This window comes from Lepus europaeus, chromosome 7, assembly GCF_033115175.1.
Source record: "Lepus europaeus isolate LE1 chromosome 7, mLepTim1.pri, whole genome shotgun sequence".
NCBI lineage: Eukaryota > Metazoa > Chordata > Mammalia > Lagomorpha > Leporidae > Lepus > Lepus europaeus.
The window spans coordinates 58,506,320-58,578,408 of NC_084833.1; the positions used below are offsets into that span (position 1 = coordinate 58,506,320).

Sequence of the window (72,089 nt, forward strand, 5' to 3'; positions counted from 1 at the left end):
ATTTATAAATAGATATATATGACACCCACATATTTTTATTCTATATACATATTGATTTCTAAATATGAGAGCAAATGTAGATTTTTGTCTTTCTGTGTCTGGCGTATTTCACTCAGCATCCAGACTTCCAGTTCATTCATTTTGTTACAAATATCAGAATTTTTTATGGCTTAGTAATATTTGATCATATATTTATGCTGTATTTTCTTTTTTTAAGGTTTTTATTTAATGAACACAAATTTCATATGTACAGCTTTTAGGAATATAGTGGTTCTTCCCCCCATTCCCGCCCTCCCCCACCACTCCCATCCACCTCCTACTCCCTCTCCCATTCCATTTCTCATTAATATACATTTTTCATTGACTTTATATGTATATTGTTTTGTTTATAACATTGTTGGTTCACAGAGGGTAGAGATTACACCAAGCTTTTTTTATTCTAGAGAATACAGCACAGTTCTCACTAAATAATGAAAGATCACTAAAAGTAGAAAGTATACTTTATATAAAAAATTAAAAAGAATACATGACTCTATTACTGTAACACATTTAGATTTCTTAACCTGGTTTCTGAGTAATTGGATGTTACATTACCTTGTACATAGGAATAACTGAAAAACACCACACCATGCCAATAGATACAGGTAAACATGATCCAGGATGAAAAAGGGATTGACATAGGTGAACGAAGATGCAGCTTCCTAGGTTCCCTGGATGTACACGCAAGCCAAGGCAGTACACACCAAATTTCCCCAGAGCCAGAACAGATGGAATGTAAGTTGTTCTCATGGGAAAAGATATGAGATAAATAGAGGTACGGGCTGGATATATTACACTTTCCCTGCTCCCCTCTTCTTGCTTTAGAGTGGCAATTGCTACCAGGCACACTGAGCAAGGGCTGCACACAGTTCTCTCAAGAGTGTGAGAGTCTGAAAACCAGTTTCCTTTCCCATGATCAGTGTGAATGTCTGAAGAATTTTTTCTATTACTAGGCAAGGACAAGTGGACCATGGTGAGTGTTTAGAGATACTAAGATATGTTGGTCAATTCCTGAAGAAAGTTCCTAAGATGACAAGACAAGGAAGGCCTTGAGAAAATGTCTAGATAGATCATTTTGGACAGTAGAAGTATTTTGGGGAATAAAATCAAAAAGAAACTTGCAGTATATATTTACTCAGATTTGGGAAGTTTGGGCAGATCTGCATCTTTTGAGTGTTAGACAAAAGCACAAAGGATATGTTTTTTGTTTGTTTGTTTGTTTGTTCAAGAGATATCTAGTAGTGTTGATGTTGACTGTTCAGAGAAAGCACATTAAGCATTGGTGTTGTCCATTTATAACCAGGACATCCATACTAGAGTGAGTCCTATACACTAGGATAGCATAGACAGTCCAAAGCTCAATGTTTTTTGTTCTATAAAAAGAAAAATAGAATGTGATATATTTTTTAAATCTACATGCTTCAAATTAGAGCCTTCGGGGTGGGGTACATTTGGTGCAAAAGTAGAGGAAGTTTGAGGGAAACATGATTGTGTTTGAATAGTGAAAATAATTCATCGAAGATTTAATTAGGAAGAAGGCATGATTGATTGTAGGATTTTATAGACAATTAAATTGTTTCTCCAGGAACGTTGGATTGTTTCATTCTCTGAAGCATAACAGAAAAAATTAGTGAAAGAAAGCAAATTAATGACTTTGTATTTATGAGAATATGTGAATGAAAGCATGTGAGCACATGTAATTGAATAAGCTTCTAGGAGCCTACTGTGACATAATAACAGTTAAAGCCTGTAGGGGAAAACTACAGCTTGAGTCCTATGTTAAGCATCTTCAATATGCGATCACATTTAATTATCACAAAATAACCCAGTAAGGTAGGCATTGTTGTATTTTTTTTATCATTTTATAGGAGAAGGCATGAAAATAACATTAAATGTTAAGTGATATGGTCAATGTGACAAAGCTACTAGGTGATGCAAGAAAGAAAGAATCCTGGCTCTGACTCTTAATCCCATCTTCTTAGATTCTTCTTAAAATTTTTATTAATTTAATTAGGAAAGATTTCATGAATTTAAAATTCTATGCTGAAGAAATTTTATAGAAAATTGCATGACTGATGTTGGAATTGTGGATTGTGACACATATTTTAAGAGTAGGGGATTCTATGTTGGTACTAATTCCTGCCGGGTTAGATTGTAGGTAAAACTAGATACTCTGCTCCCACACAATTTCTTTTCCACATTTAAAATATTTGGTGAAAGACAGCGAGGAACTAAGCCAGGAATTCTTTACTAGTAAAACTTACTCAGAGATAGAAGTGTAGATGGGAAACTGAGTCAGAGTTACCCAGCAGAGTGCTGAGCTCTAGCACGCTATGCTGCTAGAGATAAAGATAGTGGTGCCTATAATATATCCTTCAGCCACTCACCCTTCAATTCCTTGCCTAAGAACTAACAAATGTCTCTGGTTCAAGGGGATATCAGAATAGACTGATCCGTCTAACACTTCCTCTATGCCAAATGCACAACGTGGTCAACAAGAGTTTGGCAGGCAGTGAACATGGTTTAAAGACAGGACCTGGTTCCAAGATTAAGTAGGACATTTAATAAAATTGATTCATATAACAGTTGTGTCAGCTCAAAAAGTATTCTGGCTTCAAGTCTTACAAGATCAACCTGCCTTTGTACCTCATTCGTGTGCCTGTCTTTGAACCAGAACCTGATACTTTTGCTGTTACTTGGAAACACTGGCCCGCCAAGTAAACTGAGACTGGGGCTCATGTCTAATGTTCCCAGACACTGTGGATATGTTTATCATGAAGGTACCCAGGTATGCAAGATATGAATATGTCGGAGATGTGCAGCCGAATAGACATATGCCTCCTTCCAACAAAGATCTAAAGATCTCTTTCTTCTTTTACTGACCTATTTCTTATAGATCTGATAGCTACAAAGGATTTATCAATTAACTTTTGTTGTGTTTGCCAACCACCATCCTAGGCATCTGTTCACAAGCATGAAGGATAAGGTCTCAAGATATGAAAGATTTCAGTGTGTGTGGGGGGTGAGGTGGGGAATCTCCATGCATGAAGTTGTCATGCACTGGGAAGTAAATGCTGAAGAGGCATTGCAGAGGTTTTGTAGATACCTCCTAAATGGTTCTTGACTCTTAAATCAATGGATTCGGGAGAGAGTATAAAAGGAAGAGGCAAGATTATGTACAAAGTCACAGGTGTGAAAGAGATTATAGTTTGCTTGTGGATCCAAAGCTAGTTGTGTATATCTAGAGCCTGGAATACTGTTTAGAGGGTTATAAAAGATGAGGATGGAATATTAGTCGAGATGAAAATGTGAAATGCTTTCTGTGTGTGAAAATTATAAAGTTGCATTTTAATGTGAAGTGAATGCAGAAGTTGTGAGGAAATTTTCTAATAATTATTACCATACAAAAATTTCTGAAGACTCTAATTTGAAGAAAATATGTTGGATCAAAGGACTCGAGCAGAGGACTACCCACATATTAAACTTTTGGAAATTTGCTAACTGATGTTATCATCTATATTTCCATTAAGGAAGTCCAGTGACTTCTTCAGTTATCAAAGAACTGGAGAAAAATGGAAGAGAAACATGGCTCACTTTGCTGTAGCAAAAGAACCAAGAATTACCTGATTGTTGACATTAAAATCACAATCATCAGGTGAATAATATTTGGGGTGGAAATGCATTTTAATTCTAGGAGACTTTCACTTAAAAAAAAGAAGGAAACTTTCATAGAAATGTGTGTTTTACATTAGAAGAGTCCTTATTAGTATTAAAGGCAGCATTATCAGTCTCATTCACAAGGGATATTGCATTGCTGACATATTTTGGTCTCTTCTCTGATGCCACAGACATCTTCATTGCTCATGTTTTCACCGTAGAAGAGTTCAGTACATACAAGAGTTTTTAGCCATCCTGGAGATGAACATCACCCTGGTCAGTGAGTTCTTTCTGGTGGGCTTTCCTAGTGCCCAATGGCTGCAGAACCTGCTCTTCTTCCTCTTCCTAGTGGTCTATCTGTTAGTGATATTCGAGAATTTTATCATCATGCTCACTGTTTGGATCACTGGCTCCCTCCATAAGCCCATGTACTATTTCCTGAGCAGCATGTCTTTCCTGGAGGTCTGGTATGTCTCCGTTACTGTCCCAAAGATGCTGGATGGATTCCTCCTGCAGAGACGGCACATCTCCTTCACAGGCTGCATGACCCAACTCTACTTCTTCATCTCACTTGCCTGCACAGAGTGCGTGCTCTTGGCAGCCATGGCCTATGACCGCTATGTGGCCATCTGCCACCCTCTTCGATACCCAGTCATCATGACCACGGGTTACTGTGTACAGCTAGTAGCCTTCTCCTACACGACTGGCTTCATGGTCTCTGTCTTCAAGGTCTATTTCATTTCCCATGTCAGCTTCTGTGGCTCCAATGTCATGAATCACTTTTTCTGTGATATTTCACCAATCCTCAAACTGGCATGCAAAGACATGTCCACAGCTGAGCTAGTAGACTTTGCTTTGGCAATTGTCATTCTCATCTTCCCTCTCACTACCACAGTCCTCTCCTATGTCTATATTGTCTCTACTATTTTGCGTATACCCTCCACCCAGGGAAGAAAGAAGACTTTTTCCACCTGTGCATCTCATCTCACTGTAGTCATAATTTACTATACAGCCATGATTTTCATGTATGTCCGACCCAGAGCTATTGCATCCTTTAATTCCAACAAGCTAATATCAGCTGTGTATGCAGTCCTCACACCCATGCTGAACCCTTTCATCTATTGTCTAAGAAACCAGGAAGTCAAGAATGCTATCAAAAAGACCCTGGGAGGTGGCCAGTGCCTCCCACTTATCTGAGTGCTGCTGCAATGAGGGATAGACCGTGTCCCATGCAGGATGTCATTCTCATGACATTAATCATAGTCCTGTTTGTTTGTTATAAGCATGGCTCCAAACTTGGGTTTCTAAAGATATTATAGGGCCGGCGCCGTGGCTTAACAGGCTAATCCTCTGCCTTGTGGCGCCGGCACACCGGGTTCTAGTCCCAGTCGGGGCACCGATCCTGTCCCGGTTGCCCCTCTTCCAGGCCAGCTCTCTGCTGTGGCCAGGGAGTGCAGTGGAGGATGGCCCAAGTCCTTGGGCCCTGCACCCCATGGGAGACCGGGAGAAGCACCTGGCTCCTGCCTTGGGATCAGCGCGGTGCGCTGGCCGCAGCGCGCAGGCCGCGGCGGCCATTGGAGGGTGAACCAACAGCAAAAGGAAGACCTTTCTCTCTGTCTCTCTCTCTCACTATCCACTCTGCCTGTCAAAAATAAATAAATAAATAAATAAATAAATAAAAATTTAAAGATATTATAGCATGGAAAAAGTGTTAAGAAACATTAAAGAAAACTAGAACAATATTATTTCTATAACCATTAGCTATTAATAATATTTTTAAAAATTGCAAAGATATTTATCATGAATATTGATCTATGGTTTACTTTTTATTTGTTGTGTCCTTTTCTGGTTTTGGCTCAAGGTAATGCCGAACTTCCAGAATGAATATGGAAGGGTTACTTTCTTTCAATCATTTGGGTTACTTTGAGAAGAAGTGCTGTTAATCCTTTCTTAAAAGTTGGGTAGAGTTCAGCAGTCAAACCATCTGGTCCTGGGTTTTGTTTCGTTTTGCTTCATTTTTGGTGAGATCTTTCATTATTTGTTCAATTTCATTATGCATCGGCCTATTCAGGATTTTTATATCATATAGTTCAATTTTGGCAAATTACATGTAGCCAGTGATTTATCTATTATTTCCAGGGTTTCCAATCTGTTAGTCTCTAATGATAATAGTGCCTCATGATATCTTGTATTTCTGTAGTGTAGTGTGATATATTCTTTTTCAATTCTGGTTTGATTTGAGTCCTTTTTTAAACTCTAGTTAAAGTTTTATAATTTGTTGTCATTTCAAAAAACACAGTTAATTGATCTTTTGTATTTGTTCTTAACTTGTATTGCATTTAATTATGCTCTGATATTTCTTTCCTTCTATTAACTTTGTGTTTATTTTTTCTTATTTTTCTAGGTCCCTGGGATGTATTATTATGTTGTTTATTTGAAATATATGGCTTTTAAATGTTGGCACTTATTGTTATAAACTTCCTTCTTAGGAAGTTTGCTTTATCTTACAGGTTTTGATATTTTGTTTTTCCATTTTCATTAGATTCAAGGGATTTTTAAATTTCCTTTTTGATTTCCTAATTGACTCTAATTCAAAATCATATTGTTCAGTCACCATGTATTTGTATAATTTCTAGTGCTTCTTTTGTCAATGATTTCTACAATTTTGGTCAGAAGACATACACAATATGATGTTTAGTTTTCAATTTGTTAAGATTTTTTATGTCTTATTATATAGCTCATCCCAGAGAATGTCCCACTTGCCAATGAAAAGAATGTGCAGTCTGCAACTATTGGATATAATACTTCAGAAAAGTCTGATAAGTTCACTTGGTTTATGGCGTAGTTTACCTCTGATGTTTCTTTGATAATTTTTTTGGTTAGTGTGAAAGTAGAGTAATGAAGACCCCCTCAATTACTGTTTTGTAGTTGGTATCTCTGTTTAAATCTTATTTTTGTTTTATAAAATTGGATGTTTCAACCCTAGATACACTTGTATGTGCAATTGTTATAACTTTTTGTTGAAGTAATCCCTTGATCATTATATGTGACTGTCTCTTTATAGCTTTTCATTTAAAATGTATTAAGTCTGAGTGGGAGAGGGGAGGGTTGCGGGTGGGAGGGAAGTTATGGGAGGGGGAAGCCATTGTAATCCATAAGCTGTACACTGGAAATTTATATTCATTAAATAAAAGTTAAAAAAAAGATAATTGAAAATGAAAAAAAAGTATTAAGTCTGATACAAACACAGCTATTTCTGATTACTTTTGGTTTCCATTTGCATGGAATATCTTTTTCCATTATTTCTTATTGCAGATACTTATAATTATCTTGAACTAATTTAATAGCAAAACTTTTTGTTCTAACATTTTATTAATTAATGATCAGTTACCTGATGGAAGCACAGAGAGTTACACACCAAGGGTGAGTGTTTGACAAAGAAATTGAGATGCCACTTGGTACACCCACAGCCCACATCTGAGTAGCTGGGTTTGAGTTTCTAACTCCTCTCCTCCTTATAGCTTCATGCTGATAGTATGCACCCTGGGAGGCAACAGCTGATGGCTCAAGAAGAAATTGGGTTCTTGCCTTCCTTTTGAGGCAGCTGTGTTTAGTTCTTGGCTCTTGGCTTCAGCCTGGCATAGCTCTGGCTGATGTTTGGAGAGTAAACCAATGAATAAGAGGTTTCTAGCCTTTATCTCTTTTTCAAATCAGTGAAAGTTTTAATAAACAGAAATTATACAAGATTTCAAAGATTATGCACCCAGTTAATGTCAAAGTCATATTAAAGGCCAAGGAGTATGGCTGTGGAGTTTACTGTATTAGATTTTCCAAATATCTAAATTCTGTGGTAGTAGCTCTATAGTCAAATAAAGTAATAAATATTGATATATGGATGGATAGGTGTGGCAATCCAGTGATGTGTGTGTGTGCCTGCGTGTGTTGATACCTGATAGTGGTCTCTTATGGGTGGTGGTGATTCCACTGAGTTACTAGTGATTGTCATTTATATTAATAATAATATTGATCATTTTACAATCACCTACCAGATTTAGTCTCGTGTAATAGCTCATTTCTCATGACACATTTGAAATAAGTAGTTTCATGAGATATGACAGAATTGATACTCCTGCAACTTTTGCAGTTGATATGTGTCTCTTGAACTCTTTCCTTGGAGCTCCTTAATCCTTATGGGCTCCTATAACCATCATCAGCAAACTTATGTAATATCATTCAATTGATATATATCTAAGCTAGAAGCCTCAACACACCATTATAGTACATCTGGTGTACAAACTAGGTGAAAAACAAATACACAATTTTCTAAGGCAAATGGGAATGCTAGATATTGAGGCATCTCTGACTAAATAAATAAATAGTATATGTGAGAAAGTTATACAAAGTTTCAAAGATTAAATATATGAGAAACGACCAGAGAAAGCTACTCTTACCATCCATATCCTGAACATTTTAAGTAGAATTCCAAAGTTGGTGTCCTATTTTTTAATTTAATTTTTTTTTTCATTTTCAATTCTCTTTATATACAGAAGATCAATTTAGTATAAAGATTTCAACAGTTTGCACCCACATAGAAACACAAAGTGAAACATACTGTTTGAGTACTAGTTATAGCATTAAATCAAAATGTACAGCACATTAAGGACAGAGATCCCACATGAGGAGCAAGTGCACAGTGGCTCCTGTTGTTGACCCAACAAATTGACACTCTAGTTTATGGTGCCAGTAACCACCCTAGGCTGTTGTCATGAGTTGCCAAGGCTATGGAAGCCTTCCAAGTTTACCGACTCTGATCATATTTAGACAAGGTCATAAAAGACAGAGTGAGGATAGTAACCAATGATCCTAAGAGTGGCATTTACCAGGTTTGAACAATTATACAGCATTAAGTGGGGAAGAGGACCATCAGTACACACAGGTTGGGAGTAGAGCCATAGGTGGTAGAGTAGAGGTTATGATTACAAAGGAATGAGGCCCAAGTACGCTAGACAGGGTCTAGAACAAAGGACAGAGTCATTATTAGAGGAGCTAAGAAAGGTGCTGTCTAAGCTACAATTAAGTTTTCTGATTGAGAGGCAAATAGAACCTGACAGAAGGGGCTTGATAATAATCTGGTGGGCTTTAGGCCTTGTAAGTTAAGAGGCCCAGACCTACCTATCTCTTCACATGGGGTAACATGTACCCCAGGTGTCCTATTTTGATCCCTCAAAGTTACTCAACACAAGGGGACTAATCATCTTTTATATGGCTCTTATGATTATTAGTTCTTAAGAATTCTCTGGGTCTGGCGTCGCGCCTCACTTGGCTAATCCTCCACCTGCGGCACTGGCACCCCAGGTTCTAGCCCGGTTGGGGCTCCGGATTCTGTCCCGGTTGCTCCTCTTCCAGTCCAGCTCTCTGCTGTGGCCTGGGAGTGTGGTCAGGTCCTTGTGCCCTGCACCAGCATGGGAGACCAGGAGGAAGTGCCTGGATCCTGGCTTCAGATCGGCGCAGTGCGCCAGCCATAGCGGCCATTTGGGGGGGTGAACCAACGGAAAAGGAAGACCTTTCTCTCTGTCTCTCTCTCTCACTGTCTAACTCTGCCTGTCAAAAAAAAAAAATTATCAGGGTGGGTGTTTGTTTCAACAGTTGGGATGCTGCTTGGGACACTACATTTTATGTTGGAGTGTCTGGCTTCAAATCCCAGCTCTACTTTTGATTACAGTTTCCTGCAAATGCACACCAGGGGATGCAGCAAGTGATGCCTCAAGAATTTGTACCTCTGCCATCCATGTGGGAGACCTGGACTGAGTTTCTGGCTTCAGCCTAGTCCAGCCCCAGGTGATGCAGACATTTGAAGAGTGAAACAGAGGAGGGAGGAACTTCCCCTTTGTCTCTCTGCCTTTTAAATAAATTGAATCATAAATAATAGATAAAATTTCAAAAGAATTATCAACTTAAATTTATAGGATCTACCCATTCTATTTGTTATGATGATGATATATTATTCTAATAATCATGACCTTCAATACTATCTTATCCCTACCCCATCAGCAACAACTTACCCTTGTGTTTTGCTTATCTTCAATATAGAATACACATTCTAATGGTATTTGTCACCTAATGTTCTCAATAATTACAGAAAAATAATTGTTGTCATGCTTAACTTGTCACTGACTCATTATTTCTTGAACTCCTATTTGTCAATGTCAAAGTGAATGAGTATATAATGATGAATAAAATAGAACAAAAACACATTGTTTTTGAATACTTTAGATTTGCAGGGAAGATAAGGGCACAATGATATTACATTTTATAAATGTGATGATACAAGTACATGGTACTATGAAAGCAAATGGTCAATATATGGTTGGATGCTCAAAGAAAATGTTCTGGCAGCAGCAGTGTTTAGGATAGCATTGAAGTGATCAGATGGACAGTTTTGAGTAGTAGCAGGGGTCAGGGGCTGTGGGAAGACAGCTAATGGCCAAGAGAGATAGCAATACACTCAAAGAAGTGAAAGACAATTAGTATATCTAGAGCATAAAATGATTTTAGCAAGTAGCCATGTAGTGACGATGTAGATTCATCTTTATCATTCAAGATATTGTAATTTGTAAATATTCTCTTACTATAAAATGTATGGATATGCAATGATATATGATTTCAGCAACTATTAGTTCATCAGTTTATAGTGCTTCTACCAGGTGAGTGGTAGTCACTGACTGAATGAAGCAGCAACAATGGAAGTTGAATTTTCAGCCTCTGCTGTAGTACCTTCCCTCCCTCCTTCCCTCCCTCTTTCCCTCCCTCACTTCTCCCTCCCTCCCTCCCTCTCTTCCTCCCTCCTTCCCTCACTCCCTCCTTACTTCCTGCCTGCCTGCCTGCATTCATTTTATTTGTAAGATGGTGAGATGGGAGAGAGAGAGAGAGACTGACCAATGGAGATTTTCCATAGGGGGTTTACTACTCAAATACTTGTAAACAGCTGGAGCTAGGCCAGGCTAAAGCCAGGAGCCAGGAACTCAGTCCAGGTCTCCCATGTGAGTGGGAGAGGGCCATCATCAGTGCCTTCCAAGATATGCATTAGCAGGAACCTTGAATCAAAAGCATAGCTGGGAACTGAACCCAGGCACTGAGATATGGGATGTGGGCTTCCCAACCAGCATTTTAACATTTATGTCAAATGTCTTGCAGCACCGTTTTCATGTTCAATGACATCTATCAGTTTTTGTGTTTGACTTCTCTGTTATATTAAGTTCCTCTAGAGTAGGAGTTAACTCGACTCATTTTCATTATTAAAGATTTATTATTTATTTGAAAGGCAGAGTAAAATAGAGGGACATACAGAGAGAAAGGAAATCTCCATATTTTGGTTCACTCCCCAAATGGCTGCAACCACAGGGACTGAGGCAGACCAAAGTCAGGAACCAGGAACTCCATCAATGTCTTTTACATGATTGGCAGAGGCCCACGTACTTGAGCCGTGATCTGCTCCTTTCCAGGTGCATTGTCAGGGAACTGGATTGGAAGCAGAGCAGCCAGATCTAGAACCAGCACTCTGATATGTGACTCTGGCATCCTATACAACACTGCCACAATGCTGACCCCCACTGTTAATCGTTGTGTTTACAATAACTGCCTCAGTGCTTGATGTCATATGCACTTGGCTGGCTGTTCTCTACACCCAGTTTTCTATTCTCTGCATCCCTTTATTCCTTTACAAGATGAATTGATTCAGTGGACTGTATCACCCATCCGCTGTTGACCTGCGGTTTCCAATTTGATTATGCCAAGGGGAAGTAGCAGCATGAAGGATGTAAAGAGAGGACAAAGGATTACTTTGCTGACTGTGTGTGACTCTGGGATCCTGGCTGATACAGCATTTGATAAATATTAGGGAAATTAAGTAGATAGCAATGGGGATGTCTGGAATAAATCACTTTATTTTTTTAAGATTTGTTTACTTATTTGAAAGTCAAAATTACGCAGAGAGAGGGAGAGAGAAGTCTTCCATCCGCTGGTTCACTGCCCAAATGTCCGCAATGGGTGGAGCTGCGCCGATCCGAAGCCAGGAGCTAGAAGCTTCTTCCAGGTCTCCCACGTGGGTGCAGGGGCCCAAGGACTTGGGCCATCTTCTACTGCTATCCCAGGCCATAGCAGAGAGCTGGATTGGAAGTAGAGCAGTTGGGACTTGAACAGGCGCTCATATGGGATGTCGGCACTGCAGGTGGTGGCTTCACCCACTAAGTCACAGCTCCTTCCTCTGGAATAAATCACTTTAAAAACTCACATGTGTTGGGGCCAGCATTGTGGCATAGTAGGTTAAGCTGCTTCTTGGCATCCCACATCAGAGTGCTGGTTTGAGACTTAGCTACTCTGCTTCTGATCCAGCTCCCTGCCAATGTGTTTGGAAGAGCAAAAGAAGATGACGCAAGTACTTGGGCCCCTGTCACCCAGTGGGAGGTGAGGGTGGAGCTCATGGCTTCTGGCTTTGGCCCGGACTAGTCCAGGCCATGGTGGCCAAGTGGGGAAAGAACAACCGGATAGATTTAGATTCTCTCTCTCTTTCTCTCTCTCTGCCTTCTAGATAAGTAAAACAAATTTTTACAAAAATTCACGTGTTTAGATGTTAAAATCAATAGCACAATATAAGCAAATTTCTTTTTCTGTTTAAGCATATGACAGAACTAACATAAATCACAAAAAACTCTTTCCACATTTAATTTTTCAAGTTTTCCCCATAAATGATTTCTACGTTCCTTCCATTCAATTGACACCACCACCAGATGGAAGTGTTTCTCAGTAATCTGAACTAACACAAGGAGGAAATTTAAATGTGGGTGTTAAATATATGAGTACTGGGCAAAGCTTTTCTGCTACTTATTGTAAGACTCCTATTGCCATCAGGGAACTATTTAGTTCCTATAGAACTAGTTGAGTAAGTCTACTGCACAGAGAATAAAGCTCTGCTTTTCCCCTTTAAGATTGCTCTTTCTTCTTCTTCTTCTTCTTCTTCTTCTTCTTCTTCTTCTTCTTCTTCTTCTTCTTTTTTTTTTTTATTTTTGACAGGCAGAGTGGGCAGTGAGAGAGAGAGACAGAGAGAAAGGTCTTCTTTTACCGTTGGTTCACCCCCCCAATGGCCACTGCAGACGGCGCACCGAGCTGATCCGAAGCCAGGAGCCAGGTGCTTCTCCTGGTCTCCCAGGTGGGTGCAGGGCCCAAGGACTTGGGCCATCCTGCACTGCACTCCCGGGCCAGAGCAAAGAGCTGGACTGGAAGAGGGGCAACTGGGACAGAATCCAGCGCCTCAACCAGGACTAGAACCCGGTGTGCCGGCGCCGCAAGGCGGAGGAGGATTAGCCTATTGAGCCGAGGTGCCAGCACTCTTTCTTCTTACCAGAGTCAATCCAATGATTCAGTTGAACACTGTTGGTCAGATGTATTCAGTTGAAGAATTTTTGCCTGATTTATGTCATAAATGAATACATATTAGCTAATGACATTTTAATATTTGGGTAAGAACTACCCCCAATATATTTTCTTTTTTTAAAGATTTTATTTATTTATTTATTTGAGAGGTAGAGTTACAGACAGTGAGAGGGAGAGACAGAGAAAAAAGTCTCCCATCTACTGGTTCACTCCCTAAATGCCCACAATGGGTGGAGCTGCACTGTTCTGAAGCCAGGAGCAAGGAGCTTCTTCCGAGTCTCCCATGAGGGTGCAGGGACCCAAGCACTTGGGCCATCCTCCACTGCCCTCCCGGGCCACAGCAGAGAGCTGGATCGGAATAGGAGAAACCGGGACTAGAACCAGTGCCCATATGGGATACAGGCACCACAGGGGGAGGATTAACCTAGTGTGCCACTGTGCTGACCCACTGTTCTTAAGGACATTTACATAATCCTATTGTGCTAGCTCTGAGTAGAAAGGAAAAGTAAAGCTTCTATTTGGAAATAAGGTTGAATCCTGCCTCTGTCCCATTCTGTCTATTTGTCTTTAGCAAATCACCCATCCTTTATTGCCCTTCTATTAACTCATTTGTTGGTTTAGGTAGTTGCAACAGTGCAGGATTGTATTGACCTTTAAAGTAAATAACATATATATAAAACTTCTACTGTTTAGCAAAATATGAGGAAGATTAATAAAAAAGTGACTAACATTATATTAGTTTCATGGGGTATAAAATACTTCCAAATAATCCCTTTGACTTTTTTTTTATTTCGTAGATGTGAATTTACAAAGTGCAACTTTTGTATTGTTGTGGCTTCCCCCACAACCTCCCTCCCTCCCGTGGCGCTCCCCTCTCCCTCTCCTATATCTCCTCCCTCTTTTATTCCCACTTCTATGTTTAACATAGATCACTTTTCTGTTAATTTTAAACGCCTAAGAATGATTGTGCATTGATTACAGAGTTCAACCAGTGGTCTTATGTAGAACAAACAGAGCAACAACAACAACAACCACAGCAACAAAAATACTAAAAGGCCCTTTGACTTTTAATCCTATCTATAATTGGATTAATAAAGTAACAAAAGTACTCATTTTTCCATGATGTAAAAAACATTTTCTGCTCTCACTGAAGTATTCTTATATATAGGATACCGTACTATACATTAGAGTAAAAATGTGTCAGTCATGGTATTTTAGCTTTGGAAATGTCATGTTGTAAGTCAAGGAAGAAGTGCACACTCTAATGCACTGACATGTCTCATGTGCCACAGCAAGGCAAAGCAAAATGCTCTGGGAGCTGCAACGAGAGACAGACACTCTCTGTCATTCAAGACTCGTAGGGCAAAACAATTTAAAAGTACCATGGTGGGAAATAATTTTGGTTTACCATCCTGAAGATCAGATTCCTAACCCAAGTTCCACCACACTTTAGACATTTGATTTAAAAACTTATCTTCATTCAGTTTATTGACCTACCAAACTGGATCACAGTAGTTAGCTTGTCAATATCTTCTCAGTCACATCAGATTAAAAAATGAGATTGTGAGTATACAAGGGTATTTCCAAAAGCTTATGGAAAAATTGAATTAAAAAATTAGTCTGGTGCAAAACTCTGATATCCACACATAGTTTTTTCAAAATACACATTTTTGTCATGATGAAATCCCCACACTTACACGTATATCAAACATTTTTGGACAAATGTCAACTTACCTTTTGAATACACTTTCCATGAGATTTTGAAATACTTTTATATGAAAGCCATTCTAAGACTTCTCTGTGACAACCATACAAGCATAAAACATTTGCGCTTGAATATGAATCATAGCTAGGATTTGATCAGTAAGAATGAAATGATAGGGTTGAAGAATATAGAGTAATAACTGCAGAAGGTAAGGTGACACAATGAGTTCTTCACAATGACTTATTGTTCATAACAAATGTCAAATAGGAAGCACTTCGTAAGTGAGCACTGTGTATCAAGAACAGGGTAAAGTGGGACCAGCTCTATGGCGTAGAAGGCTCCACCTGGGGTGCCAATATTTATATGCATGATGGTTTGAGTCCCTGCTGCTACTTTGGCCTGGGAAAGCAGTGGAGGATGGCCCAAGCACTTGGGCCCCTGCACACACATGGGAGATCAGGAAGAACCCCTAGCTCCTGGCTTCGGATCAGCTCAGCTCAGACCATTGTGGCCATTTTGAGAGTGAACGAGTCGGGGCAAGACCTTTCTCTTGTCTCTCCCTCTCTCTGTCTGTAACTCTACCTCTCAAATAAATAAAATATAAAAAACAAACAAAAAAATCAAAACAAAACAAAAAGAACAAGGTAAAGTAGCAATGCCTTCTATCTATCAAGTTGTCCACAGAGGAGTGAGTTTTCAGAGACCCTACTACTAATTGTGCTGCAACAAGCCATAAAATTTAAAATCAACTGCTTGATGTTTTATGAGAATGAAGGCCCCAAAGACATACTTGTTTCTCAGCAAATCCGCAAAGGTAGTTAGAGCCAGCTGAAGCAGGGCCTGGAAAATGAAAATACCAGAAACTTTCTGCATTCCATGAGAACCTGCACACCTGTGCATGACTAATTGGAATTTGGCGGGAAATAAATGGGCTGAGCCCTTCCCTCCCTCTCCTCCACTCATATGCTTTGTCTAAGAGGCATGTGGAGAGCAGACACTAATTCTGGGAAGACAGAGACCACTGCTACTCACAAAGTGAGACTAAAAAACCGTAAAGATCAAGGAGCCTGAGCAGAGATTCTAAGAGGAAATGAAGATGTTTCTCCTGTAGGTCCTTTCTCTATTACAGATGGAACTGTCCACTCATGCCTGCTAGTACCAAATGGTGATTTCAAGAAAGCTGATATACTCTGAATTTCTAAATGTACAAGGCAGCTCTTACATGTACAATTTTCCTTTGTTTTAACTCTATCTTATCAGCTAGCTAAATAAAAACAGTATCAACACGTGAATGTCCTGAGGATTAAAAATCCAAGTAAAAATTGAAAATAGTTTCTTGCAAAAGAATGGTGCTGGCTGTACATATCACTTTAATAAAAAGGAATGGACAGTAAACCTTTATCTTATGGAAGCCACTGAAATCAATCAAAACTCTATTAAATTATTTGGCATAGAAAAACTAATAATCTGATTTTTAAATTTTTTATATGAGGAGAATTTTATTAAATTAATTGATATTGTGGCTATCAAGTCCTTGGTAAATATGTCTTTATACAAACCTCCATGTGTTTCATAATACTACAGAATCATGAAGAGTTGCAGTTTTCTGAGTTTTGATGAAAGCAATATTCAAATACTTAGCATGTTATTACACTGAAAAAAGAATGTTCTGAAGAGTGTTTGAAAGCTCTGTTTATAAATAGTAACTGATGTATTCATCACTTATTATATGCTTAAAATAAACACTTATAAAAAACATTGTCCTTATACACTGCTACGCTAATGAGCCTACTTATTAGATATAATAGATCTTAACACTAAAGAACAAAGCTTTTTTTAAAAGAGATTTCTTTATTTATTTGAAAAATCAGTGTTACACACAGAGAGAAGGAGAGGCAGAGAGAGAGAGGTCTTCCATCCACTGGTTCATGCCCCATTTGGCTGCATCGGCCAGAGCTTGCCAATCCAAAGCCAGGAACCAGGAGCTTCTTCCAGATCTCCCACATGGGTGTAGGGGCCCAACACTTGGGCCACCTTCTACTGCTCTACCCAGGCCATATCAGAGAGCTGGATCAGAAGTGGTGCAGCTCTATTACAGATGGAACTGTCCACTCATGCCTGCTAGTACCAAATGGTGATTTCAAATAATTCAAAAAAGAATTTCTTTTTTTTTCTTTTTTCTTTTTTTTTAATTTTTGACAGGCAGAGTGGACAGTGAGAGAGAGAGACAGAGAGAAAGGTCTTCCTTTGCCGTTGGTTCACCCTCTAATGGCCGCCGCGGTAGCGTGCTGCGACCGGCGCACCGCGCTGTTCTGATGGCAGGAGCCAGGTGCTTATCCTGGTCTCCCATGGGGTGCAGGGCCCAAACACTTGGGCCATCCTCCACTGCACTCCCTGGCCACAGCAGAGAGCTGGCCTGGAAGAGGGGCAACCGGGACAGGATCGGTGCCCCGACCGGGACTAGAACCCGGTGTGCCGGCGCCGCAAGGCTGAGGATTAGCCTGTTGAGCCACGGCGCCGGCCCCAAAAAAGAATTTCTAAATGTGCAAGGCTGTGCCAACATGTTCAATATTCCTTTATTTTAACTCTATCTTATCAGCTACCTAAATAAAAACAGTATCAACACATGAATGTCCTGAGGATTAAAAATCCAAGTAAAAATTAAAAACAGTTTCTTGCAAAAGAATGGTGCTGGCTGTACATATCACTGTAATAAAAAAGGAATGGACAGTAAACCTTTATTTTATGAAGCTACTGAAATCACTCAAAACTCTATTAAATTATTTGGCATAGAAAAACTAAGAAACTGTTTTTTAATTTTTTTCATATGGGGAGAATTTTATTAACTTAAATTGATATTGTGGCTATCAAGTCTTTGGTAAATATATCTTTTTTAAAAGATTGATTTATTTATTTGAAAGTCAGAGTTACACAGAGAGAGAAGGGGAGGCACAGAGAGGAAAGGGGGGGGGGGGGGTCTTCCATCCGCAAGTTCACTCCCCAATTGGCCGCAGCGGCTGGAGCTGGCCAATCTAAAGCCAGGAGCCAGGAGCTTCTTCCGGGTCTCCTTTGTGGGTGCAGAGGCCCAAGCACTTGGGCCATCTTCTACTGCTCTACCCAGGACATAGCAGAGAGCTGGATTGGAAGTGGAGCAGCCGGGACTCGAACAGGTGCCCATAGGGGATGCCAGCACTGCAGGTGGTGGCTTTACCCTCTATGCCACAGCGCTGGCCCCAGAACAAAGCTTATCATTGATTTTATTTATAGGACTCATCAATGTAGAAGTTTGAACACAACAATAATAAACAGGCATATTGCAAGTGGCATTTTATTAGAAGTAGAAAAATACAGTTACAACAGAAGAAACCAAATACCTACATTTATACATTCTTTGTACAGATGGGTCCATTAGAACAGAGGAGTTAAGTGCAGATCAAACTTGGAAGGCTTCCATAGCCTTGGCAACTCATGACGACAGCCTAGGATGGTTACTGGCGCCATAAACTAGAGTGTCAATTTGTTGGGTCAACAACAGGAGCCACTGTGCACTTGCTCCTCATGTGGGATCTCTGTCCTTAATGTGCTGTACATTGTGATTTAATGCTATAACTAGTACTCAAACAGTATGTTTCACTTTGTGTTGCTATGTGGGTGCAAACTGTTGAAATCTTTATACTAAATTGATCTTCTGTATATAAAGAGAATTGAAAATGAATCTTGATGCAAATGGAAGGGGAGAGGGAGCGGGAGAGGGGAGGGTTGCGGGTGGGAGGGAAGTTATGGGGGGGGGGGAAGCCATTGTAATCCATAAGCTGTACACTGGAAATTTATATTCATTAAATAAAAGTTAAAAAAAAAGAAAAAAAAAAGTTTGTGTGACTAGGTGACAATTACAATCTCCACAGATTAAAAAGAAAAGGAACAATAACACAGAGCACAGCATGCTTGGCAATTATAACAGATGTAAGCCTTTCAGTCATCCACTGCGTTCTCACATCAAATTGGTTGTTGAAATTTTACATCCACGAGGGCTTGCTTAGCTCAAGTCACTACGTCATAGAGCTTTACAATCATTCTAGCAGCTTCCTCCAAATTCCCACAAGCAAGAATCTTAACTCTGCTGTCTGCTACCAATGCCTTAACATCACCAACCTCTGTAACCATGCTACAACAGATATTTTAATTTCCAATTATGTTACTACCATGACTACCCTGTGCAATAACATCATAAGATTTTTAACAGTAATTGTACATAATTGTCCATTCAGTGTGACATTCCATTGCTTGTGTACGATGTATACTGCTCAAATCAGGGTAATCAACATTTCCCTTTGGTTTTACTTTATGATTGGAACATTGAAGTGCCTTTCTTCTACTTGTTTGTAAAGTATAAAAATCTTAATTTTGAAATAATTCTATTTACAGAAAAATTGCAAAGATAGTAGAGTCCTCGTATTCCCCTCACCCAGATTCAGTTCTGTCTAAAATAATTATCTTTCATTACCATGTATACTTAAGAAAACTAATCAACCAAAATTGATTTTACTTATAATTACAAAGATTTTATTAATTTATTCACATTTTACCTCTTTCCATTAAAATAAAAATGGTGCTCCAAGATTCAATCCACTCTACCACACGCTGTATAGGTGTCCTGTCTCTTTAGTCTTCTCTAATCTAAATTTATCAGGCTTACTTGTATTTGTAATTGTAACAGTGTTCTAGTGAAGAGATATAGGGTTTTCAGATCTACCAAATAACTTTTATTTTTTCAATTACTCTTTGTTCAGAAAGGTTTTGTTTTCTGGTTCTGATCAACTGAAAATTTTAGCAAATAGCAAAAGATACTAGATGAATAATTTCTTGTTAAAGCATTTTTATTCACAATTTAATATTTTTCTATACAATGTATATGTTGGCAGGGATTAAAATAAAGAGCAAAAGGAAAATTAAGATAAGCCTGTGAAATTTTAAATTTTTCATGAGGAGTGAGGTTCATAAGGTTTTTCAAATTCAGTCCAAACCAAAAGTGGTAGCAATCTCACCATGGTTTAGAATACAGTCAGACATCTCAATTGTTTTTTGAAAGATGAATATGTGCAGGACACTATGTCGAATACTTTCCTATACTGAAAGTTTGTTTGAAATTTCAAATTCAGTTATAGAGGTTTTTTTTTTTTTTGTAGGTTGAAAAAATAACACATTTTACTATATAAGCTTGAGACATAGAGAAAAGCACAATGAAAAAATTCAACATCATGATTTTCCTTCCTGTTATCTAGAGCTAGATTGTAAAGGAAGTTCTTTTAGCTTTAACAGCAATGTACAGAGGATAGTCCCAGCCCACATCACTATCCCACTGCTGAAATTTATTCTATGGGATAAGTTAGAAAGTAGACTTATCATGTGCTTTACATCCAGTCATTTAAAAATTATTATAACAAAATCCATATCAGGTTATAAAATGATTTTGGCACAAATACACACATATGTGTATGTATATACACACATATATATATAGTATTAAAACTTTAATAAGTGTAGTAGCATGAATTGAGAAACAGCAACCAAATGTGACACTGATTGGTTACCACATCCCTTTTTTTCCCATTAAAAGACAAGCAGGAGAGGATGTGGGGAAAAAGGGACACTAACCCACTCTTGGTGGGAATGCAAACTGGTTAAGCCACTAAGGAAGTCAGTCTGGAAAATCATCAGAGACCTGAACGTAACCCTATCATAAAACCCAGCCATCCCACTCCTTGGAATTTACCCAAAGGAAATTAATTTGGCAAATAAAAAAGCCATCTGCACATTAATGTTTATTGCAGCTCAATTCACAATAGCTAAGACCTGGAACCAACCCAAATGCCCATCAACAGTAGACTGGATAAAGAAATTACGGGACATGTACTCCATAGAATACTATACAGCAGTAAGAAACAATGAAACCCGGTCATTTGCAAGAAGATGGAGGAATCTGGAAAACATCATGCTGAGTGAATTAAGCCAGTCCCAAAGAGAAAAATATCATTTGTTTTCCCTGATCGGTGACAACTGAGCACCAAAGGGGAAAACCGTTGAAGTGAAATGGACACTATAAGAAACAATGACCTGATCAGCTCTTGTCCTGACTCTAGATGTACAATGTAATACTTTATCCTTTTTAGTATTTTTTTGTTGTTGTTGTTGTTCTAGTACTAGTGGTTGAACTCTGTAATTATCACACATTTATTCTTAGGTGTTTAAATTTTAACTGATAAGTGATCCCTGTTAAATATGAATGGAAAAAGAGAGGGAGGAGATGTACAATTTGGAACATGCTCAATCGGACTTGCCGCAAAGGGTGGAGTAAGAAATGTGCCAGGGGATTCCAATACAATCCCATCAAGGTGGCATGTACCAATGCCATTTCACTAGTCCAAGTGATCAATTTCAGTTCACAATTGATGGCTCTGATAGGTCTAAGAGTCAAAGGGATCACACAAATAAGACTAGTGTCTGCTAATACTAACTGATAGAATCAAAACGGGAGAGAACGATCCAACATGGGAAGTGGCATACACAGCAGACTCACAGAATGGCAGATGTCCTAAACAACACTCTGTCCTCAGAATCAGCCCTTAAGGCATTTGGATCTGGCTGAAGAGCCCATGAGAGTATTGTAGGCATGGAAAGCCAAGATACCATGGAAAAGAAAAAAAAAAAAAAAAAAGAAGAAGAAGACCTAAATGAAAGAACTCTGTGAGTGAGATCCCAGTGGAAAGAATGGGGCCATCAAAGTTGGAGGTACCTTTCTCTGAAGGGAGGAGAGAACTTCCACTTTGACTATGACCCCATCAGAATAAGATCAAATTCAGTGAACTCAAAAGGCTTCCATAGCCTTGGCAACTCATGACTAGAGCCTAGGGAGATTACTGACGCCATGAACAGGAGTGTCAAATTATTAAGTCAGCAACAGGAGTCACTGTGTACTTACATCCCATGTGGGATCTGTCCTTAATGTGTTATCTAATGTGAAGTGATGCTATAACTAGTACTGAAACAGTATTTTTACACTTTGTGTTTCTGCGTGGGTCCAAACTGATGAAATCTTTACTAACAGAATCGATCTTCTGTATATAAAGATAATTGGAAATGAAAAAAAAAGCTGGTGTTAAATTGGAAATGGCATAGAAAATTAATTAATTTTTAAGAAAAATATTATGTAGGATCTCTGTCTTTAATGTGCTGTACACTATTATTTAATGCTATAACTAGTACTCCAACAGTATTTTTTCACTTTGTGTTGTTATATGGGGGCAAACTGTTGAAATCTTTACTTAATATATACTAAACTGATCTTTTGTATATAAAGAGAATTGAAAGTGAATCTTGGCCGAGCCGCACCGACCCGCGCTGAGCTGCGCCGTGGACACGGGAGCCGCGAGAGTTGGAAAAACAGCGAGCCCAGCTACAGAAGTCCAGCCGCAGAATTTGAGCCCAGGCGCTGGAAGGAAAGGTAACCCGAGACATTGGCCGGGAAGGTTAGAGCATGGTCTGAACACACGCGGGGGGGGGGGGGGGGGAGGGGGGCAGAAACTACACCAGGCTGACTGCAGAAGAGGAAAAAAAAAGGGGGGGGTGTAACCAGCAGGGACACTAGCCTCTCTCTGCACTCTCCTTACAAAGCCCAGGAAGACAAAGAGCAGGGACCGCTTTACATATGTAAAACAAACTCCTTAGCTTAGGCAACCCTGAAGAACCAAACAGAGCTTTTTGGCCACACCTCCAAGATGCCAAACAAACGTAGAAACCAAGGTAACAACAGCAAGGAAGACACTATAGTGCCCCCAAGTGAAAAAGACACCCCAATTCAAGATTATGAAGATGATGAAATAGAAGAAATGAAAGAAGCGGATCTCAAAAAAATGGTAAGATCATTAAGAAGCTCTCAAAAACAAATTCTTGAACTACAGAAATCCTTAATGGACTAGATATAAAATCTCTCTCGCGAAAATGAAATATTAAGGAGGAATCAAAATGAAATGAAACAACTAGTAGAACAAGAAACAGTGACAGTGACGAGAAACCATAATGAAATGAAGAACTCAATAGATCAAATGACAAACACATTAGAGAGCCTTAAAAACAGAATGGGTGAAGCAGAAGAGAGAATATCGGACTTAGAAGACAGAGAACAGGAAAGGAAACAGGCAAACCATAGAAAAGAAGAGGAAATTAGAAATCTAAAAAATATTGTCGGGAATCTACAGGATACTATTAAAAAACCGAACATTCGGGTCCTGGGACTTCCTGAAGGCATGGAGAGGGAGAAAGGATTAGAAGGCCTTTTTAGGGAGATACTAGCAGAAAATTTCCCAGCTTTGGAGAAGGACAGAGACATCTTAGTACAGGAAGCTTATAGAACCCCTAGTAAACATGACCAAAAGAGATCCTCACCACGACATGTTGTAATCAAACTCACCACAGTGAAACATAAAGAAAAGATCTTAAAATGTGCAAGAAAGAAACGTCAGACCACTCTCCTAGGATCTCCAATTAGACTCACAGCTGACTTCTCATCAGAAACCCTACAAGCTAGGAGGGAATGGCGAGACATAGCCCAGGTACTAAGAGAGAAAAACTGCCAACCCAGAATATTATATCCTGCAAAGCTCTCATTTGTGAATGAAGATGAAAGAAAGACCTTTCACAGCAAACAGAAATTGAAAGAATTCGTCACCACTCGTCCAGTCCTGCAAAAGATGCTTAAAGATGTTATACACACAGAAACACAGAAACACGGTCACCAATATGAAAAAAGTTAAAGGAAGGAAACCTCACAGCAAAAGATCACAGGAAACCCAAAAATGATAGGGCAAAGTTACTACTTATCGATAGTCACATTAAACATTAATGGCCTGAACAATCCCGTTAAAAGACACCAATTGGTTGAATGGGTTAAGGAACAAAACCCATTTATCTGCTGCTTACAAGAAACACATCTTTCTAACAAAGATGCACACAGACTGAAAGTGAAAGGCTGGAAAAAGATATACTATGCCAACAGAAATGAAAAAAGAGCAGGCGTAGCCATCTTAATATCAGATAACATAAATTTTACCACAAAAATTATTGGGAGAGACAAAGAGGGGCACTATTTAATGATTAAGGGATCCATTCAACAGGAAGATATAACGATTATCAATATATATGCATCTAATCACAGGGCACCAGTTTATTTAAAAGACTTGTTAAGGGACTTAAAGGGAGACTTAGACCCCAATACAATAGTACTGGGGGACTTCAATACTCCGCTCTCAGAGATAGACAGATCATCAGGACAGAAGACCAACAAGGAGACAGCAAATTTAAACGACACTATGGCTCAAATGGATCTAACAGATATCTACAGAATTTTTTATCCTACACAGAAAGAATTTACATTCTTCTCAGCAGTACATGGAACCTTCTCTAGGATTGACCACATACTAGGCCATAAAGCAAGTCTCAGCAAATTCAAAAGAATTAGAATCATACCATGCAGCTTCTCAGACCATAAAGGAATGAAGTTGGAAATTAGCAACTCGGGAATCCCTAGAGCATGTACAAACACATGGAGACTGAATAACATGCTCCTGAATGAACAATGGGTCATAGAAGAAATTAAAAGAGAAATCAAAAATTTTCTGGAAGTAAATGAGGATAACAGCACATCATACCAAAACCTATGGGATACAACAGAAGCAGTGTTAAGAGGAAAGTTTATATCAATAGGTGCCTACATCAAGAAATTGGAAAGGTACCAAATAGATGAGCTTTCAAGTCATCTCAAGGATCTAGAAAAACTGCAGCAAACCAGACCCAAAGCTAGTAGAAGAGAAATAATTAAAATCAGAGAAGAAATCAACAGGATTGAATCCAAGAAAACATTACAAAAAATCAGCCAAATAAAGAGCTGGTTTTTTGAAAAAATAAACAAAATTGACACCCCATTGGCCCAACTAAATAAAAGAAGAAAAGACCCAAATCAATAAAATGAGAGATGAAAAAGGAAACAAAAAAACAGACACCACAGAAATAAAAAGAATCATCAGAAATTACTACAAGGACTTGTATGCCAGCAAACAGGGAAATCTATCAGAAATGGATAGATTCCTGGACACATACAACCTACCTAAATTGGGCCAGGAAGACATAGAAAACCTAAACAGACCCATAACTGACACAGAAATTGAAACAGTAATAAAGGCCCTCCCAACAAAGAAAAGCCCAGGACCAGATGGATTCACTGCTGAATGCTACCAGACATTCAAAGAAGAACTAACTCCAATACTTCTCAAACTATTCAGAACAATCGAAAAAGAGGGAATCCTCCCAAATTCTTTCTATGAAGCCACCATCACCTTAAATTCCTAAGCCAGAAAAAGATGCAGCATTGAAAGAGAATTACAGAACAATATCCCTGATGAACAAAGATGCAAAAATACTCAATAAAATTCTGGCCAATAGAATGCAACAACACATCAGAAAGATCATCCACCCAGACCAAGTAGGATTTATCCCTGGTATGCAGGGATGGTTCAATGTTCGCAAAACAATCAACGTGATACACACATTAACAGATTTCAGAAGAAAAACCATATGATTCTCTCAATAGACTCAGAGAAAGCATTTAATAAAATACAACACCCTTTCATGATGAAAACTCTAAGCAAACTGGGTATGGAAGGAACATTCCTCAATACAATCAAAGCAATATATGAAAAACCCATGGCCAGTAGCCTATTGAATGGGGAATAGTTGGAAACATTTCCACTGAGATCTGGTACCAGACAGGAATGCCCACTCTCACCACTGCTATTCAATATAGTTCTGGAAGTTTTAGCCAGAGCCATCAGGCAAGAAGAAGAAATTAAAGGGATACAAATTGGGAAGGAAAAACTCAAACTATCCCTCATTGCAGATGATTGCCCCTAATGGTGGAGTTAGAAATGTGCCAGGGGATTCCAATACAATCCCATCAAAGTTGCATGTACCAATGCCATATCTCTAGTCCAAATGATCAATTTCTGTTCACAATTGATCACACTGATAGGTCTAAGAGTCAAAGGGATCACATAAACAAGACTAGTGTCTGCGAATACTAACTGTTAGAATCAAAAAGATAGAAAACGATCCAACATGGGAAGTGGGATACACAGCAGATTCATAGAATGGCAGATGTCCTAAACAGCACTCTGTCCTCAGAATCAGCCCTTAAGGCATTCAGATCTTGCTGAAGAGCCTGTGAGAGTATTTTTGGCTTGGAAAACCAAGACACTCTAGAAAAAAAAAAAAAAAAGAGGACCTAAATGAAAGATCTCTGCGAGTGAGATCCCAGTAGAAAGAGCGGCCCATCAAAGAAGGAGGTACCCTTCTCTGAAGGGAGGACAGAACTTCCACTTTGACTATGGCCTTGTCTAAATAAGATCGAAGTCAGCGAACTCAAGAGGCTTCCATAGCCTTGGAAACTTTTGACTAGAGCCTAGGGAGATTTCTGATGCCATAAAACAAGTGTGTCAAATTGTTAAGTCAACAACAGGAGTCACTGTGTACTTACTCCTCATGTGGGATCTCTGTCCTTAATGTGTTGTTCAATGTGAATTAATGCTATAACTAGTACTGAAACAGTATTTTACACTTTATGTTCTGTGTGGGTGCAAACTGATGAAATCTTTACTTACTACATACTAAATCAATCTTCTGTATATAAGGAGAATTGAAAATGAATCTTGATGTGAATGGAATGGGAGAGGGAGTGGGAGATGGGAGGGGTACAGGTGGGAGGGAAGCTATGTGGGGGAAAAAACCATTGTAATCCATAAACTGTACTTTGGAAATTATATTTACTAAATAACAGTTAAAAATCTATCTAAATTTATGCAGACACGGGTTTTTTACTAATGTCTCTCCCTCTGAAAGCAATTCTTCTTATCCAGTCTACTTTATTTACCCATTAACAAACGTATTATAGTGGTTACATGTATGCAAGGAGGGCTGGGAAAATGAATGAAGGTATGATAATATGCAGAACAGATAGAGAAGGAAGAATGTACAAAGATTTTGGTGGAAATGAACAGAAATAAGGCATTAAGTAGATTACTCAAAATGACAGAGTTGAGACCATACATTGACTATAGATCAGATAAAATATGAGGAAGTTCGATAAGTGTAGAAAGATTGGATCTTTTCTATATAAACATATTACATTAGTATAGAATAAACTTGTCATATAGTGAATAGATGCAATGAGAGAAGATTGGGTGAAGAGAACTAACATATGAATAAGATAGATTAGGAATGGAAGATCTGAAAGACTGTGGTGGAGGGTGGGGAGGCCAGGAAGAGTATCAATGAAAGACCAGTTGGGGCCTTAACTGTGGTGTGGTGGGTAAAGCCTCTGCCTGCAGTGCTGGCATCCCATATGAGCACCGGTTTAATTCCTGGCTGCTTCACTTCCCATCCAGCTCTCTGCTATGGCCTGGGAAAGCAGTAGAAGAAAGCCCAAGTCCTCATTCCCCTGCACCCATGCAGGAGTCCCGGAAGAGGCTCATTGCTCCCACCTTTGGATCAGCCATCTCTGGCCAATGTGGCCAATTGGGGAGTGAACCAAAGGATGGAAGACCTTGCTCTCTCTCTCTCTCTCTGCCTCTCCTTCTCTCTCTGTGTAACTCTGACTTTCAAATAGATAAATTAAACCTTAAAAAAAAAGACTTCCATTGCTTTTGGAAAGCATTTGTACCTCTACATTAGATAAATTATTAATCATCTAGACATACAAATAAATATGCTTTTATATTGAATTTTATAATTATTTCACAAAATTTTATTTTTAATAAAGGCTATTTGTTGAATGAGTAAATTTATATTGATATGCAACATATAATATTCTGGGTTTTTTTAAAAGATTTATTTATTTATTCGAAAGAGTTACACAGAGAGAGGAGAGGCAGAGAGAGAGAGAGAGAGAGGTCTTCCATCCGCTGGTTCACTCCCCAATTGGATGCAATGGCCAGAGTTGCGCTGATCCGAAGCCAGGAGCCAGGAGTTTCTTCTGGGTCTCCCATGCGGGTGCCGGGGCCCAAGGACTTAGGCCATTTTCTACTGCTATCCCAGGCCACAGAAGAGAGCTGGATTGGAAGAGGAACAGCCGGGACTAGAACCAGCACCCATATGGGATGCCAGCGCTTCAGGCCAGGGCGTTAACCCGTTGCACCTCAGCGCCAGCCCCCTATAATATTCTGTTTTTATAGAAATATATTCACAATAAGAATCTCTTTATTTTTACTTTAAATTTGATGAAGGAAATTTAAGAGTACTTAAATATTTTTTTAAAATAGAATTTAAAACTTTTATTTTTGTGAAAAAGATTTGAAGTCACAATATACAAGGGTTCTAAAAAGCTTCATGAAAAATGTATACTATGAATAAGGTATTCATACAGTTCCAATTTTTTCACCCAAATAAACATCTTTTAATTCCATTTTCATGAATTTTGTGAAGTATTATCCTATATTTACATGAATGCTGTAAGGAGTAGAGAAAAGATGTGCTTCTCTCCAGAACATAATATGCACCGCTAACAGCATTAGAGTTCTTTTCTATACTTTGGTTTCTTATTAGATTCCCCTACAAATAATATTGCCTTAAGGAAATAGTTCATGTGTGATAGCTATTTCCCCCTGAGAGTTGAAAGAAAATCAAAGCTTGTCACTAGGATTCAGAGCAGTCACTATGCTGATTTGTCACCAACTTGGTGCTACTTTTCTTCCCCGTGTCTCCATCTGATAATCATCTAGCATTTTCTCTGTTGACCTACAGAGATCACTAGGGACATTTCTCTAACTTGTATATCATTATTGTTCTTAAAAAATTCTCCAGCATTTGTGAATCAGATCCCCAAGGATGTGCCTTTTAAGCAACAGTGATCTTTGCTGAGCAGTGGGCTCACTGCACTGGACCTGTCTGAAGCTAGTTGTCTGAGATGGTGGGAGAAGTCATCATACAAAGCTAGTCCAAGTTATTGGCAGAGAAAAAGATAGAAAGCAAGATCAAAGACAAGAGCAAGACTGGGTTGAGAAGAGACCCAGAGTGCTCAGATTCAGATAGAGGAGAAACACGTACAAACAAAAAAATCTCTTGTCTCTTGGGCTCTTAGCATCCAGCAGACACGTCCAAAGTACCCTGTGAATTTTGGACTTAAGACTCTTTTCACATGTATGAATTGAGGTGATGTTGCATTTTTGAATCAATAGCAAAATAATATTTTTATTTCTCCATAAACCATCTGGACTACAGAATCTCCTAGTGAGGAGAATCATAAGGCCATGGAATTCTTCAGCTTCATAAAGAAGCAGTTTCTCAGGATTTAGGTTGGATTATTCCAAAGCCTCTCCTTTATCTCTTTATCCATTTTCCTTCTGCCACCTTTCTGCAGCTGCTTTTAGGTGGACAGACTTGTGGTGTGCTATAGTCCATGTGTTCTGGAACATCTCTCCATAGATCTGAAAACCGGGAAACTGTTCCAAAATCTTCAAGCTAGAGTCAACCAAGATGATCTGTGCCCCTGGTCCCCACGGATAAAGAATCAGAAGGCAGTGTGGTGAGACATCTGATTTTAAGTAAACATCACAAATAATGTACTTATTGAGTGACAAATGTATGTTGGGAACAGTGCTAGATACTAAAAATAAAAAGACAAATAAAACTAAGATAAAATTGGTATTTACAAGGAATTCACAAATTCAATAGCAATGCAGTCACAAAATGACATATATTATCATGATATGATGATATAAGGTCCAAAATGTTATAAAATCAGAGATAATATTAAAAAGTATCTGGGAGTGATGGATAGGAGGTAGATGATAAGAGTGGGTGGTAAGTGATAATTTCTTGGAAATACTAAAATCCAAATAAACATTTGCCTGGTGGCAAGAGTTAGAAAGAATTTCAGGTAGAGCACAGAGTATAACTGTATAGAGCCCTAAAGGGGAATGTTACGCTGAAGAACTGAAAATTCTTTAATGTACCTTAAAATTGGGTTGAGTATGTGACAAATGCAGAAGGCTGGGATTGAAGGGAACGTGGGGGTCAAGTCATGGGGGACCCACTCCACAATGTAAAGAGGTCAGCATTGCAGGAAACCGCTGAGGATTTAAATGGGAGCACGTGCTCATATTTACATTTCATCCAATTTCTCAGTTTTGAGATAGGGATTCTATTCAGCATCTGGTAAGTTTTGTATTAAATGAACGTTAGATCTTTTTCCAGCCTCTGCATCAGTTTTGTTCTCTTTCAGTTGCATGTTCACTATTTCTCTACTAAGACTTTCAGTTTTGGTTTTCTTTTAATTTTTTTCACTGACACATAAAAATTGTACATATTTATGGGGTACCATGTGGTGTTTTGATACATGTATACATTGTATGATGTTGAAATCAGGGTAAACATGGCTTATGGCCTCAAACATTTACCATTTTATCCTGGTAAAAACATTCAAATTCTTTTCTGGCCTTTTAAGAAAAAAATATAGTACATTATCATTCTCCATGGTCATCCTATTTCTCAATGTAGCATCTGAACAACTTACCTCCATCTAACCATTACTTCTTATCACCCTAATTAGGCAAATGCTGCTTCTTTATTTGCAATATACCTGTAATTTTCATCTACTTTCCCTTTTTTCTTGCAAAACCCCTATTTCTCCACCTATGCATCTCCCAAGTAATCCACATCAACTCTACGACTAACTCAGAAGGTGAGCTCCCTTCCCTGGTTGACCCTACACTCTTTGTAGTGAAGACTTTCAGACCTGGGAAAGGGTGAAACACCTCTGGCCAGAGAACAGATCAGAGATCAATGGATAGTTAGGGGTGTGATCATTTAGATTCAGGTTTTAAATATATAGAGATTTTCAACTAGGGGTGAATGGAAAGTATCACAAATGTTAGGAGGCTTTAACCATTCTGTGAACTTAAGAGGTAATTTGCTAATTGCAAATGACTTTATCAATTAGTTTTGGACTTAAAGACTCAATGTAAAGATTGAATCCAGAGTTGAGCAGTGTGGACATCAAAGACACAGACAATAGCAAATTTCTTTCATTGTAAGGGTCAAGATGCGGGAATCAGGAGAATGCAGAAGATGACAAAGGGCAACCTCTGGATGCATAACATTTGAGATGTGGCTTGAGAATGTGGTGGGGGTCGGGGTGGGGGGGTGGGGGGTGGGGGGCTGGGGGGAGCGGGCGTGGGAAAAGAGAGAGAGAGCTGAGAAGCAATATTTAAAGAAGGATTATCACATAGTAGAAAGTGTATAGGCGGGGCCGGTGCTGTGGCTCACTTGGTTAATCCTCCACCTGCAGCGCCGGCATCCCCTATGGGTGCCGGGTTCTAGTTCCGGTTGCTCCTTTTCCAGTCCAGCTCTCTGATGTGGCCCAGGAAGGCAGTGGAGGATGGCCCAAGTGCTTGGGCCCCTGCATCCACATGGGAGACCAGGAGGAATCACCTGGCTCCTGGCTTTGGATCATCGCAGCGTTGGCTGTAGCGGCCATTTGGGGGGTGAACCAACGGAAGGAAGACCCTTCTTTCGTCTCTCTCTTTCTCTCACTGTTTAACTCTACCTGTCAAATTAAAAAAAAAAAGTATAGGCTTTGGAGACTGATAATAGTAGATTATAATTCCATATCTGCCACATGTAAAAATAATTTCTATTTAATTATTTATTTATTTGTTTGAAAGTTGATTCCAGAGGGAGGGAGGGAGAGAAAGAGAGAGAGAGAGACAGAGAGACATAGAGAGAGAGAGACCCTCCATCTGCTGGTTCACTCCCCCAAAGTGCCTGTAACAAGCAGGACTGCACCAGGCTGAAGCTAGGACTTCAGAACTCTAGGTCTTCCACATAGGTGGCAAGGACCCGAACCTTTGAACCATTACTTGCTTGCTGCCTACTAGAGTGCATGTTCTAAGGAAGCTTAAATGCAGAGCAGAATAAAAATGGGGCACTTCAATATGAGATGCAGGCATCCCTAGAGGTGGCTTAAGTACTGCACAAAACTCCCACTCCTTCAACTACTTTTTATTTATGTGAATTGTGCCAAACCATTTGCCCTCTTACCTACAATGAGGGAACAGTAATATCTACCCTACTAGGTTGTAGTGAGAATTAAGTGATAACAATATCTGGAAAGTGTCTACTACAAATTCTGCCATATGATAGAAACCCAGCAAATGATGAATGTTATTATTACAGGACAAAACATACAGGCGTGGACTTAGCAAAGTCAGAGATGAGGCATGGTGATGATGAAGGGTGGATAGGAAAGCCCAGTGAGCTTTCAGCAGGGAAAATGTGTCCAACAGTTTACCTGGCCCTCGCTAAGTGTACCCAGAACAGTGGAGAGTAGGCGGAGATCCAGGTCGTGTTTGAAACAATACAGTCTTACCAGTCTACTCAAGGCATAAAGGATATACTCTATAGTTTTAATGATCTGTGATTACTTTAAAATTTACTGTATATATGAGAAGTGGTCATTTTTCTGTTCATTATTATTTATAGCCATTGTTTATATTCCCATTGAATATATGCTTTTTACTTGTTAAAATTCTTATTTGGTGAAGCATTAAGCCTTTTTACTATAATGTAAACTCAAAATATGTTATTTCAAAAACTAAAGAAAGAATTGAAGGGAGAGGGATGGAGAATGGGAGGGAGACGGGGCGGGAGGGTAGAGGGAATATCATTATATTCTTAGAATTGTATCTGCAAGCTATATTGAATTTGCCAAAAACTAATTAAATTAAAAAGTAAAAATAAGATTAAGAAGAATAAAATACAAACCTTAAAAGTCAAAGGAGCTGAGACTACTATGAGAGAACATGCAAATGTAACTCATCTCATTTTCTAGACGTGGCCCAATAATCTATCAGATGTTCCTTGATTCAGTGTACTGCTCTTAGGTAGGAAGTAAAGAAAGAATTAGTGGGCATATAAGAAGGTGAATGTTAACCATTTGATAGTGGGAAATTGAATGTACTCCCGTCTGATAGCTTCATTTGTCTTTGTAAGAGGTAAAATTGTCTGCTGAGAGTTGAGAGAGGAGAAGAGTGGAAGAATGATCAGGAAGTAAAAAGAAATTATAAGTGAAACTATAAGATACAAAGAAACTATAAGATAGTTGGTTGTTGTCTGAGGCCCAGCTGAGCTCTCTGACCACAAATTTATGATGGACAGATTTATCTCTTCTGTGATTTTTCTCCAGTAGGACTCAGTTGAGATGCAGATGAAAGCCCTATTTCTTTACCTTTATGGCCACTGCTGTGGCAATACTAAGTCATTTGTCCAATAGGCTGTCTGAACACATCTTTCTAGTGACTGTGAAACATTGGAGTTTAATAGTTTATACCTCTCAAGACTTTGTATATGAGAGTATAACTTTTTTGTTTTTATTTTTTAAAAAATGTTTGAAATAACATATTTTAATTTACATTATAATCAAGGGCTTAGTGCTCTACTAAATAAAGAGCTCAATAAGTAACATGTAAAAAGAGGATCATTCAGTAGGAAAATAGACAGGGGCTGTAAATAACAGTCAAATGAAAAGATGTCTATTTCACTCATACACAATAAATTTTAAAAGTCACATATCATTAAAACTATAGTAGCATAATCATGCTTAACAATTCATGTGATAAAGATTATAATTTTTATCTTTATATTTCCAATGTCCAGTATGAGGACAGACCGAAAATAATATCCAATTGATCTTTACCATAACCACTAATATTGCTACAATTTTCTTGCATTCATAATTTGCTGAATTTGTTGATGTTGTAAATGGCTCCTTTTCACTCATTAATGAAGTTTAGACATGTTGAAATTTGATTGAAGTTTGCTTCAGATTATAAAAATTGTACTAGAACTGAGGTCTTCTAGTTACTATTCCACTGGTATGTAGTCTTCTTTTTCTTCTGTAATATTTACCTATTTATTTGAAAGGCAGACAGAGAGAGAGAGGGAGTGGGGGAGGGGGAGAGAGAGAGAGAGAGAGAGAGAGAGAGCGAGCGCTTAATCTTCCATCTGTTGGTTCATTCAACAAATGATTGCAATGACCAGGCCTGGGCCAGGCTGAAGCCAAGAACCTGGAACTCGATCTGAGTCTCCCATGTGGGTGGCAGGGGCTCAAGTGCTTGGGCCACTTTGTGCTACTTTCCAAGGCACATAAACATGGGCTGAATTGGAAGCAGAATTGATGGGGTTTGGATGGGTGCTCATATGGGATGCCTGTACACCACAACTCTGGTCCTTGGTATGTAGTTTTCTTAATATCTTACTATGTTCTTTGAATATTAGTGCTCCATTTGTTCATGTTAGTCTCTTGTTATGTTACTCTTGTGCTTTCTATGATTCCTAATAAATCAGACATGACAGAGGATGCATTCACATCTAAACATTCCCTCACAACCTTGCTTTGCAATTGCTTTAGATTATTTGCTTCCTTACTGCATTATACCTCTTGGATAAGAATGATCTCTCTAAGAGTGTTGTTAAAATTAATTAAGAAACAATTCTTCTTAGAGGAGAAATAAGTCAAGTTTTATGTTTCATTATGGTGATTTTTTCAACAATAATAACCAACTAATTTATCAGCAACCTGGAGGTTTTAGCTCAAAAAGTAACTGTTATAGATGTGTGTATATATAATTATATTGCATATATATAATTGATATTACTTGTATTAAATAAACATTTAAAATATAAAAATGTGTTTATTCTAAAAAGATGGACATTTATCCATTCAATTTTTAAATTCATGACCCTAAACACATGCAAGGGATTTAAGTATTTATTTATCTTAGTGAATGTGGGGTGAAAGACCACTCCCATCTGCTGGTTTACTCCCCAGATGCCTATAGTAGACTGAGCTGGGCAAAGCTAAAGCAGGGAGCTAGGAATTCAATCCAGGTCTCTCACATGGGTGGCAGGAAACTAATTTCCCAGTGTCAGTATTGACAAGAAGCTGAAATCAGGAGCTGGAGCCAGGAATCAGAGGAGGATGTAGAGGCTGGAGTGTTTGTTAGCTCTCCTTCCCTGCCGACAGGACCGTAATTTGGGCAGTGTCTCTGCCCCTGTCTTGCTACAGATGCCTTTAAGATCTATCTTTCCAGCCTTCACATGTAAGGGTGATGGCTGTTTCTGAGTGTTTCCCTATCATTGGTTGGTTTTCTTTAATTTTGAACAATTCTCTGTAAATAGTTTCTATATTTTTTAAAACTTTTATTTAGTAAGTATAAATTTCTGAAGTACAGTTTATGGATTTACAATGCCCCCCCCAATAACTTCCCTCCCACCCATACCTCTCCCATCTCCCGCTCCCTCTCCCATTCCATTCACATCAAGATTCATTTTCAATTCTCTTTATATACAGAAGATCAATATAGTATATATTAAGTAAAGATTTCATCAGTTTGCACCCACACAGAACATAAAGTGTAAAATACTGTTTGAGTACTAGTTATGGCATTAATTCACATTGAACAACACATTAAGGACAGAGATCCTACATGAGGATAAGTGCACAGTTACTCCTGTTGTTGACTTAACAAATTGACACTCTTGTTTATGGCGTCAGTAATCTCCCTAGGCTCTAGTCATGAGTTGCCAAGGCTATGGAAGCCTCTTGAGTTTGCCGACTTCAATCTTATTTAGACAAGGCCATAGTCAAAGTGGAAGTTCTGTCCTCCTTTCAGAGAAAGGTACCTCTTTCTTTGATGGCCCATTCTTTCTACTGGGATCAAACTCACAGAGATCTTTCATTTAGGTCCTCTTTTTATTTTTTTTGCTAGAGTGTCTTGGCTTTCCATGCCAAAAATACTCTCACGGGCTCTTCAGCCAGATCTGAATGCCTTAAGGGCTGATTCTGAGGCCAGAGAGCAATGTTCCTGATTTAAAAAGCAAAGCAAAAAAAAAGAAAAAACCACCCCAGCATGGCCCTCTCAGGGACTGTAAGACACCGTATGCTAGGCTGGTGTAGACTGCTCTGTGGCACATCCTGCAGGAGTGTGCAGAGCCACTTTGAGACCTTGATCCTGGAGTCCACAGCTGCTGAGGGCTGTGCCCCACTGTGCTGCTTCCTGGAGATGGTCAGCCCCAGGCCTCTGATGCAAGGCTGCTGTAAGTACAAGTTACTCCTTAGCTGTTGTGTGAGCTTGTAGGCCAACAGTGCCCTCAGTTCTCTCCTGTCTTGTCAGGCCTTCATCAACAAGTTTGTCTTACCTTCTTTTTTGTTTTTTTCCCCACTTTTTCATATATATATATATATGTATATATATATATACACACACATACATAAATTTGTAAATTCTAATTCAAAGATGACTACTGTGTGACGGTCTTGAGTTTGATTTGGGTGATGTGTGTGTGTGAGGGCTGGGCTCTAGTTTTTAATTTCTAAAACATTTTTATTTTAGTGCTGTTAAAAAAAAAAAAAAACAACTAGGACTCCAATGTGGAAAGAAGGCTTATCAACTGACAGGCTAAATGCTTGCTCCCAGACCAGGGATTATTAACCATTATTGCCAGAGTCTTCAAAAGATATCTAATAATTCTGCCTTTATTTTCTCTAGGTTTTCAACTTCCTTGATTCCCCATCCTACCTCCTGAACTATCCTTGGCATTTATTTCAACCACCATGGTCTCCCGCCTTAAAACTGTCTCTGAAATCTTGAATTTGCTGACAAGGGGAGGATTTGTTCCCAGTACTACCTGAAGACCTTTTTCTGATCCTGATCCAAGGGCCTGAGCCCTGAATCTGACTTAATGATCCAATTTTGTATCTGCGGCTGCCCTGTTTTCAGGTCCTGTCCTGATTGTTGACTTTCTGGAGAGTACCTTGGACCTCTTGATTCCTAAATCATACCTATGGCTAGGTGATGACAGTGGGATAAAGGTTAATACTGAAGTCCTTATAGCTTGAGGGCCCCTTGCTGCTAATGTGGCTATCACCTTTGCATTTGTTGTTATTATCAATAAATTCTTTGTCCTTTAGTGTCCCAACTATGTGGAAGGAAAATATCACTGCTATTAGTGAGTTCATCCTAGTGGGCTTCCCTACTGCCCCTTGGCTGCAGGTTCTGCTTTTCTTCCTCTTCCTCATCACCTATATATTTGTGCTCTTGGAGAATTCTGTTATCATCCTTACTGTATGGGTAACCGGGTCCCTGCACAAGCCAATGTACTATTTTCTGGGTACCATGTCCTTTCTGGAAGCCTGGTATATATCTGTCACTGTCCCCAAGATGCTTGCTGGATTCCTAGTTCACCCCAATACAATCTCCTTCCTTGGGTGCATGACCCAGCTGTATTTCTTCATGTCACTTGCCTGTACTGAATGTGTGCTTTTGGCTGCCATGGCCTATGACCGGTATGTGGCCATATGTTGGCCTCTTCGCTATCCAGTCATGATGACCACAGGGTTTTGTGTTCAGCTAAACATCAGTTCCTGGGTGAGTGGCTTCACCATCTCCATGGCAAAAGTGTACTTCATCTCCCGAGTTGCCTTCTGTGGCAATAATATCTTGAACCATTTTTTCTGCGATGTTTCACCTATCCTCAAACTGGCATGCATGGACTTATTTGTGGCTGAGATGGTAGACTTTGTGCTAGCCATTGTGATCCTAGTGTTTCCTCTCTCAGCCACTGTCCTTTCCTATGCCTTCATTGTCTCTACTATCCTGCACATACCCTCAACCACGGGGCAGCAGAAGGCATTCTCCACCTGTGCATCCCACCTTACAGTGGTGGTCATCTTCTATACAGCCGTCATTTTCATGTATGTCCGACCTCGGGCCATTGCTTCCTTTAACTCTAACAAATTGATCTCAGCCATATATGCAGTCTTTACTCCCATGCTTAACCCTATCATCTACTGCCTAAGGAACAAGGAGGTCAAGGATGCCATCAGGAAAACCATAGCAAGGGGCCAAGCCCTTTTCTTGAGAGATTCTCTTTGCTGAAGAGACCCAGCTATTCTTGCTCATAGCTTGACTTAAGCTCAAGAAATACCTTCATTAGCAGAGTCTGTAATTGTGAATATAGTGACTTGGTATAATGATTTTGGAAGTGGAGCCAGAGATGAAAGAAAATGCCCTTTCCCCTGGCCTTAATTAAATATTCCATTTTATAAGGTAGTAGATGAAATAAAGAACTCACACATAAGTAAGTGAAAGAGTTCTAAATTCATATTTATGAATATGAAAAAAATCATTGACCTGGATTTTAGTCTTGTTGGTAAAGTTTTCTGTTTTGACTTGTCTCTGTCTCACCTATCTCAGAAGTGTGCACAGAGGTTCTGCTGTAGACCATGCCATGGGTATGCATTGCGTTCATTGATTCCAAGGTGGTTAGGGTGCTGAATCCTTGTATAATCAATTGATCTTGATGATATTCATTTTATCTTTAAATTTTTTTTAAAGATTTATTTATTTGTTTGTTTGAAATGCAAATTTACAGAGAGGCAGAGGCAGAGAGAGAGAGAGAGAGAGAGAGAGAGAAAGAGAGAGGTCTGGTTCACTCCTCAGATGGCCAAAACAGCCAAAACTGTGCCAATCTGAAGCCAGAAGCCAGAGCTTCCTCCAGGGATCCCACATGGGTGCAGGGGCTCAAGGATTTGGGCCATCTTCCACTGCTTTCCCAGGCCATAGCAGAGAGCTGGATTGGAAGTGGAGCGGCCAGGATGTGAACTGGCGCCCATATAGGATGCCAGCACTTATCTTTAAAATTTAACAAAATGAGAGATAAACTTCTTTAAGGTTCTAACAGAAGCACTACCAAGTAGAAACATGTATTAATTGTCATGAATGAGAGAAATCTTTGTATATACATGTATATATACATATGTGAATATATATATACATATATTTGTATATAAAATTTCATGCTTTAATTCCTTTCCTTTGTTGGAATCTCTACATATAATTTTTGAATGCAATATGGAGGCCAGACCATAGGAGAACTAGTGGCTTTTCAATATAGCCCATTCCTTTTCAAGTAAAGCTGGCCCTGCCATTGAGTTCAAGTCCCAGCTCTTCTTCTGATTCTACCTCCTGGCTAATGTATTCCCAAGGTGGCACCAGGTCATGGTTCAAGTAGTTGAATCTTTGCCACACATGTGGTAGACCCAATTGAGTTGCTAGCTCCTAGCTTCAGTGTAGCCAAACCCTGGTTGTTGTAAGCATTTGGGAAGTAAAACAAAAGATGGAGAATCTCTATTTGCCTATCTGCTTTTCAATTAAAATGAATAAAATAATTATAAAGATTAAAACTTTTGTTAAGTAATTAATGGAAAATTATCCACATTTCACAAGATTATTTTTAAAGCATTTATTTAATGAATGCAAATTTCATAGGAACAACTTTAGGAATATAGTGACTCTTCCTCCCCATATCCACCCTGTCACCCCCCATCCCATCCCACTTCCTACTCCCTCTCCCATGCCATACTTCATTAAGATTCATTTTTAATTAACTTTATATACAGAAGACCAATTCTATACTAAGTAAAGATTTCAACAGTTTGCACCCACACAGACACGCAAGTGCCAAGTTTCTTCAATAGTTTGTGTTCTTGTAGTTCTGTATTGGTGTTTGAGCACTTCAAAAAACAAGTACCTCTTCTAGTTTCTACGGACTGGTTTTGAAAAGAAAAGATCACCAATATGTCTGGCTAGAGATTCTTGGAATCTTTCAAATCTTTTACACAGATGTGTATGCTCCACATCTCCCTTTCTCCTGTGGGATGGGTCAAGCTGAAATCTCCCAGTATGGCAGAACCATGCCAGCTATAGAATATTCCCCCTCTCCTCTGATACAACACTGAAAGGATGCGATATTGGTTATGTACTCCACTCCTCTTCCTCATTCTTGGAAGAGAAGTCTCAGACTTGTCTGCCTTCTCCCAAACACGTAGACCTGTGCAAATTTACTAAGTCACCAGCCTCTTTTTCCTAGGATATTGCACTAAAAGGCCAGTGATTGTAGATGTATGAGCTTCTCTCTCTCTCCCAAGCAGAAGTCATGAGCCAAGATGATCCCTCTTAATGTTGATCTTTGCTGGCTTGGAGAGAGAGATTGACATAGCTAAGGTGAAATTGATCTTCTTACCCATTTCAATGCAAATAATCTAGATTTTTGTGACATCTGGGCACTGCAGCTTCCCAACTGGACTTGGGACTCCTCATGAAGATCTTTTTGGCCAGAAGTCATGATTAAATCAGTGTTTCTATGGAGGAATGAGAACTAGGACTTCCTAGTTCACCATCTTGCTGATGTCACTTCCCTGGTTACACAGTCCTAGTGATAATTTTAACTGCCTTTTCCCACTACCAATTCCATACTACCTTTACTCTCAGATAGTTATGATTCTTTGTATGGTGGGGATGACACAAACTTTGATTTTTGAAGGAGCTAGACCACCACCAGATTCCTCTCTGTTTTTGTGTGCAGTGGATTGATACTTATATTCTTTCCACGTAGTACATTGAAAGTGTAATCATAAGTGATAGTAATAAAGGGTGGATGTATTTGGGAAGGTGATTAGGTTGTGAAGGTAGAACTATCACAATTGAGATTAATGTTTTAATGGAAAAAATCCCAGATAAGTCACTATCCCCTTCCACCATTTGCAGGTACAGCAGGAAGAGTTGATCTGTGAACCAAAAAGTAGGTCTTCACCAGACACTAATCTTAATTTTGGAATCCTCAGCTGCCATAACTGTTATAAATAAATGTATGTTATTTATAAGCTATTCAGTTGATCACATCTGTTAGAAGTATGTAGGGACTGAGATAGAAAATTGGTTCTGAGAAGTGAGTTTTACCACTTTAACAAATATCCAATGATATAAATGAAGGTTTGTAACTGAGTAATTGATGAGATTTATAAGAGTTTTGAGGTGTATGCTAGAAAAATTTATTTCAATGAAAGGATCTTAAATGGTGACTCTGATAAGGTCTCAGAAGGAGAAACAGAGAGCTATAGAGAAAGGCTCAGTCATCTCAGATTACCCCTGAAGTGTCCATGAACATGTGTTGACAGAGTTATGGATGGGAAAGATCATTCTGAGGAGATCTGTTAAGGAAGAATATATTCTTGGAAATATAGAAGAAATGTCATTATTATTATAAAGTAGCAAGTAATTTGGACAAATTATGCTTGTGTTCTAGCAATTTGTGGAAGATAGAATTTATGAGCAATCAAATAGCATATGTAGCACACCAAAAATGAAATACTTAGATATAAATGTAACAAAATATGTGTAAGATTTACATGAAGGAATTTTGGAAAAGATCTCTGTTGCAAGAAATCTAGGAACAAAGTAAATGGAGTGATAGTCCATTTTCCTAGATAGGAAAACTCAAAATTGTCAATATATATGTTCTTCCAAGCTTGATTTATAGACTCAATGCAGTTTCAATTAAAATGTTAATTAAAAAATTGACAAAGTATTTTTAAAATTTACATGTAATTTCAAAATAACAAAATAATTAAATCAAGGGAAGAACAAAATTGGAGTATAGATGATACTCAACTTCAAGCATTACTATGAAATTACAGTATAATGGGTCCAGTGATGTAGTGTAGTAGGTTGCATCTCTGCCTGCAGTACTGGCATCCATGGGTGTCAGTTTGAACCTTGGCTGCCCCACTTCCAATCCAGCTCCCTGCTAATGGCTTAGGAAAGCAATAGAAGATGGCCCAAATGCTTGGGCCCCTGAACCCACATGGGAGTTCAGAAGAAACTACTGTCTCCTGGATTTGGATCGACCCACTTCCAGCTGTTGCTTACCATTTGGGGAGTGAACCAGTGAATGGAAGACATCTCTTTGTCTCTCCTTCTCTATCTGTAACTCTGCCTCTCAAATAAATAAATAAGTAAATAAATCCTTTAAAAAATAAATTATAGTATAGTAATCAAGATATTATAGCATTTGGTTAAATAATAGAAAGTCTATCAATGGTATAAAATTAAGAGCTCAGAAATATACCCACTTAAAATATAATCAAATGGGGCCAGCACTGTGGCATAGCAGGTTAAGACTAGGACTGCAGCATTGGCATCCCACATGGGCACCAGTTCAAGTACTGGATGCTGCACTTCCGATTCAGCTCTCTGCTAATGTTCCTGGGAAAGCAATGGAAGATGGCCCAAGTGTTTGGGTCCCTGGCCCAAGCTCTTGATCCGTGACCGTGGCCTGGCCCAGGCCCCAGGCCCTTGTTTCCACTTGTGGAGTGAGTCAGCAGATAGAAGATCTCTGTCTCTCTCTGTTGCTTTGTATTTCTCTCTTTCAAATAAATAAATAAACCTTTTAAAAATATATATAATCAACTGGTCTTTGACAGAGGAGAATATCAATGCAATAGAGAAAAGATAGTTTCTTATTAAAAGTCCTGTAAATACTGACAATGAACATGCAAAAAATACGGGCCAGTGTTGTACCACTGCAAGTAAAGGTACTTCTTGTGACACAGGTATCCCAAATACGCACCAGTTTGAGACTTGGCAGATCAACTTCCTGTCCGGCTCCCTGCTAAAGTGCCAGAGAAAGCAGCAGAAGATGGCCCAAGTGTTTGGGCCCCTTCACCCATGTGGGAGACCTGGATGAAGCTCCTGACTCTTGGTTTTGGCCTGGACAAGCCTCAACTGTTTCAGCTGTTTGGGAAGTAACCAGTGGATGGAAAATCCCTCTCTCTGTCTGTCTATCTGTATCTCTTCCTCTTTCTGTGTAACTCTGTCAAATAAATAAATGAATCTTTAAAATGCAAAAAAGATTAACATAGGCATAAACCTTACAACTTTCATGAAAACTAGCTCAAATCAATTATGAACATAAATATAAGTTGAAATACTATAAAAATCCTGAAGATAATGAAGGAGAAAATCTAGGTTGCCTTGTGTGTGGAGAGGACTTCTTAGATTCAGCACCAAAGCCAAGGTCCATGAAGGGAAGACTTGGCAAGCTAGATTTCATTAAAGCTGCAAAAAGTACCCTCTGTGACAGACGTTTTCAGGAGATTGAGAAAGCATGCCCAAATTAAGGGAAAATATTTTTAGAAATATGTCTCATAAGAGACTGTTAACCAAAATATATTAGAAAGCATCTTAAAACTCAACATTAAGAAAAGGTACAAGCTGATTTTAAAACGAATCACACAACTGAAAGACACTTCACCAAAGAAGTTAAACGGATATTAGGGATATGAAAATATCCCCAATATCATACATCATTAGAGATTTACAAATTAAAACAATGAAGTATCACAACACACCTACTAGAATGGCCAAAATCCAAAACATGGAAACACCAAAGGTTGGCGAGTTTGTGAAATAATGGCAATCATCATTAATTGCTAGTGGGAATGCAAAATTGTAAAGTCAGTTTGGGAGATTTTTGTTGTCTTTCAAAACTAAATGGATTTCAGGCTGGCGCCGCAGCTCACTGGGCTAATCTTCCACCTGCGGCACCGGCACCCCAGGTTATAGTCCCGGTTGGGGCGCCGGACTCTGTCCCAATTGCTCCTCTTCCAGTCCAGCTCTCTGCTGTGGCCCGGGAGGGCAATGGAGGATGGCCCAAGTGCTTGGACCCTGCACCCGCATGGGAGACCAGGAGGAAGCACCTGGCTCCTGGCTTCGGATGGGCCCAGCATGCCAGCCGTAGCGGCTCTTTGGGGGGGTAAACCAATGGAAGGAAGACCTTTCTCTGTGTGTGTGTCTCTCTCTCACTGTCTAACTCTGCCTGTCAAAAAAATAAATAAATAAATAAAACTAAATGGATTTCAGAATTATTTAAAAGATATACATGATAGAATTTGGTAACAGCTTTGCTGGATGTTAAGAGAGATAATTTAATGCTATTATGATGATTACATTTCTACGGTACAAACTATGAGAAGTTAGCAAGGATTTTCAAATTTAAATCTTTATTCAGAATGTCATTATTTCTTCTCTGTGTGATTTCTGTCCAGTACAAAGTTTCTCAAAGTTAATAGAAAATGCATATTCTGAAAAGAATATGCTTGAATTTCAAAATTTTTAACCAAAATAAGCTTATCTTTTAATTCTATCTTTCCATGAACATTGTGAAATATATCCATATATGAAGAAATGTCGTTGAAGTACTCTTAAACCCCCTAACCTGTCACATATACATTTTTATTTTCTCACAGGATTAAGAAGACAAAAAAAAGTGTGATAATATTATAGGTGATAATACTGGCATGTGCTTGATGTGCATTTACTAGTGAACAAGATTAATTATGTTCCAGAAAGTGCAAGTACAAACTGTATGTCCTTTCTTTCACTTCTCTTGAGCAATGGGAAGATCTGAGGGTATTACTGCTCTGGGAAGGATGGCCATTCTTTCCGTTAATTTCCCGTCTCCATGTGGCCATGACACAGATTCTGGCCTATTAGGAATGGATTGTTCATCTTGCTCCATGTAATTGTTGAGCAGTAGACGAAAGGTGTTTTAGAGACTTGGGCATTTTTGCACTTCTCTGCAGACATGCTAAGATGATTGTCGCAATGTTACAAATGAGTTTTAAATTAGTTTGTGAGCCCTGTGCTGGTTGGAGAAGGTCAGGCTCAGTGGTGAACTGAAAGGTACTGATTTTCTGTCCTACAACTGAGAAAGTGGCATTGCATTTTTCCTTCATGCGTAATTTATGGATTATGCCTTGATCAAGACAAATAAGATTCTCCTGATTCTGGAGATACAACAAAAGTCTTCAAGGGAAAACTTAGTGAATTTTTGTAAAATAAAGAATCAGCTTGTTTCTAATAAACAATATATAAACACACAAGGGACTCCGTAATACTAACCTTGATTTTATGCATTCTTTTAAATTTTAGGTCTCTGTTAACTATGATTATTATTCTACTTTCAAGACAGAAAAAATACTTTTACTAATTTTCTTCTTCAACCTCACAACACAAGCTTGCCTTATTGAAACTCACCTGTGGCAGACAGAGTAACATATGGAGAAGTGGTACAATGTGAAGCAGGAGTGATTGTCATGGAGGTAGACCAAGGTTAGAGTCCCAGAGCTTTTCAAGTCTGTTTGACACTTTTCTAGTCATTTAGTCTTCAACTTTCAAAATATTATTCTATAATATCTCCATAACAGCAAGTCACTCTGTTTCTTTCTTTTATCCTTTATCTGGACAAATGCTACAAGATTTTTCACAGTCTACCAAATTGGAATTCTCAGAGACTTTATTTTTGTTATCATTTTTATTCCTTCCATTTAATAGTTTATCAATTCTGTAAATTCCATAGAAATATCTAACATGATTGAAAAATTAAGCAATTAGAATTAAAATAACTTCAATTCTACAAGAAGGGAAACAAAATGTTGTCTTTATAAATAGTAAATATATTAAAAAATTTTTATTTGGAAAGAAAAAGCAAAGGAATGAAGTAGAAGCAAGCTAAAATAATAATTAATTCTATATCAATAGATAAAGTACATGAGATCCTAGTGAAATATCTCAAAACAGAATAAATAATAGTTTGATCGGTGAACCAAAGAGGTGTGTTCACATGATACTCTTGGCTCTCCTGCCAAGCAGAGACAGACAGATGTCAGTGGTTCCTAGTGTCCTTCTGAATCTCATAGCATACATTTATTTTCTTTCTTTAGGAAAAGATTGGAAATTAAAGATATCCAAGATTCCAATCCATCACTACAAATAATCATAGTGTCCCAAGGTATCTCATTATGCCGCTAGGTAATCAAATGAGCTGCTCCCAAAGAAAACCCTAGAGAATGTCTTGTTTGCATCACCTCTCAGGACCTAACTCTTTTATGAATTCCTCATAGAAAAAGGGTCAGTTTAGCAGTGGGGCTTAAAAATGAGTGTTTTCCTCAGCCGAGAATAGAGCAAAAGCTTAGAATGAAGTCTACTGCAAATCCCAGTTAATGCCAGCTGTCAAGGGATGATTGAGACTGACCAAGACCCAGTATATAACTTCAAAAACACAGTGTAGTTCTCTGGATCTCACTCTACTGTCCTTAGCGTGAGGCTCATACACCTATAGATCTCCATCTCTAGAATGAGTTGGTCCCAGACCTCCAAGTGAGGAGACAGTACAAAAGTAACAATGTCCTGAAGGAAACAAAACCCTCTGAAACTAAAATCATCTATCCTAGGAGAAGGCCAACTTCTTATTTTATAGCCCACAGTCCGTTTGGAAGATGGGGTTTTTGTTTTCCCCTTCTTTTCTAGAATTCTCATTCTTACAAATCTTTCTGCTGGGCTCTTCAGGAGAGGGGAACAGTTGAGGTGCTGAAATCACAGGAAATCAGAAGGATGCTTGTAGCTCAAACAGGCTTCCCCTTCGCAGCTACCAAGATCTCCCTTCCTCTAGCCATTCATTCCTTCCATCACTGGCATTCTCTGTTACTCTTTTCTCACAGTCTCTTGCAAGCAAACATTGGATTCACCGGGCACTGCCTGGGAAGTAAGACAGAGTTTCCTGCAGTTGGCCACCCATTTTCTAACACGTGGGAAGGAGTCAAGGAATGGTGAGTACTAATGCTGGCCAGCACCATGGTCCTCAGAGGCACTGATACTCTTTCTTTTTAGGTTCAGAATAAGAAAGAGAACAGGACTGTAAATAGTTTGTCCTCATATCTGCTGGAAGAAGGGCAACTGCCAATGATTCCCTCTTAGCTGCACGAGCAGCCCACGTGATATAACTTGTGTTTCTCCTTATTAATGGTTTTGCCTTTCAAAGGAGTTCACCTAGGAACCACCCACAGCTCTGTCCCTCAAAGGCATGCTCTGATTTAGACAGGATGAGTAGTGCCCAAGAATATTTGAGTGCATGTGTGTGGCAGCACCCATGTATGAAGAAAAGTCCACTCATCCCTACATGATTTAAATCAATCATTCACTAATTAAGTCAATGTGAGATCATTTCATGAAAATGTAGTGCATTCCAGGAAATGTATAATTGTGGAGTAAGTAAGATCATTAAACAGCACCCCCACACACACACACACACACACAAAAAACTGAGATCCATAACATTCCAGCTCTCCATTGGTGCCCACACACTCTGGGAGGCAGCAGGTCATGGCTTGGGTGGCTGGGTTTCTGTCACTCCCGTGGGAGATATAGATTGATTTCCTAGGTTCTGCCCGTTGCAGGCAGCAGTTAGGTACTCTGTGACTCTGTCTGCCTCTCAAGTATCTAACTGAGAGTCAAAAAGAGGCTTATAAGCAAATATTCGTGTATACTTATTGAATACTTTTGAAAACCATATTGTTATTTACATATACCCAATCCATCAAATTGTACACATGAAAAGACATATTTTATTGAATAACTTAATAAATATGTACCATAGTAAGACAGTGAAAAATTAACACTTTAAAAATTGTAGGACAATGAGATTAGCAATAGCTTATTTTACAGTGTCCTTAAGAACTTTTCTTGTAGCAGTATTTTTTTCTAAAGTTTAGTGATGATCCTTAATAAGGAACAGATTTACATTGTAAACAGTACACACAAATACATTTATATTAACAAAAAAACATTTTCTGAACACTATGCCTATGCTATTGTTAGATACAGTATTTTATTTCCTTATTAGATTTTAATAAACATTAGTGTAACCCACTAGTGCTATTTCATAACCCATGAACATGTTCTACTTCTGGCTTCAGAGGGACAGTATCAAAAGCACTGACTTACAAGAGAGATTTTTAGTTCTTGATGTCACAGATGTTATCACTAATCGTTTTGTGTTATGTGCTTACACTGTAGCTAAAGAGAAGATCTTGTTTACTTGATTTTACCAGTCCCTCAAAGTATGCTCTGTCTCTTCCTTCACGGCCTATCAAAGACAATGGATCCTCCTGCAAGTTCAGGCTGGGAAGAATTCAAATCCAATGTGGACGAAAAGTCTTATTGTCTCCCTGTGGTCTTAAAATCAAGTCACTCCTGGTTGTTCATGAGCCAATGATCCAGCCACGACAATTATGTTCATATTTCTCCTCTACTCCCAGATAGACATGGAGTCTTATTGTGAAAACAAACCCTGCAGTAAGGATTTTTGTCATTGACTTTTTAAATCTCGAGACAGGAGGGTGGACTTTCTACTCTTACACTTCTTTCATCATTCATTCTAATGGGCAAAGCTCCTGACTATTACTTTAATCCTTCTTAGGGATAACATGCTACATTGTTGAATCCAAATGATGTGTGCCTTCCCTTACATTTCTCACAAACTTGTGAATTAGTTTGGACCCAGTCATCCTATTCTTTACTATGGACATACAGTACAGTTTAGACTTGGATAAGTATTCCGTGCCTGTATTCAGAGCACTGGATCAGTGCCTGCTTTACTACTGATGCACACAGTAACTGATTGGACTGTAAATCAAATGACAGAAGGAATTAGACCAAACATTGTTATGCCATATGAAACTTACAAAAATGCAAACAAATATCATGGCTTCACAGGGTCTCCATGAAGGGCTCCCATACTGCATTGGGATGCTTAAGTCTGCCCTGTTTTTTAAACTACGTTGGCTCCATGACAATGAGGTCCCTTCTTGCCCTACTCTTTAACACTATCTTCACCACAATGGCTATTTCTCTGTTGAAGTTGGGGAAGGACCAGGACTTTGAACTACAACATAATTGAAAACAGCATCTTAAAATTTCCTTTCTTTCTTGGAAGGATGATATAGACTCCACTGGAAGCAAAGAATGATGAAGTTAAAGCTGAAATATGCTGTATTTGAGTAAAATAGAAAACAGCATACACTCTGGGATTTCTAACAATAGGGGAATCTACATAACGTATTTGCATTATTTTTCTTTGGTTTAGACAAGCAACGTATAATTTTATATGAAGATATTTCTTGTCATTATCCACAAAATTGTTCAAAAATCGTTCTGTGGATGATAGGATTCTTCCAGCAAAGATTACCAAGAAGGCATCATTCTAGTTTGGGTGTATCTGCCAATCCAATGGCTTCATAAGAAATACAGGAATGGAAAAATTAGAAAAAATCAAGTGTGTTAAGTTTTTATAAGAATTCCTAAAAACACATACATCTAATCTTCCAGTGAGAACTTGGATTTCTGAATTTTGTGCTCCAACAGAGTCAACGTTTGATTGATCTATTTCTGTTCATCTGCAGACAGAAATAAACACTGATGGGCAAAGAGAACCAAACCTATCTGACTGAATTCATCTTGCTGGGCCTATCTTCAGATCATCGGACCCAGATTGTACTGTTCATGTTGTTTCTCATTGTCTACCTGCTGACCGTGTCTGGGAATCTGCTTATCATACTCCTAATTTATGCTGATTCTCGACTTCATACACCAATGTACTTCTTCCTTAAAAATCTGTCATTTACTGATCTCTGTTTCTCCACAACTATCGTTCCCCAGATGTTATTCCACTTTCTGGTCACGAGAAAGGTCATTTCCTTTACTGGGTGCTCGGTTCAGATGTTTTCTTTCCTAATAATGGGATGCACAGAGAGTTCTCTTCTCGCGGTGATGTCTTATGATCGCTATGTGGCCGTCTGCAAGCCCCTGCACTACACCACCATTATGACCCAGAGGGTTTGTGTTCTGCTGGTCATGGGAGCCTGGGCTAGTGGAGTGTTTGTGTCTTTAGTAGATACCACATTCACTTTATGTCTTCCCTATCAGGGACTTAGTGTAATTAATCATTATTTTTGTGAGCCTCCTGCACTCTTGAAATTAGCTTCAGAAGAAACTTACAAGGCTGAAATGGTCATCTTTGCAATGGGTGTAATAATTCTCCTAGGTCCTGTGTCTCTCATCCTTTTCTCCTACTGGAATATCATTTCCACTGTGATTCAGATACAGTCAGGAGAGGGGAGGCTCAAAGTCTTCTCTACCTGTGGTTCCCACTTCATTGTAGTTGTCTTCTTCTATGGGTCAACAATATTTACCTACATGCAGCCCAATTCGAAGAAAATGAATCAGGGGGACAAGGTGATCTCAGTGTTCTACTCGGTCATAACACCCATGCTGAACCCGTTCATTTATAGCCTAAGGAATAAAGATGTGAAAGAGGCATGTAGGAAACTATTTAGAAGATAGCCTCGCAGAGAGAGGGATAATTTTATTTGAATATAATATAGAAGACGGTAGCCTCTCATGAGGAAAAGCTGAGACTGTGAAACAGCTTTTAGATGAGTATGATTTTTTAAAAGAGTCTCAGCATAGGGCATGGTGAAGAGAATTATCATGCATAAATGAGCCTTCAAATGCACAATAGGAAAGTTGTATCATATAATTGAAATTATCAATGAAAACCTGGTCATTAATCACCTTGCTCACATAAAAACTGCGTAACTGATGACCAACAGGAAATCTCAATTGCCTGCTAGATCCCAGATCATCAATGACTATGCACCAGCAGCTAGACCTATATATAGTACATAAGAAGCTAACAAATTACTGAAGTTAGTATGTTCTGTGAACGACTCATATTTTTTAGGGTAAATGTGTTTTTCAGGTTTTAATGATAATAATTTTTTTCATTTATCCTGTATATTATATCATAATTATATAATGAATGAAACCATATAGTATTGACTTTAATAATACAACTTATGTGAGTTCATTGATTCATTGAGTACAGACTTACATATTGCATTTATTGACTAAATATTTGTTGAGCACTTTTCTAGGAATTGAATGCATAGCATTGAAAATTGTCGCAATTCCCATACTTATATGTCTTAGATTTTAGAAAGTGGTGATGAAAATAAGCAAAGCATGTACATGATGTTAGTAAGTGCTATGAGAAAAGAAAAAGCAAAAAAAGTGAGCTGTAATTTCACCTGGTTGTCAGGAAAGGCCATCTCATAGTTAAAGGATGTCTTACATCTCAAAATCAATGAGAGTCAGGCTTTGATTAGATGTTAATAAAGAATGAACAAATCAAAGAGTGATCTGAGGGAAGAGGTTCAGGAAGAGAGATAAAGGTGTCGAATGGCTTGGAAAGGAATGCCGTGTTTGAGATCAAGACAGGGAAGGAAGGGGTTTTTGGAGGCCAATGAGTGACAAGAGTGTGGAATTGAATGATATCACAGAAACAGGGAGAGCCTGGATCAGTAGGAGCTTGTTTGTTTGTTTGTGTTTTGCTACAAATTTTGTGGTTAACATAACAGGAATGTTTCCGCTCATCATTTTAGAGGTCAAATGCCCACAATCAAGACATCTTCAAACCACACTCCCCTGAAAGGCTGTGGAAGAGAGAGCTTCCCTAATCTTCCAGCTTCTGGGAGCTTCTGGCGTTCCTTAGCTTGTGACAGTATCAATCTCTGCTGCTGTCTTCTGAGGATGTATCCCTGTCTCTGTGTCTTTCTTCTTATAAATACGCATGCCATAATATTTCAAGCCCATTGAGTCCAGGATGATCTCATCATGAGATTTCTCTTTATTATAACTGCAGAGGCATTTATTTCAATTTAGTCACATTCAGAGTTAACAGGTGGATTTATCATTTTAGGTGACACAATTCAACTCATTGGAGCCTTGGAGGTTCTTGAAGAAAGATGGATTTTATTTAAATTCAGTGTAAAACATAGTGATATTATGCTTTGAAAGGTCTTGTTGGGTATTGTATGGAAAATAGATTGTAGTGGAATAAGCATGAAAGCAAGAAAATAATCAGTAACTTGAGCCCTATGACAGAAGTCCCAGTAAGGATTTAAACTGCAGTAGAATAATGGGAGGTAGAACAGAGGAGGTAGAACAACAGCTGGGTAAACAGGACATAGAGATGAAAAAGGAGAAAGGAACAGAATGTCCTTACTAAATCTTTGGCCTGAGCGACAGTGTGGATGATTGGAAAGGCTCAAAAAGGGAAGCTTGGTGGGGACGTCATGCATCCTCCTTTGAACTATTTACATGACTCTATGTTATGTGCAGTCTTGTCACACCATCCTTCTGTGTTTCACTGGTTAGAATAAAGCCTTCCTCTGGACAGCCAGGGCATTTTGGAGTGTACAATGAACCTCTCGTGTGTTTCTTACCCTAGTAGATGACAATTGGAGCATTTTGAGTATAAATGCAGACTAGGGTTCTGATTCATAGATTGGAGGTCATCATCAGATGATGAAGAACATCACTGACCCTTGTTGCTCCGGGGTTCTGCATCTGAAGTTTCATCCAAGTACAGAATGAAAATATTTTACTAATTGCATTTTTACTGGAAATAAATCTACTTTTAAAGGTATTATAAGTAATATGATGACTTAAAGTATATGAAAATATGGCAATGGTTATACACACAGATACTACATCAATTCATATAAGTGACTAGAGCATCCATTAATAATTGTATGTGTAGCAGTCCTGCAACAAATACCCATAGATACTGAAGAATGACTGTACTTATATCATCTGCGTTTTACATTATCATTGTTATTGAAATCTCCACTTTAAAAATTCAGACAAAGTATTTGGGGATGTCAGAGTTCCACACGGCCTTTGGAGAAACTTTAGTGCTGTACCTGGCTTCAGATGAGGGCCAGGCAATTCAGGTTTACATTTTAATTTTAAAAATACCCAAGGGTATCTGTTACTCCAGAAAAAAGTTAACAACATGAATTGCTCTGGGGAACGCCTTGATTATAACAACTCTTAGGATCTCAGGTTTGTAGATTTCCTTCAGGAAAAACCTCCATGCTTGTTTCTAGGAGGGTGAATTTGGGTTTGTGTTTGCTAATAAAATTGTGCTCCTTAGGATGGGATAAAATAAGACTCAGACAGGATCATGTCCCACCATCAGCAAACTTGGCAAACTCTAGGGGAGGTTGCCTGGCTGGATAAGGATTAGCAGACTGCAGAACCCACACCCTTCTTCATCTATTATCTATCCATCATTGCACGCACTGTGCTGTGCCAACCTCATGCCAGTGCCCCAGTAGAGAGTTGGCAGGATGATCAGAGGTGAGGCATCGTATTAAGCAGTCTGATATCTTGAATAGTTCATCTGGAAGGAAGGCTTTGCCTTTCCCTGTTGGGCCCTCTCTCTTTTCCAGCTGGCTTCTAGAGAGAATAGGTCCTCCTCAGGAATCTTGTTCTACACCTTCTCTAGGAAGGGTTAAATCTTTATCAAGAACACCAGGTGATTCTAAGGACTGTAGCCCTGCACTGCCTCTCCTGTGGCACTGTGAGCTACTCTACCAGATTCCCCTCTGCTCCTTGCTCTCTCAGTGCTCCCACTTCAGGGCCTTCTTTTTGTCTATCTAAGCAATCAGGACCAGGGTAGAACTCTGAGCCCCCCTGCTCAGAGTCATAGTCAAGAACTTCTTGTGGTAGACAGCCCTGGATGTCCACACAGGCTGTGTGTGAGGACGCTTTTTAACACTGTGCAGCCCTGATCTACTCTTGTGCTGTCATTCTGAGCCAATTCTACCTCACTGGGACATGGCTTGTGGTGAGTCCATAAATTTAATGTAATCATTCCTGGGAGTTTTAAGTCAAGATTTTCTTATCCAAAAGCCAGTGTCTGAAAACTCCTCATCCAAAGTAGACCCACCTTCTCATTCACACTTCTTCTGGTGGTGTGGGTGGTGTGTGGGGGGCGTGGAGAGCATCATAGGGTGGAGTGTCAGCATGATTCTATTTACTCACTCATTCGACTAGCTTTTACTAATGCCCTACCATATGTCAAGTGATAACTGAAATTTAGTGATAGCAAGACATGATATATGTTACACTACCTTGAAGCAGCACCAATTCAGAAAAAAACACGCAAATATGTAATTAATAATAACTGCTTGAAAAGAAGTGGATATCTTTATCTGTACATTGTGAAGAATAACAACTCTACCTTGAAAAGTGAGTAAAGAACTTTACAAGTATTTGATTAATGCTAATTCTAGTTGATTAATGGATAGTTAAAGCTAAGGGGCATGACATACTTGTGAATTACTGTGAAATTTAGGGAGAATTGCAGAACATTTTTTGACCCAGAACAAAATGTGAAAATTTTTATTTTAATTTTATAAAATATATTTAAAATTTACTGTTTATATTGTCAGAGATGGGCCACAAAAATAAATGCAGTAATTTTTTTGAATGGCCTGCAAATGAGTGGAGGGGGATTGTTTGTATTTTGTCTAGTTTATCATTTGCTTTTTTATTAGTTTATCATTTCACTTGAAATATGTTGGTCCTTTTTTTGTTTTGTTTTTTAACTTTTGTTTAATAAAGATAAATTTCCAAAGTACACCTTTTGGATTATAGGGGCTTTTTCCCCCCATAACCACCCTTCCACCTGCAACCATCACATCTCCCACTCCCTCTCCCATCCCATTCTTCATCAAGATTCATTTTCAATTATCTTTATATGCAGAAGATCAATTTGGTATATGCTAAGTAGAGATTTCAACAGTTTGCACCTACAAAGAAACACAAAGTATAAAGTACTGCTTGAGAACTAGTTATACCGTTAATTCACGTAGTACAACACATTAAGGACAGAGATCCTACATGGGGAGTAAGTGCACAGTGACTCCTCTTGATTTAACAATTGACACTCTTATTTATAACCGGAGGCTCTTGCCATGAGCTGCCAACGTTATGGAAGCCTCGTGAGTCCACAAACTCTGGTCTTATTTAGACAAGGTCATAGTTAAATTGGAAGTTCTCTCCTCCCTTCAGAGAAAGGTACCTCCTTCTTTGATGGCATATTGATTCTTATTAAGGATACTAATTCTTGTTCTGCTGTGTATGTATCAGTTATTTCTCCATTTCATTTTCCTAATTTTATTGTGTGCATGTATTTAAGATATTTTTAATCAAATGTATCAGTCTTTTCTTTTGTAGATCTTTGTAGCTAGGCTCAGAAAAATCTTCTATCAAATGAAATTAGTGAATAACCAACTTATTTATAAATATTTAAGCTTATTATATATACACAAACACATCTTGAATCCCTCTGGATGTATTCTGTATAATGAATGATGTGGACAAGGCTCATGTGTTCATCTACTAGCTAGCCGGTTGAGTTAGCATGTGGACTTCATTTGCTTATTGGAAACGCACCTTTAGCATTTAACTGATCCTTGGGCAGCCTTTAATGATTCTGATATCTGTTGTAAACCAGTGATTTGTCTTTTTGTTTTTAACCTACTAAAATATGATTTTGTTTGTAATTCTTCGTATTGTCTGTATGCTATTTTTATCCTTTCATGTTTTAATTTTAAAAGTTATTTATTTTTAAATAATTTTAATTTTTTACTTATAAAATTTAGTCTCAACTGTAAAATCGTCAAACAATACACACAGGCAAAAAAAAGTCTGTCAATTATTTGCATTGTTCCCACTAGAATCCCACTTCCCGTAATCAGTACCACCAGATTATTTTCAATGGACCTACCAGCCATGTATACAGGCTATTCTGCTGTGGCTCAATAATAGTTTTCCTCAAAATTCTTGCAAATGGTTACATTAATTAATAAAAAAATTAACTTTAGGGACAAATTATGTTCTAATTTCAAACATAAAACATAATTTCAATTTACCTTTCAGAGTTTCAATAATAAAGGAGTTTAAAAAGTAGATTTAAGTATGATTTGTTATTATATTCAACTTTAAAGAAATAAAAATAATTGGTTACAATACAGGGGAGTGCTTTCTTTTGGAACTTGCAGTTTTATTGTAATATCATCTCTGCTCTTATGTGTTCAAATCTGCCATAGCGGAAACATTTTAAAGAAAAAAAGCAGAAAATAACTGGATTAAATCTACCCAGCCTTGCCTCTCATTCTTCTTGGTTGCATTTGGCTTTGACTTTGAGTTTCCAAAGCAATACACTTCCAATCCAAAAGTAAAAAAAAAAAAAAAAAATGAGAACAATCATTTTCCTCAGTCAAACACAGCACCCATGTGCTGCTTTGCTTTGCTCTTAACAAGGGTTTTCCTAATCTTGTAATTGCTTCTAGATCATGTTTTCATCAGTGTACCGAGATGTTACATAATATGAAGTAGACTTGGTTACTGTTCTAAACTTTCAAAATAGCTTATATTTTATTAATCATTACATAAACACTATTCTAGATGCATAACTTTGTTACCATTATATGTATGAAGAAAGCTAGCACAATGATTTGCAATTCATAACATACCAAGCAAGGGAGCCAATATTGAAATTCTGCAGTACAGGTTCAGAGCCCTGTCAGCAGTCCAGGATCAGTGGGTTCTCCCTGCAGGTGAGATGCCTGCAGATAAGCAAATGTCACAGCTACAGACATATATCAAACACATTCCAATAGGTGCTCCACTTAAAATATTAAAATGCTATATCAAGTGTAAGTCTGATCACTTTCTTTTCACTTAATAACATAGCATAATCATCTTGCTACATCACCAAACTTGAAAGTAAGTTATATCCATTTAAATTCTGCTCAGAAGAAAAAAATATGATTCTGGTTATTCATTTGATGTGCATTTGTTTATTTTAGTCTATTTTTCTATTTACCTCTTTTTAGTGGATTTAAAGTCAGATCTTAGGTTATTTGCGTAAGTTTTTAATGATTGTGCATGTTTTTCTTTGATTTTTAGAGGACTTCATAAATCAAAAATAATAAAAAATATTTAAGTGCTTTGCAATCAGACATCTCGAGATTTTTCTTATATTTTTAATTTTGTTTGAGGTGGCATCCATTAAAATGGAAATCTGATATCTTTAAGGTGTTACATTTGTTAGCATTTCCTTTCTGATTGTTTTTTCTGGTTGTTTTTGTAAAGGTTAGGAAAGCTTTTACTATTCACGTGTTGGCTAGATAGATAATATAAAGATAACTGTCCACCTAATTTCATGAAGAGATGAAATGTAAAAAATCAACTTTACTATGTATCTTCAGAAATGTTTTCAGAGTGTTTGTGGCATAAAACCTGTTACAAAGAAACAGTCATCATTCACTTTCCAAGCCTAGTACAAAAGAAGTGCACAACAAGAAGCTCTATCAGCATCCACAGAGTGGAAACACTGGGTGGCCCATCCAAAGCTTTGTTGTGTAGCATTCTCAGCATGATTTCTCCCCTACTGGTGCTACTAAGACATTCCAGGAAGAGAAAATCAGAAATGGCTTTCAATTCTCAGAACTATGAGCAAAAAAACAAAACAAAACAAAAATTAAAAAGCAAAGACTTTCAACAAATTGTTGTAATCCATAAGCTGTACATTGGAAATTTATATTCATTAAATAAAAGTTAAAAAAAGAGAGAGAGAAAGATCGAAATAAGCCAATTCGGAGTACCTGTTAACAAATATAATAACTAAGTTACTCAGATATTTTATGTAACTGATCAATGTGTTTCTTTTATTGCTGCCAACCAATAGGCAGAAATAAACATCCATGGGAGAGGAGAACCAGTCCTCCGTGACCGAATTTGTCCTCCTGGGCCTTTCCCAGGATCCAGAGACACAAGTGCTGCTCTTCTTCCTCTTTCTGAGCATCTACCTGTTGACCGTGCTGGGAAACCTGCTGATCCTCACGCTCCTTCACATCGACTCCAGACTCCACACACCTATGTACTTCTTCCTGAGAAACCTGTCCTTTGCTGATCTCTGCTTTTCGACTACCACAGTGCCCCAGGTGCTAGTCCACCTCCTGGTAAAGAGGAAAACCATTTCCTTTGCTGGGTGCTCCACACAGATACTTGTTTTGCTTCTGGCTGGGTGCACAGAGTGTGCACTGCTGGCAGTGATGTCCTATGACAGGTACGTAGCTATCTGCAAGCCCCTGCACTACTCCAGCATCATGACACATTGGGTGTGTGTCCAGCTGGCTGTAGGGTCCTGGGTCAGTGGGGCCTTTGTGTCCCTGGTGGACACCACGTTCACACTGCGTCTGCCCTACAGAGGAAAGAATGTCGTTAACCATTTTTTCTGTGAGCCCCCTGCCCTTCTGAAGCTGGCTTCAGCAGACACCTACAGCACAGAAATGGCCATCTTTGCCATGGGTGTGGTGATCCTCTTAGCTCCTGTCTCCTTAATTCTCATCTCTTACTGGAATATCATCTCCACCATAATCCAGATGCAGTCTGGGGAGGGGAGGCTCAAAGCTTTTTCCACCTGTGGTTCCCATCTTGTTGTTCTTGTTCTGTTCTATGGCTCAGCAATATTTGCCTACATGAGGCCAAACTCCAAGATAATGAATGAGAGGGATAAAATGATCTCTGTGTTCTACTCAGCAGTGACACCCATGCTGAACCCCATCATTTACAGTTTGAGGAACAAAGATGTCAAGAGGGCCTTCTATAGAATAATTGCAAATTAGAGGCTTTGAAGGTGGTGATCTCCATGATGAGCAGTTATGGATTTGTGGAGAGAAATTTTTGTCTTGTAAATTATTCCCATTTTTTTTCCACCTCTCCACTTTTTGCTTCCTCATATTTTCTTATAGTCTCCAGATTGTTTCCTCTAATTGCCGTTTAACAGCCAGACACCTCAGTAGACACAGGAAGAACACTAATTTAATTTAAAGGAAAAAGGATTAAGGAGATTGAAGGAAAGATAGATAGTAGGGAAGGAAGGAAGGGCTGAAAGTACCGGAGGCGAGGGGAAGGAAGGAATTGGGAAGGAAGAAAGAGGAATAAGAGGGGGGAGAGGAAGGATTGAAGGAAAAGATGGAGGGAGGGGATGAGGAAGGAAGGGAGGAAGTCAAAACAAGCCAACGATTTAAAACAAATATGGATTTTATTTTGTGTCAAAAAGAGAAAAAGATTCAATAGACAACACAAAACTATCACAAATGTCAGAATCTACTTTGGCAGAAAGAGTGATTTCCTTTATTCTTGCTTGTGATTACCATGTTGCTTTTGAATGCCTGGAATCCTGGTACCTTTATGGAGTTTGTGATATAATAATAAAAATAAAATATTCCATAGTGTTATATTTATTTATTTTTTATATATTTTATTTTTATTTAGTTAATATAAATTTCCAAAGTACTGCTTATGGATTACAAAGTCTTCCTCCCCACAACTTCCCCCCCACCCGCAACCCTCCCCTTTCCCACTCGCTCTCCCCTTCCATTCCCATCAAGATTCATTTTAAATTCTCTTTATATACAGAAAATCAGTTTAGTATATATAAAGATTTCAACAGTTTGCCCTCACATAGCAACACAAAGTGAAAAAATACTGTTGGAGTACTAGTTATAGCATTAAATAACAGTGTACATCACATTAATGACAGATATTCTGCAAGATATTTAAAAAAAAAGATTATTTTTCTATGTAATTTCCAATTTAAAACCAAGGATTTTTTTTTTCATTTTCAATTATCTTTATATACAGACGATCGCTTTAGTATATACTAAGTAAAGATTTCATCAGTTTGCACCCACACATAACCACAAAGTGTAAAAATACTGTTTCAGTACTAGCTATAGCATTACTTCACCTTCGACAACCTATTAAGGACAGATCCCACATGGGACGTAAGTACACAGTGACTCCTGATGTTGATTTAACAATTTAACACTCTTGTTTATGGCGTCAGTAATGTCCCTAGGCTCTAGCCATGAGTTGCCAAGGCTATGGAAGCCTTTAGGGTTCGCCGACTTCGATCCTATTCCGACAAGGCCATAGTCAAAGTGAAGTTCTCTCCTCCCTTCAGAGAAAGGCACCTCCTACTTTGATGGCCCCGTTCTTTCTACTGGGATCACACTCGCTGAGATCCTTCATTTAGGTGTTCTTCTTCTTCATCTTTTTTTTTTTTTTTTCCCCAGCGTGTCTTGGCTTTCCATGCCTAAAATACTCTCATAGGCTCTTCAGCCAGATTCATTATATTTATTTTTTTAAAAGATTTATTTATTTATTTGAAAGGCAGAGTTACAGAGAGAGATGGAGAAATAAGGAGTGGGGGAGAGAGAGAGAGAGAGATGGAGAGAGAGAGAGAGAGAGAGAGAGAGAGAATCCTTCATCCTTTGGTTCATTCCCCAAATGACCACAATTGCCAGGGCTGGACTAGGCCAAAGTTAGGAGCCAGGAGCTTCATCCAGATCTCCCACATTGCATGGCAGGGACCGAAGAACTGGGGTGATTGTTTGCTGCTTTCTGAGGCACATTAGCAGGGAGTTGGATCAGAAGTAGAGCAGCTGGGATTTGAACCTATGCCCATAAGTGATCCCTATGTCTCAGGCACTGGGTCAACCTGCTGAACCACAACGCTGACCCCCATAGTGTTATGTTTCTAACATGGTCATCCAGTCTAAAATAGAAATTGCTTCAAATGAGGAAAGTACATTTAAGGATTTATTTATTGGAATTTCTCTAAGCCTGTGTATGTTAGGAAAACATAAATAAGGCTAAAAAGAAAAGGCATCTAGATTAGAAATACATTGAGTTCAATAATAAAAACATGCCCAACTTGTTCTGAGGAGAGCTAAAGATTAGGAGATTTATGGGATAGTGAGGAGCAATTGAGGATAAATGTGATAAAAGAAGATTGAAGGCACAGTCTTAAACATTAGTTAGGCACTTAAACTTTGTAATGTTGGCCAATATTACATTACATTACATACAATGGTCCCTGTTGCTAATTAAAAATAATAATTCTATAAGTTCAAAATGATGGAGAAAAGTAGTGGCTGAATAAGATACTCCTTTACTGTCTCCCAACAGAGATCCTATTTAGAACAGTTATTCCTGCACTAATATACATTTACCTAAACTAAAGGAGCCAGTGGACAGGTATATATATATATATATAGTGCCTGCTATAATGAGAAGACAAGACAAATTGAGGAAAGAGGAAGGAAAGAGTTGCTTGTGTCATCCCTCCTCTAACTCTAAGCAGCACCACATGGAGAGGGGGAGTGGTAGGGGATCCAATACCAGGCCCACCATGGCGAAACCCAGTGCCACAGAGTCCCAAAGCAGCTGGGCAGACTACCTGAGTAGGTCAGGTAGTCTGAGGCTCTGTGAAGTTACCTGTGTGGCTCATCATTCACAGCTGTGGCCCTACCCCTCTTCAAACTTCAGACACTGACAGGGACCCCAGCTTACAACTGGGAATGCTGTGCTACATCCATCTTTGTCCATAGGATGGCCACACACTCACATGACCTGAAGGAACTGGTTCTCGCCATGTCTGCAGAGAGGCACATCATTCACACAGCTACTGTGAATCTGCCCCATGGAAGGGACTGGTGGTGTAATCTCACAACTCGTTGGCCCAACCAATGAGAAACCCACAGACATCGTTGACTAGGTTTTATTGAATTTGTGTTTTATTTATTTTTTTTTATACAGAAGATCAGTTTAGTATATATTAGGTAAAGATTTCAACATTTTGCCCATATAGCAACATCAAGTGAAAAAAACTACCATTGGATTACTAATTATAGCATTAAATAGCAATGTACAGCACATGAATTTGTCTTTTGAAGAAATATGGGCACTTCATGTACATTGCTAAGATTCTTAGTGTAACATTTGTAAACATTGTATTAAAAATAGAGCTGCTCTCTGATGCATGTATCCCACTGCTCTGTCAACATGCAAGTGAAATGAAATCAATCTATTTACAGAAATCTACATTCACAATTTTATTGTAGCCACTATTCACAATAGCAAAGATACTGAATCAGCAAACTTGAACCAATAGATGAAAGAATAAAGAAAATATGGTATGGCTCAAGGGGTTAAGCCATTGTCTGTAACACCAGCATCCCATACGGGTATTGATTCAAGTTCCAGCTACTCTGCTTCCAATTCAGCTTCTTGCTAGTGTGCCAGGGAAGCAGGAGAAGATGAACAAAGTACTTGGGTCTCTGTCACCACATGGAAGACCTGGATGTAGTTCCTTGCTCCTGGCATCCTCCTGACTCAGTCTAGAGTGTCTTTGCCCTTGGGGAGTGAATTTGCAGATGGAAGACTCTCTCTCTCTCTCTCTCTCTCTCTCTCTCTCTCTCTCTCTCTCCTCCTCGTCATCAGTATGGCATTTACTGTTCACATTTATATAATATTCTGGTATTCTGAGCCCTCACCAGAATCATTCATAACTCTCTGTTTAGAGCATTCTTGATTCTATTCTACTCCCTAACATTTTGGCAACATTTTATAACAACCCAATCCAAAGGGCTCTTCCACATCTTCAGGTTTAGGTATAGCAATGATTCCACTCCTAAACACTGATTTCCTGTATTAGTCAACTTTTTATCACTGTAATGGAATACTTGAGGTAACCAGCTTCACAAAGGCAAAAGGTTTTAGCTCACAGTTTTGGAGCTTGAAGTCCAAGATTGGGTAGTCCCATTGTTTCGGACTCTGTGAGGGTGGTAAATGCAGTGCAGGCATATTGGGGACAAACAATCACATGGTCAGCCAGCGAGCAGGAGTGAGGTGGGGCCAACCTTCAACTTTTATTAAAAAAAAAAAAAAACTCTGACAAGTGAACTCATTACAACAATATTCCCTCAATGAACTAAGGACCACTAACTACCTTCTAAAACATTCAGCAACACTCAATATTTCCAATCTGTGTTCCAAATCAAGTGTTTTAATTTGGAATGAGTTTGAAATTCCTATTAAATATGGCAAACAGGCAATTTTACATATAAATGTGTGGGCTATGTTTTTACTCAGATCTTTGGACTGAGTAAATATCATGAGCATGATATTTAAGCTTTAGCAAAAATGATATTATGGAGAAAGATATTAGATGAAGTTGAAGTCTGATTAACTACCATGGTTTTAACCTCGGCATTTGAAGAGAGAGACACCCAAAAAGGTAGAGTTATGGGAGTGAGAAGGTAAATCAGGAGTGTGTGGGGTCTGGAAGCCAAGAGAAGAAATATTTTCCAGAGGAAGCAGATGTCTAACTGTGTCAACATTGCTGAAGAGTTGAAGGAGGAGAATGTAGAAGTGCCTTTGCATACTTTGTGTAATGTACAGTCAGGGTAGCACATCAATGATGACTTTGGCAAAGAAAAAAATCTATGGAAAGAGACCAGAGCTTGATTGCAAGAGGGTTAAAATGTGACCAGAGAACCATCAGAGTAAAGTGGGCATAGATACTCCTTTCATGAAGAAAAAATAAAATATAAAAAGTGACAGTAACTGAAGGGGATTGGAACAACAGAAAGGATTTTTTTATGATGGGAATTATCAAACATTTGTATTCTTATGGGTATGATCCAGGAAAGTGGAAGGAAGTTACTGTAGAAGAAAGTGATTCCGAGGATAAGAATATTGGGGATATCAGTGAGGTTTAGAACCAAGGTGCCTAGGCTGGTGCCGTGGCTTAACAGGTTAATCCTCCGCCTTGCGGCGCCGGCACACTAGGTTCTAGTCCCAGTTGGGGCACCAGATTCTATCCCGGTTGCCCCTCTTCCAGGCCAGCTCTCTGCTATGGCCCTGGAAGGCAGTGGAGGATGGCCCAAGTGCTTGGACCCTGCACCCGCATGGGAGACCAGGAGAAGCACCTGGCTCCTGGCTTCAGATCAGTGAGATGCGCCGGCCGCAGCGGCCATGGAGGGTGAACCAGCGGCAAAAAGGAAGACCTTTCTCTGTGTCTCTCTCTCTCACTATCCACTCTGCCTGTCAAAAAAAAAAAGAACCAAGGTGCCAGTGGAGGTTGGTCATTGACAGTTGAAATGATGGAACATGTGGTATGTTTGCAGATTTAGGTGAGTGGGAAATTTAAAAAGGGGAAGACCAGGAGCTTTATGGATGAATTTTCTGTTCTAGTGAAATATGGCACAAGGATCAGCAGAAACTAAAGATATGAAAAGGCATTTTAAAAATAGAATGGAGACTAGCTTTGTGATGTATAGTAGTATACACTAGTATGGAAGGAAAAGCTGATTACTATTAAAAATTTATAATTTACAAGTTAATTTATGAGTTCAATATTTGAATCAAATTACCAGTTGGCTTTAAGATGTGGATTATAAAATCAGATCTTTTCAGTAAGAAGAAAGTATCAGTAGGTATAAAAATCTCATAAGAATTGCTATGCAGACAAATTCAGAGTGCTCTGATATTGTGGGCATGGTGCATAACCAATGTCTTTATTATTAAGGTCAGAAACAAAGCAACTAAAACTGATAACTACATTAATATGTTAAGAAATAGATAATATAAAAATGTGAAATGAGACCCAAAATAGCAAATTGGAGGTGAAACCAAGTGCAGGTGTAGAGATTTTTATAGTATTTTATTTCTTTTGTGAACTTTTCAAATAATTTATGATCAATTTTATCATTTCAACATGCTATCAAGTCAACTAACATTTTTAATGAAAAGATTTTTTGTGAGCCTCATGGTAGCAAGAACAAAAATCTGTAAATGATATACTAAAAGGGACAAAAAATAAAATACTCAAAGCCAGAGATGAAAAAGGAGACACTGCAACAGACACTACAGAAATACAAATGATATTAGCAGCTGTTATAAACAAATATATGACAACAGACTTTACTGCAAAGGTGAAATAGACAAAGCTCCAAACACATATATCTTACCAAGAGTGCATGAAGAAATGGGAAATCTGAGCAGATCAATAATAACTAACAAGATTGAATTAGCAAAAAAAAAATTGTCCACTAAAGAAACACCTATGACCAACTGACTTCACTAATTTTGCCAAATATTTAAAGAAGAATAATACCAATTCCTCTCAAAACTATTCCAGAAATTGAAGAAGAGGGAATTTTTCCTAGGTCATTCTGTAAGGCTAGAATTACTCTGATATCAAAACCAGACAAGAACAGAACAGCAAAAAAACAAAAAACCTACAGGCCAAGATCCCTGATGAATCTAATGAAAACATCCTCAACAAAATACTAGCAAGCTTATTCCAAAATCACATTAAGAAGATTATTCAGCATAACCAAGTGTGGTTTATCTCAGGAATGAAGAATGGTTGAACAAACCAATTAATCATCATTCCATACCGATAGAATGAAAGAAAAAAAAGCTATGTGATCATCTCAATATATGCAGGAATGCATTTTATAAAATTCTATATACTTCCTTGATAAAAACACTCAAAAATTAAGTATGAATGGAAACGTACTTTAGCATAATAAAGGTCATATATAATAATCCTACAGCAACATCACATTCAATGGTGAAATATTGAAAGCTTTCCCTTTAAGCTGAGAAGCAAGTTATTGATGTCTGCTTGTCCAACTTCTATTCAGAATAGTTTTAGAACTCCTACCCAAAGCTACTAGGCATAACATGGATATAAAATTCATCCACTTTGAATAAAATAGCCCAAGAATGAGCTCATTTATAAATGGTCAATTGATCTTTGAAAAGAGTGCCAAGAACACAAAATGGTGAAATACTTTAAAATAATGGCCTTGGTAAAATTGTATATACTTATGTAAAAGAATGAAATGAGACCCTTATATTAACCATACACAAAAAGTAACTTGAAATGAATTAGACTCAAATGTTGGACTTGAAAATGTAAAACACTTGGGAGATAATATGGGGATATAAAGCTCCTTGATATTGGTCTCGGCAATAATTTTTTTACTGTGACACCAGAAATACAGCAACAAATGCAAAAATAATCAAATGGTGCCTTCACCACCACACCACACCAGATGCCCAGTTATAAGTCTTACTTTTAGAGATATAGTACCATCCTATGGTTGTAAATTGTGTGTGTCAGCTTGACTAAGCTGAGATAGCTGATAAAACATTAATTCTGTGTGTGCCCATGAGGTTTTATTTTTCTGGAAGAGATTTGAATTTGAATCAATAGACTAACAAAGCTCCACCCTCAGCAGTGTGGGCAGCCATCTAATCCACTGAGATCTCACATTCAATAAAAAGATTGAGAGGTTGAGAAAATGTGACTCTTCTCCCTCTCCCTCTCCTGCTCCCTCTCTCTCCCTCTCCCTCTCTCTCCCTCTCCCTCTCTCTCCCTTCTCCCTCTATCTCTCTTTTTGTTTCTCCCACTCTCTGTCTCTCTATCCATCTCCTCCTGCCCTTGGACATTGGAGTTTTAGATTTTCAGGCCTTCATGCTTTGAAACTTAAACCAAACTCACACTCTGCCATCAGTTCTGAGGTCTTTGGCCTCCAACTTCAGGTTATCCCATCAGCTCCCCTGGTTCACAGGCCTTCAGACATGGCCTGAATTATACCAATGGCTTTCCTGCTTCTGCAGCATTCAAATGACATGTGTCACCTCTCAGTCTTCAGAACTATGTCAGTAAATTTTTATAATAACTCTCCTCTTATGATTCTTTTTTTTTCTGACAGGTAGAGTTAGACAGAAAGTGAGACAGACAGAGAGAAAGGTCTTCCTTTCATTGGTTCACCCCAAATGGCCGCCCACGGCCGGCATGCTGCACACGGCCCGCGTGCTGCACCGATCCTAAGCCAGGAGTCAGGTGCTTCCTCCTGGTCTCCCATGCGGGTGCAGGGCCCAAGCATTTGGGCCATCCTCTACTGCCTTCCAGGGCCACAGCAGAGAGCTGGCCTGGAAGAGGAGCAACCAGGACAGAACAGGCACCCCAACCGGGACTAGAACCCGGGGTGCCGGTGCCGCAGGTGGAGGATTAGCCTAGTGAGCAGCGGCACCAGCCACTCTTATGATTCTATATAATTTTTTTTTTAGTTCTTCTGGAGTGTCCTAATACACAATTCCTGGTGATGTTTTGGAACTATGTAAAGTCATTTTTGTTTGTCATAATGATTTGAAATTAGGGGCACTGCTGATTGACATCTAAGGGCTAAAGGCCAGGGATACTAAGTGCTAGTCAATGCATGAAAATGTTTTGTATATTTTTACAATTCATAATAACTTTGAATGCCTCACAGAATATTTAAGCATATGGGAAACTTGTTTATCATCATATGAATCTTTTTTTTTATTTCATAAATGTGAATTTACAAAGTGCAATTTTTGTATTATTGTGGCTTCTCCCCCCAACCTCCCTCCCTCCCGTGGCCCTCCCCTCCCCCTCTCCCTCTCCCATCCCGCCCTTCATCGAGTTTCATTTTCAATTACCTTCATATACTGAAGATCAACTTAGTATATACTAAGCAAGGATTTCAACAGGCTGCACTCACACAACCGCACAAGGTATAGGGTATTGTTCGACTAGTAGTGTTTTTAAGTTTCATAGTAAAACACATTAAGGACAGAGATCCTACGTGGGGAGCATGTACCCAGTGACTCCCATTGTTGATTTAACAATTGGCACTCTTATTTATGACGTCAGCAATCACCCGAGACTCTTGCTATGAGCTGTCTAGGCTATGGAAGCCCCTTGAGTTCACCAACTCCATCATATGAATCTAGAACCTAACTCTGTCAAGTGTCTTACAGAACCTAAGGCAAGAGTTATATGCAAATGGTGTATTGGGATGTACAAACCCAGAGAAGCAGAAGCTTTGGGAAAAAAGAGTGAATACAGAGCAGAATGTTCAAAAATTAATGTACAAAGAATTAGGTTTCATGAAATTGACCCGAGCCTCATTAAGACTTTTTTCTATTGTTCTCAAAATATCTTGTGAGAGATGTCTTAATGAATTCTTAATTTAACCCCAATAGTCTATCTTCAGGAAGAATAGAACAACATATGGGCTAGCTTCAATCAGTCTCAAATCTGCGTCATATGAGAACGCTAAACCTTGACGATTGTGTCTTACCTTTAACAGCAATAGTAAACCCTCAGGTTTGGGAATAGCAGCACACAGAGGATGTGTGAAATTAGTGCTATTGAATGAGCTGCTACTATTATCTTGACCATAAGTCAAGGTAAAGTACCCAGATTTTCTGTGGCTCGTACATTTAATTTTGTCTATACTCTGACATAATCATATATAAATATAAGATGTTTTGTCAATTTTAATATGCATTGAATTTTCTAGGAATACATTTATGACATAAGTTGAAGAAAAGTTATTTCTTGTTTCTTTTTTTCAGAATGGTAACTAGAATTGCTAATCATTTTTAAAAATTACAACCCTCAAAGAAAATCTACTTATGAAATCTAAAATGCCTTTAAAACCTCATTGTATAAGGTTGTATTTATAGTTTTCCCATTCAGAGTGATTTTATGCACAGATGAAACCATATGAATCTGTAATTACCTCTTGATAATGCTATTTCATATTTACTTACTAAACAAGATTTTATTTTAAATTACCTTATTTATGTAATGTAATATATTATTTTATTAATTATGAAAATATTTATTATGTGAAAGAGGTATAAGTATGATCATTCTGAGGAAAACTGACCTGTATTCTCTTTATAGGTGACCTTATTTATTTCCAAGGCTTTTGCTGTTCTATGTGATTAGCCATTCCCAAATTTACATTTCATTCAAGACTATTCTTTGAAATCCAAAGTATATCTGTCACTAATAACTTAAGGACTATCCATAGGACTCATCCATATATACCTAGCACTCAGCTCATTATTTGGAAAAACATTTATATTTATATATATATATATATATATATATGATATACAAATGCAAGTGTGATAAATAGTTTATACATATGTGTAGAACATCGTGAGACTTTAGTGGACATTCCATTGTTTTATCAAGTGAGATACTTCTAGGTGATTGAGCATATGAAAATATTGGTGAATCCCATAAGTATGAACCTACAGACATACTCTTTGTCATAAAATGTATGTACTGTTTGGAAGATAATGAATGATTAGATTTTGAACAGAGGAAGTAGTTTATCAGGATTTTCAGAGAAGGGGTTGTTTAGAGTTTGATTCCTATTAATATAAACAGAACAGATTTCATGTATTAAATGATACAATTCTAAGTGGATAACCATACTTGCCTCTAATTGGGGCAGTTATTTCTCACAACAATATCTAGGGAATAGATGTTTGAGTAGAATATTGAAGTGGTATTTAAGAAAAAATAGTTAGAGTCAAACAGGCCAAATAAGTGAGAAGCACGGTATTTGTGACTTTGCTACCTTTGTTAGATTTGCTAAAGTAGTGATGGAAATAGCAGCTGGATGTGCTGAAGTCATCAAAAATGAAATGTGGGTAGGAAGACAAAACACAGAGGCACACTAACTGAATCATTCATTAAAAAAGCAATTATGCGATAGATAATAAATTTTAGACGCTGTGCTAAGCACTAACAATTGGAAGACAACTAGGTCAAGGTCAATGCATTGTTTTCCTTTTAAGATTATTCTATTTATTTGAAAGACAGAGTTACATACAGAGATAGAGCCAGAGAGAGAAGTCTTCCCTCTGCTGGTTCACTCCTTAAATGACCAAAATGGCAAGAGCTGAGCTGATCCAAAACCAGGAGCCAGGAGATTCTTCTTGGTTTCCCGTGCAGGTGCAGGGACCCAAGGTCTTGGGGCCATCTTCCACTGCTTTCCCAGGCCATAGCAGAGAACTGCATCAAAAGTGGAGTAGCCAGGACTTGAACAAGTGCCCATATGGGATGCTGGCACTGTAGGCTAGGGCTTTAACCTGCTGGGCCACTACTTTCTAAGAGCTGAAAACCATACAAAAAAAAAAAAAAAAGGAGCTGTACAGGATTGCTGACTGATCTGATTCACAGAATTCTCCTTCTGAATGCCACTGTTTTTCAGTATAATAGAACTAGTTTATTACCAAATCACCAGTTACTTATAAACTTGTTAAAAGCACAGCTTTCTCCTAATCTGTCCATTGAGTTTTGATTTCATGATATCTGGAGTAGGGTATGAGTGTCTGCCCATAGTTTTAAAAAGGACTACAGGGGGCTGGTACTGTGGCACAGCAGGTTAAGTCATTACCTGGGACGCCAGCATACAATTTGGGCAATGGCATGAGTCCTGGCTTCTCCACTTCCAATCCAGTTCCTTCTTAATGTACCTGGGAAAGTAGCAGAAGACAGAAGAATGCTGAAGTGCTTGGTCCTCTGCACTCACATGGGAGACCCGGATGGAGTTCCTAGCTCCTAGATTTGGCCCTGAACAGCCAGGACTGTTGCAGCCATTTGGAGAGTGAACTCAAAGATGAAAGATCTCTCCTTTGATCCCTCTCTCTCTAACTTTGCCTTTCTAATAAATAAATCTTTTAAAAAGATGTGACAGCCAATTATTCTTAGGTGTTTAAATTTTAACTGAAAAGTGATCCCTGTTAAATATAAGAGTGGGAAAAAGAGAGGGAGGAGATGTACAATTTGGGACATGCTCAATCGGACTTGCCCCAAATGGTGGAGTTAGAAATGTGCCAGGGGATTCCAATACAATCCCATCAAGGTCGCATGTACCAATGCCATCTCACTAGTCCAAGTGATCAATTTCAGTTCACAACTGATGACTCTGATAGGTCTAAGAGTCAAAGGGATCACACAAACAAGACTAGTGTCTGCTAATACTAACTGATAGAATCAAAAAGGGAGAGAACGATCCAACATGGGAAGCGGCATACACAGCAGATTCATAGAATGGCAGATGTCCTAAACAACACTCTGGCCTCAGAATCAGCCCTTAAGGCATTCAGATCTGGCTGAAGAGCCCATGAGAGTATTGTAGGCATGGAAAGCCAAGATACCATGGAAAAGAAAAAAAAGAAGACCTAAATGAAAGATCTCTGCTAGTGAGATCCCTGTGGAAAGAACGGGGCCATCAAAGATGGAGGTACCTTTCTCTGAAGGGAGGAGAGAACTTCCACTTTGACTATGACCCTAACGGAATAAGATCAAAGTCAGCGAACTCTAAAGGCTTCCATAGCCTTGGCAACTCATGACTAGAGCCTAGGGACATTACTGACGCCATAAACAAGAGTGTCAAATTGTTAAGTCAGCAACAGGAGTCACTATGTACTTACATCTCATGTGGGATCTGTCCTTAATGTGTTGTCTAATGTGAAGTGATGCTATAACTAGTACTGAAACAGTATTTTTATACTTTGTGTTTCTGTGTGGGTGCAAACTGATGAAATCTTTACTTAGTATATACTGAATCGATCTTCTGTATATAAAGATAATTGGAAATGAAAAAAAACCTGGTGTTAAATTGGAAATGGCATAGAAAATTAATTTTTAAAAAATATCATGTAGGATCTCTGTCTTTAATGTGCTGTACACTGTTATTTAATGCTATAACTAGTACTCCAACAGTATTTTTTTCACTTTGTGTTGCTATATGGGGGCAAACTGTTGAAATCTTTACTTAATATATACTAAACTGATTTTCTGTATATAAAGAGAATTGAAAATGAATCTTCATGTGAATGGAAGGGGAGAGGGAGCAGGAAAGGGGAGGGTTGAGGGTGGGAGGGAAGTTATGGGAGGGGGGAAGTCATTGTAACCCATAAGCTGTACTTCGGAAATTTATATTCATTAAGTAAAAGTTTAATTAAAAAAATGTGACAGCATATCATGAGATGGTTGATCCTCAATATAAGCAAGGATAAGCTTGATTTAGAAAGTCAAGAATAATGAAGAGCTGCTTTCCTGCTTAAAAACAGAATAAAACATGTCTGACAATTATAAGATGTAAAAGTGCCTTGAAAATGTCAAGTGAGTTCCTATGTAGACAGGAAAGATGAAACTTCATGGTACAAAATTTGGCAAACCATAATGGGACTAGGAACTATGGCAGTGTGGGAACTTTTCTGTAGAATAAGAAATTGATTGCCTAGATTCCTTATCAAGGGCTCTGGGTGCAAAATTTGCTCAATATTGGGAAGATTTCCAAAGAGGCAAAATTGTAGGGATCCCAGCCAATTGTTTATGGAGCTCTGGAATCTCCATATAGCTCAAAGAATGGCAGAAAGAGGTGACACTCAGGCCAGCACTCAGAAGGTTTAAGCTCCGGCCTGCAGTGCCAGCAACCCATATGGGCGCTGGTTTGAGACCTGGCTGCTCCACTTCTGATCCAGCGCTCTGCCATGGCCAGGGAAAGCAGAAGATGGCCCAAATCCTTGGGCCCCTGCACCCATGTGGGTGACCCACAGGAAGCTCCTGACTCCTGGCTTTGGATCGGCTCAGCTCTGGCCATTGTGGTCATTTGGAGAGTGAACTAGAGGATGGAAGACCTCTCTCTGTTCTCTCTCTCTGCCTCTACCTCTCTCTGTAACTCTGCCTTTCAGATAAATAAAATAAATTTTTCAAAAAAAAATAAGAAAGAAAGAAAGAGGTGACACTCAGGCTATCTCAGACCTAACTTTTCAAGAACTACTCAGCCACACCC

The 72,089-nt window shown here is 38.6% G+C and overlaps 3 protein-coding genes and 1 pseudogene across 3 annotated transcripts; all 4 read left to right on the forward strand.

The window, feature by feature from the left end:
- Positions 1 to 650: 650 nt before the first annotated feature.
- On the forward strand, positions 651 to 4,893 carry LOC133763769 (olfactory receptor 6B9-like). The gene is made up of 4 exons (XM_062197518.1): positions 651 to 774; positions 993 to 1,012; positions 2,626 to 2,756; positions 3,918 to 4,893. The coding sequence occupies exons 1-4, from the start codon at positions 651 to 653 to the stop codon at positions 4,891 to 4,893; spliced, it is 1,251 nt and encodes a 416-aa protein (XP_062053502.1).
- Positions 4,894 to 36,912: 32,019 nt separating this feature from the next.
- Positions 36,913 to 37,869, forward strand: LOC133763770 (olfactory receptor 6B9). The gene has a single exon (XM_062197519.1). It carries the CDS (start codon positions 36,913 to 36,915, stop codon positions 37,867 to 37,869), a length of 957 nt encoding a protein of 318 aa, XP_062053503.1.
- Positions 37,870 to 49,086: 11,217 nt separating this feature from the next.
- On the forward strand, positions 49,087 to 50,010 carry LOC133764466 (olfactory receptor 2D3-like). The gene has a single exon (XM_062198145.1). The coding sequence runs from the start codon at positions 49,087 to 49,089 to the stop codon at positions 50,008 to 50,010; it is 924 nt and encodes a 307-aa protein (XP_062054129.1).
- A 7,233-nt stretch (positions 50,011 to 57,243) lies between these two features.
- LOC133763771 (olfactory receptor 2D3-like) lies at positions 57,244 to 58,214 on the forward strand (annotated as a pseudogene).
- The last annotated feature ends 13,875 nt before the right edge of the window (positions 58,215 to 72,089 follow it).

Bases quoted from the DNA above. Each gene is read 5' to 3' on its own strand.
- LOC133763769 (XM_062197518.1), top strand. From the start codon at position 651: ATGATCCAGGATGAAAAAGGGATTGACATAGGTGAACGAAGATGCAGC. The intron at 1,013-2,625 runs GTGAGTGTTTAG...TTCATATAACAG, and splicing joins GCAAGGACAAGTGGACCATG to TTGTGTCAGCTCAAAAAGTA. The intron at 2,757-3,917 runs GTAAACTGAGAC...TTTTCACCGTAG, and splicing joins TGGAAACACTGGCCCGCCAA to AAGAGTTCAGTACATACAAG.
- LOC133764466 (XM_062198145.1), top strand. From the start codon at position 49,087: ATGGGCAAAGAGAACCAAACCTATCTGACTGAATTCATCTTGCTGGGC.
- LOC133763770 (XM_062197519.1), top strand. From the start codon at position 36,913: ATGTGGAAGGAAAATATCACTGCTATTAGTGAGTTCATCCTAGTGGGC.